The sequence below is a fragment of the Lactuca sativa genome, chromosome 8, assembly GCF_002870075.4.
Source record: "Lactuca sativa cultivar Salinas chromosome 8, Lsat_Salinas_v11, whole genome shotgun sequence".
NCBI lineage: Eukaryota > Viridiplantae > Streptophyta > Magnoliopsida > Asterales > Asteraceae > Lactuca > Lactuca sativa.
This window is the reverse complement of record NC_056630.2, coordinates 88,661,416-88,733,504: the sequence shown is the minus strand read 5'-3', so window position 1 is coordinate 88,733,504 and position 72,089 is coordinate 88,661,416. Positions and strand designations below refer to the sequence as shown.

At 36.1% G+C, this 72,089-nt stretch overlaps 2 protein-coding genes, 1 long non-coding RNA gene and 1 pseudogene across 3 annotated transcripts in view; 2 read left to right on the top strand and 2 right to left on the bottom strand.

The window, feature by feature from the left end:
• LOC111906131 (early nodulin-93) overlaps positions 1 to 233 on the bottom strand; it is a 1,105-nt gene extending 872 nt beyond the window's left edge. The window contains exon 1 of the mRNA XM_052766199.1: positions 77 to 233. Coding sequence (XP_052622159.1) covers positions 77 to 125 — 49 coding nt within the window. The 5' untranslated portion in view covers positions 126 to 233. The remainder of the gene's footprint in view (positions 1 to 76) is intronic.
• Positions 234 to 18,545: 18,312 nt separating this feature from the next.
• Positions 18,546 to 20,091, top strand: LOC111906135 (uncharacterized; annotated as a pseudogene).
• A 25,679-nt stretch (positions 20,092 to 45,770) lies between these two features.
• LOC128128109 (uncharacterized) lies at positions 45,771 to 47,836 on the bottom strand. The gene is made up of 4 exons (XR_008225744.1): positions 47,583 to 47,836; positions 47,169 to 47,496; positions 46,990 to 47,067; positions 45,771 to 46,835 (listed from the first exon to the last, which is right to left on the bottom strand). It is a non-coding gene; the product is annotated as an uncharacterized LOC128128109 (long non-coding RNA).
• Positions 47,837 to 59,548: 11,712 nt separating this feature from the next.
• On the top strand, positions 59,549 to 61,457 carry LOC111906129 (uncharacterized). Its single transcript, XM_023901862.3, has 3 exons — positions 59,549 to 59,706; positions 60,094 to 61,167; positions 61,264 to 61,457. Exon 2 carries the CDS (start codon positions 60,132 to 60,134, stop codon positions 61,146 to 61,148), a length of 1,017 nt encoding a protein of 338 aa, XP_023757630.1. The 5' UTR covers positions 59,549 to 59,706; positions 60,094 to 60,131; the 3' UTR covers positions 61,149 to 61,167; positions 61,264 to 61,457.
• Positions 61,458 to 72,089: the final 10,632 nt, after the last annotated feature.

Sequence of the window (72,089 nt, the reverse complement as noted above, 5' to 3'; positions counted from 1 at the left end):
ATATATATATATATATATATATATATATATATAGAGAGAGAGAGAGAGAGAGAGAGAGAGAGAGAGAGAGGATTACCATGAGAGCAGTTCTTGGCCATGGCTAGCTTTTGGTCAACTGAAGGCATTATGCGAGAAATATTGCACAATTGTTAGAAGAAGATGAGATGATGATGATGATACTTTGTTTGTTGTTGCAGAATATGAAGTGGGATTGAAGATTTGGATAATGAGAGTAGAGTATTTATAGGGGTTTAATTAAAAGTGGTGTGTGAGACAAACTCAGGTGGTGTTGGGTTCATGTTTCAAGGTTCAAGATTAGGCTTTGATGGTTTTGCTTCATGTCACCAGTTTGGAGTCGATTGTTTTACTTTTATGTATATTCGTACAAATGGTAATTTATATACCCATGTGCCTTTGTGTGTGTGCGTGAGAAAAGTTTTACTAAAGGTGTTTATGTAATATATATTTATATATATAAAGTAAATTGATAATCTTTAAAATGAAAAATAATAAAGAAATCGTGATCCTGAAAAACAAAACAGTAAATTTCTCTTTTTTTAACTGTTTACGTTTCAAATATTTTTAATTTTGTACAATTTATCTTTACAACTTTTTACTTACCCAATTCAAGTTTTCTTTTTTTTTTTTTTTTTACTTTTTCTGCTTTTTTAATTTTCTTATAATTTTTCACTTACTTGTTTTAAGCTTTTTCTGAATTTTTTATAATGTTTTAATCTTTTTACTTATATTTTTGTGTTTAACATATTCTTAGAACTTAATTTTTAAAAAATAATATTCTTAAGTTGTAAAAAAAAGACACGGATTTGGATGATCGGATGTTTTAAAACCGGTTTCGGATTAACCTATTTAAAATTTGATATGTATATACATCCAAAATTAAGGTATTAAATTAAATATGTTTGGATATTTGGAAAGTTTTTTTTAATCTTAAATTATAAATTTAAATAATATAAAAAGAACAATATTGTTAAAAATGTATAAAATCATATGTTTAAAAAATAACCATATAGGCTTTTAAAACCGAATAAACAGACGAGCACGAACATATGAGCGAATATGGTTATTCGATCAAAACATCAAAAAAAAATGGTAGATAATATACACATATAAATGTTAAAAATAAATAAAAACCAACATTAAATAGTATATTCGATCAAAGCGTCAAAAAGTTAAAAGATTTTTAAAAGGGAAAACAAAAATTAAATAAAATAATTTTATAAATTTATATAACTGATTTAAAAAATATAAATATTCTATATTAGTTCTATTGAAAAAAAAGTTAATTATTAACGATTTTTTGTAACGTTTTAAAAACACTAAGTAAAATTTCTTGATTTTAAACCACCAAAACCATATAACCATTTGTTTAAAACCAACCAATATATATAAAATTCTCAAAACATCATAGTGTATGAAATAGATAGTGTGGAATAAATCTATAAGGGATGTAGTGTGATCATGTTAGACCATTTTCTTTCAAACCAAAAGTATCTAAAAGATTTTAAAACATAAAACTGTAAGCACAAAGTTTAGTAAGTTTCCCAAAAATATCACATGTCATACAAAATATCAGGCCCTACTCATACCACTAATGGGCTCTGTACTTATAACGGGTACCACCAACACACATGCAAGAGTCACGAAAACAATCTAGCATCTTACATAGTATAGTGAGCAAACTCACCTCATACTTGAATCAGATCAACCATAGCTCAAACTAACAAGAAACTAGTGCTACAACCCACCTATCGAAATAATCAAGGTTAACTCTTAATCTATACTCTAACCTAACCATTTGACAAAAAGTCAATCAGGTCAAAAAGTCAACAATCAAAGTCACCCCAGTCAACCTCCACGTCGTGGCCACTCATTGGCTACGCGTGGTAGCTTCACTACAAAACAGCCACGACCAGACTAGCCACCACATCGTGGCAACAGAAGAGAAACTACTTAATGGATTAAGCTCTTAACACCTTATCCTAAAGGCTCCAAAGCTCCGATCTGAATCTCCACAAGGTCTTGATGGGTAAAGTTTCCTACTTTATCCATTAAGACACCCCAATAAGTCAAGATATCTAAGCCTAAGTTCTTAATGGTTGTACCAAATGCATGGACACCAAAATGATTCATGCAATATTGTAACGTCGACAGATTCAGGTTAGATAGTTAATATATAATAAGCGATAAAACAACATTTTTATAAAAGATTGTTTAGGATAAATAATTTTAACCAAAGTTATATTATATGTGAAAAGGATTCTGTAAAAATAAAGAGCTCTAAAATCCGACTTCATATGAAGAACTAATGCTTCTTCGAAGTTTCGCAATTAAACCGACGCAACTATACATTTCGTAAAAAGTGAATTTTAGACAGATTGCTTATTAGCCTGAGTAATCTAAACGAAAGTCGTACTTATCATAAAACCGAGAGTGTGCATATAGAGAATGTCTAAATCTAACTTAAATATGAGGAATGTTTGATTTTTCGATGTTTAAGCGCAACACTACGAACACAGAAATCGAAATTCAAATCGGTTGATTGTGTAACACTCATAAAAATTCGTGAAAAATTTTAAACTTTTAAAACATTCCAAAATCATTATCGTTTACAAACTTTTTTCGAAATAAGATTCATATCAGAGAAATCCCAAAATCGTGAAATAAAACATGAGGAGGTGCACGATCACGCCTTCGCCTTCCTGCGATCCTCAGAGGTACCAAAAACATAATCCAACAACTGTAAGCCTACAACTTTTTGAGTTTCCCCAAAATACCATTATACATACAACAAACGCAACATGCATAAATGAGCCTTCAGCCTGACTGGTCCGCCTCACAGGGCCTACAGCCTATCTGAACCGCTCCCGAGCCTTCGGCACGACTGGACCGCCTCATAGGGCCTACAACCTATCCGGATAGCTTGTCAGGCCTTCGACCTAATTGGATTGCCTCAAAGGGCCCTTAGTTTATTCGGACTGCCCTCAGTTTGTTGGCCTTCAGCACAAAGCAGGACCACCTCAACCCACATGTCGACATATAGATAACTTATAGATAACTTATAAACACATAATCAATTAACAGGTAGCGCAGATCATGCAGATCAATAAGCATAACATCATCCTATCTACCAGGATATCGATCTAACAGATTTCTATCGCAACAAGCATACAAGAAACAAGGATAACAATCTAACAGGGTTGGCATTGTTGCCTTCGACCCATAAGTACATTGAGGAGGACTCGCCTCTCAATTAGTGTTGAACTGGTAATATCTAACTCCAAGACTCAGCTTCGGACTCAACAACCTACAACCACTATATAACCATTCTATCAAATAGGGATGAGCATACGACCGGTGGGACCGAACCGGACCGGAAAAAAACCGGGACCGGACCCGGACCGAACCGGATTATCATATTAATGGGCCGGTTTTCGGGTTTGGTTTTTATCAATAATCGGGTTTTGGGTTTGGACCGGACCGTACCCGAATTAAAGGATTGAACCCAAACCGGACCGGAAAACCAAAAATTATTTTCTTTTTTTTATCGACAAACAGTAAGCAAGAATTACCAAAATAAAAAAATGTTGTCCGATTGAATTGATTCCACCTCTCCTGTGGATCACATTATAGTGTCAATTTTTTTTTTGTTTCGACCTCTTCTCTTGATCGTATTATGATATCGATTTTTTTTTTCTCGAAAAACCAAAAGTTACTTTCTACTACATTTTTTTTTTAATAAAAATAGTGCAGTTTTTTTTTTAAATAATACAATATTTTTTTAATAAAAATAATGTTGTTAAGTGCAGTTTTTATATAAAAATAGTGATGTTAAGTGCAAATTTTTTATATATAAATAGTGTATGTTTTTTTTTTAATAAAATAGTGTAACTTTTTGCTAACGTTTTTATTTGTTTGCATACACATCATTTACATGTATTCTAATTAGAGTCTCGCATCGTACCATTGTATTCATCATCTTTTATGTATTTTTTTAGTTGAATTGTGCAAACAACAAAGATACGAATGATGGATGTTACATAATAAGATTATAATTTGAAATACTATGCTAGAGAGTGACATAACAAACAAAACCTGAAACCGTAAACAACAAACATACGAAACCTAGTTTGGTACAGGATTGGACCGAAACCGTAAACAATACTACTAAAGTCTAATTCGGTCCAAAACCCGAAACCCGGTTTAGTACCCGGAACTGGACCGGACCAAACCCGGACCCGCTACACCCGAAACGGTCCGGTTTTCGGGTAAGATAATTCACGATTTTCGGTCTTTGGGTTTTCGGTCTTCGGGCCGGTCCGGTCCGGGTTCGGCCCGTTGCTCATCCCTACTATCAAAACCTCAAAATACCCAAAATGTCCTCAAAGTCAAACTTGGTCAACCATGACCAAAGTTAAGTCAATAATCAAGGTCAACAGTCCATGTTGACCCAACTCATCGAGTGCACATGCCAACTCGTCGAGTTTCCTCAATACTCAGAGAAACGGGAAAAGTCCAAGCCAACTCGTCGAGTCCTCCGGACGACTCGTCGAGTTCCTATAGTTTTCCAGAAAGCGGGAAAACCCCGATCGAACTCGTTGAGTTGTTAGAACAACTCGTCGAGTTTTACCAGCTTAACTCATTCAACCCTTTTTCATCCTTTCTAACGCCCAAGAATGTAGATTTAGTACCCAATAGTTGGAAAACCACGTAAAGCTACTAACTTTACATCCATGCATGACACTAAGAGGCTAAACTACTAAAAAATGACTGGACAAAGGACTTAGAACATGAAGGAAGCCTAGATCTATATAAATCTTGAAACTTTAAGCCCAAAGAGGCCATAAAATGCCCAGATCTGAAGTGGCAACTTCCAGAAATGATCAAACCCAAGAATGACTCTAAACTGGACCCAAAATGACAATAAACTTCCAAGGAGGAGATCTAAGCAATAGATTGTCAAGTTTTCGACTTTATACCTCAAAATGGTTGCAACATAAGAGAAGATCCCAGATCTACATCCTTCCTCTTAATCAAGCTTCTTCAAAATTCAAACTCCTTCCAAAAGAACACCAAGAAACACTCCTTAAGCTCACACACACATAAAAATGAGAGAAAATGCACGAAATAGGGTTTCCTGGATAGAGGGGCGGATAAGGAGGCCATGCAAAGGCCATAAGGCCTTTAAATAGGATGCAACACCCTAAAAATTAGGGTTTCGTCATCATCCACCAACTCGTCGAGTTTTTCTCAACAACACGTAGAGTTGAGGCCTTCAACACGACGAGATCAAAAAGGAAAATTACCTTTTAAATCCAAATCTCATACCTGGGAATCGGGATGTTACAACTCCCCCTACTTGAACTAGGCTTCGTCCTCGAAGCCTTCTATGGTGAACAAATCTGGATAAGGCTCCCGCATCTCAGCCTCCGGCTCCCAGATCCTTTCTGATGCTGCCACTATACCTTTACCAAAGGTATCTCCTTGATTCGCAGATTCTTTACCTGCCTTTCCAGAATCCTCACTCGCATCTCAACATAATTCAGGTGCTCATCAACCTGAATATCATCCAATAAAACCACTGCATCCTCGTCCAGCATGCACTTCCATAACTACAAAACATGGAAAGTGCTATGAATCTGACTGAGGTCCTCCGGTAGATCCAATCTATACGCAACCTTGCCAACCCTGGAAATAATCTGGAATGATCCAATATATCAAGAACCCAGCTTTCCCCTCTTCTTACTGAAACAGATCACACCTTTCCAAGGTGAGACCTTCAGTGACACCATATCGTCGACCTGAAACTCCAAAATCGTATCGGCGCCGGTTAGCATAACTCTTCTGTTGACTCTGAGCGGTCTACAATCGCTGTCGGATTTGTTGAATCATCTCTATAGTCTGTAGAACTACTTCGGTCCGACCCATGACTTTGTGACCAACCTCGCCCTAACAAACTGAGGTACGGCATTTCTGCCCATACAACAGCTCAAAAGGTGGAGCGCCAACACTGGAGTGAAAATTATTGTTGTAGGAGAACTCAACAAGAGGTAGGTAGGAGTCCCAACTCCCACCAAAATTGATAATGCCAACTCGCAACATATCCTCGAGAGTCTGGATATTCTGCTTGCTCTGGTCGTCGCTCTGCGGATGCTAAGTTGTGCTGAAATGCAGCCTCGCTCCTATTTCCTCATGGAACTTCTGCCAGAAACGGGAGGTGAACCGAACATAACAGTCTGAAATAATTGATACCAAAACTCCATGTCGAGCATGTAGTAGCAGGGGAAAGCAGCCACGTCACCAGGCATGACGTGTCCCCTGAAATTTAATGGTTTTTGAGCACTCTAACAACCTTATGGTGCACATGCAACCCTAAATACTTTGGATCTATGTTTTCTATAATTATACATGCAATTTGATTTTCCAAAGCATTCATCCTAACTAGCATACATTTGAACAACATAACTAGTTAGATAACTTACCTCTTAATAAGACTTATAGCTCTTGGCCTTCAAAATCTTTAGCACCTCAAATGTGATGCCTCTAATAATGATAGGTGTAACCAATTTTAGGGGTGTCTATTTATAGTGTGGCTAGTGCTAGGGTTACATCCATGTAAACCCTAATGCACCATGACTCTTCTAATGGGTTTTAGACAAAAGAACATCCTATGTGCTCATGCAAACCCTAAAGCTTGGATCTAGGTTTTTCTATTGTACATGCAATTCATCCAAGACTCAAGAACCCTAATCTAGCATATGTATTTCGAAATAGACATAAGAATACAGATCTAGATGATTACCTCTTCTTCAATTGCTTGAATCTTCTTGTATTTGGAACTTAGAGTCACAAGTGTCACTCCTCTAATGGCTTACAAACACCACAAGCAAGAGGATGACTAAAGAAAAGGAGGAGAAGCACCAAAACCGTCCTAAGGTTCTTCCAAAAGAGTTCCACACATTTTTTAGGCTATAAGGGTCTTTATATAGTGACGCAATTAGGGTTATCAGCTAGGAAACCATAATTTGACTGGTTAGGCCCTAAGCAGCCCATGAACTCCCTTTAGAACATCCCTTGGACGAATTCCATATGGGCTTCCCATAGAATTCGTCCAACGTATGTTCCAAGGTGATCCATAGCCCAATTGAAACTATCTTATAATTACAATTCCAATCCCCTAAGTTTAATTAATGTCTTTTAGTCACAAAACTAATTATCAATTAATTCTTGACTAATATTAATTAAACATTATTATTTCTTCTTTAATATATTATTCATATAATATATTAATAAATCATAATTAATCCTCTTACTCCATAAATCATCCTATCAAGTTGCTTTGGTGAAGGCAACCCAAAAGGACCATGCACAACCGGGTCAAGTACATACCAAATATACTTACGGGCTTAGACACTAATCCAACAGTCTCCCACTTGGATAAGTCTAATAACTATAATGTAAGTACAATTCGATTATCAATAGCTCTCAAAGACGTTGTCGAACTCTGATCTTATCAACAACCTGTCCTTTAGATAAGGGATCATATATTCCTTCATTCTTGATATCTTATAGAAGTGAGACATGGATTGAAATCATTCTCTTAGTCTATGTGTTGTTTCCCGATTTCTAATTTATGACGACTGACAACATACTACAATTGAAAAAATCAACTTAGTCCCGGCTTGGCCAAGTGCTTAGGGTGTCATCACTAAGTCATCGAGGGGCCCACAAATATCGTTTTTATCTCACTTTGGGTAAAAGGAATGGATAAAATTCGACTCAATGCTCGCTTGTACTCACTCACCGAATCACACACAACAATACATTTTATAACACCAAATTACTGGTGCGTTTACATATTATCAATGTGTAACCAACTCGCAAGATACAACTCACACATCTTGGTTTCAAAGAATATAAGATATTATCGTCTCACCAATCACTCGTGATAAAATCCATGAAGCGATCCAAGTGAGCGTGGGTTTAATCCAATACTCTAATCTTATAGCAGCACTCACGAACCCTGCAACAAACTTTTTCTATGTCTAAAACACTTTAGACAATCTACAGTCAGATTCATGATTATCTTCTTTCATTCCTACTTCCAAACAATGAGCGACTGTGGAGAGTTTAAATAATCTTATTATTCGGGAAGTCAAAACATGCAAAGTGAAACACAAGAATAATACTAATCCTATATGGTCCCAAACCTTTAAGTATAAATAAAACATTTTATTTAATCACCATATTGATTACTCATTATTTGTTGTTTTGGGTAATCAACTTGTTACTTGAATTATAACAACAATTGTCCCATGCTCTTAGCATGCACACTATGTTTTCCTATGGTCCTTACTTTGTGAAATAGTATAATTGAATAACATTTTCAATCACATTCATTTCACAATTCCCAATTCTTACCACAAGTGTAAGAATACTAAATTCTTGCCACTTATAGAATATGTTAGATTCAAACATCTTATGCAACGGTCCTTTCGTAATATCACAGCGCTAAAGTCACCAAGATGTTGCTAATGAAATTACAAAGTGCTCTATAGGATATTGTTACAAGACAATTCCATAGTCATGAAGTCTCACATTCAAAGTACATTCCTTTGAACATCCTTCTTGCATAAAAGTTTCTAATCTAGACATAGATTCTTAACGTCCAACTCCCAATAAGGAAACATTTCCATATTTGTCATGTGACAACTCATTCTAAATAGAATCCTATTTATTCATAATAATGTCAATATGGTCCATCCATGACTATACTTTCAACTATCCACAAACGACCAATCCTTGGCGAACCTTAGATTGTTCTTGACAATTGTTTAATTATTTTAGTCAAATCCGGTTTTATTCCCTTTTTCCCTCTAAATGCCCTAGGCATTTGGAAAATTTTTAGAACGGTCGAATATTACAGCATATGCAATCGATCCTATACCCGAAGCATATGGGATACGATTCATAATTAAAAAACGTGATATTTTACCAATTTCTTGCTACAATATTGTCATAATATTTCTAGTTGTCGTGTTCTCAAAATTCGAACTATGAAGAGGGATGTCGTAATCACAATCGAACTTTGAGAATGCAATTAATAAATATATCCTCGACTAAATTCAATTAAAATTTATCGATCTAAACTTTTAGATTGAAAGCGAAGTATAACATTCTCTCCCTTAATTATATCAAAAACAACTTTTCAACCCCTAAAACTTTGCAAAGTAAAACTTTTGTTTTTCTATAATTAATATTGCCAACTTGCAATACTTAAAATAATAATCATGCCCCCACTAACATGATGATTATATTCATTCCAGCATAACATTTATGCTCCCACTAGCTTTGACATGTATTCAGAAAACAGTTGGACTTCTAGAAGACAATACTTATTGACTTCCAAAGTTCATATTTCCAATACGATGTGCTTCGATAAGCCTTTATATAAGCTTCTCAAACTCATACACCTTTCCTCAGACAGCTCAGATGTGTGTTTAAACTAATTCAGAACTTATATTACTAAGTCCCAAATGTTCAGACCAATTGTCAAATCTCACAATTCGAACTATGAAGACGGATGTCATAATCATAATCGAATTTGAGAATGCAATTTACATAATCGCTATCTTCTTAAAATCTCTCTTAGTGAAAGCGTTTCCTCACAATCATTTTCATGAAGGAGAGAAACCTTATGACACTTAAATTTTTATAGTGTATGTGTTCCTATCCATCTGAATTGTCATAACCATAATCATAAGATAATGTTTGTGACAAATTAAAATTCTTATGGACAGAACTTGTTCATTCTTAATTTCTTGCCATCAAGGTCCCACCATTGCTTCCAAGTTATTTAGCAGCTCACCTATTCCAATCAATGTATTTTTATTGAACAAGGTGTTTGCCCTTATCCATCCTATTGAGAACTCGTAGAACTCATATGCATAATGAACTTAACTGGATTGGCACAGAAACAAGAATACGTCAACACGATAGGCTACGATCCTCAAGTCGTGTGCTAGTGTTTAATAATAGGTTTACTCTTGATTAGTTCTTGAAACTTTTCAAAATTATTTAGACTCCCACTGACTTCTTGACATATTAGATTCTCTTATCAAGAAACATTTCTTGATAAAAAAAATATTCAAGAGTTAGTGCGGACTCTAATCAAGACAAACCACTTCACACAATTGGTCTTTGTCTTATCCAAGACATCACAATTTACCAATCTCAAACGTGCAAGAGTAGGAAAAACAATTTTCTACTTCACATTTGATGAGGGAGTTAGAACTTCTTAAGATGTGTCACTTAATTCACAATCTTGGAGTATGACTCTAAGACTTGATTTTTGGAACGAAGCATGACTCATCCTTTTGATTTAACCATTTCAACAATTTCCGATTCCTCTTCTTAGCCATACTAGTGCACTAAGATGTCCTTAGAGGATCAATTGTGATATGGCTCTTAATCATTAAGACGATCATAAAAATAGGTACAAAAGTACTTTCCCTTCTTCTTAGATTGGAGAAACTTTTATCTTTCTGCCTAAATGATTCTTCCTATTCGTTCTGCCATTCATTGAAACTTTTCAATGATTCAAAATTACACTTAATCTTGTAAGTATAACCATATTTACTAGAATTTTAGTAAATTATGACAAACAGTCTTATTGTTATTTGTGGTGGACTTGACTAGTGCACAACATTGTGTTCTAGTCCTTTAGTCATTCACTTGACTCACATACTTGTGTGATCAAGGAATTAGTCTTAATTTCCTAAGTACCAAGATTTCCATTCATCACATAATACAAGTTGTACGATTCTAAGTTTCTGTCCAATTGAAACTTGGGTGATGGGAATCTTTCCTTACTTAGAAAATTTTGACACTACCATAAATAACATAACTAAGAATCACATCCATTTATAGAAATACACAAACATCAATTTTCACAACGATTTCATTGCAAGGATATATATAAATAAGACAAATCAAAATATTATTTTATTCATAAAAGCAGCGGAAAACATGTCCTTACAATGCAAAATCAACTAAAAAACTATGTAATCAAATATTCCTAACAAATCTATCATAACTTTCTAAGCTCAAAATCTGATCTTCGAATCCATGCGATCGTGATCCATTTCTTCGTGATCAGACACATCTTGCTCTTCCATCAAGATTCCTCTCTTTTCTCTGATCCTGCAAAATATTCAAATGTAATCGTATCACATTATGTATTAAGAATCAATGAATATGAACTTAATGGAGTTAGATAGTGGATTTTACCTGAAATAGAGCCAAACGTATTGACTCTCCCATCTCTTAGATCTCTCAGGTAGACTGGGCAGCTTCGTCTCCAATGCCCCTTCTCTTGGAAATAAAAGCAAATTGACTCTTTTGGAACAGCACACGGAACTACTTCAGACTTTACCTTTCTCTTATGATCAAACTTTTCGACCATGGCATGCCTTTCGTTGCCATTGCCTATATCTATATAGGTCTGGAAGGCAGATCCACCAATCAACTTTGCTCTTCTAGTGCACCAAATCATCATTGATTCAACAGCAATATGCAAATAGGTGAGATCGATGAGGGTCACGTCGTAGTCTATCATATAGTACTCTCTTACGAACTCACTATATGAGTCAGGAAGTGACTGAAGAACCCAGTCAACAGCCAGCTCCTCACGGACAACGACTCCCAACATTCTTAACCTATCAATGTGTAACTTCATCTATAAGACGTGTGCACACACTAACTTTCCATGTTCATGTTTCATCGCCAACAGGGCTTGAGTGAGCTTGAACTTTTCAAGCCTTTGAACTTGTGGGCCAGGGAGAATAATAGGAGGAGGTAGAGGAAGTGAAGCATGATCTCTTTTTCCTCGATCGAATCGTGGAATATCATCTTCATATGGAAGGCTTGTTCCATGGGATTTAGGAAGACCATAGTTGTCATACTTTGACATTTACAAAACGGGAGAAAATTCAAGTTAGTTGATTGATTGATTCCTTAATAAAACACCCAAATGAGATATTAAGGCTAAGACCTAACACAATATTCTACAATTTGGAAGAGGGATGTCATAATCCAGATTGCAGAACATTTGAAGGAAGTGAATGACGATTCACTAATTTTCCACCATGAAAAATGAAAAAAAAAAGATTAAGTTTTAAATTTATTGAAAACTCCTAGATCCTTTGAGATTCATTGAACTTTTCAATGGCATGTTTAAATCTTGATATGCCCCTCGATTTGTGATTGGGACGCTGAGGATCACAAAACATGGTATGAATAACCATGCAAATATGCATGGTGCCCCCAATGTTACAGTCACCTATTTGATGTGCCGGTTAACCACACACGCTCCACCGAACTATGAAAAACATCGAGTCACCCTTTGCTACCTTTGCTTAGAACCCAGTTTACGTCTTAACAAGGGTACAAAGTGTAATTTCATGGAATTGCATCAAATTCACTTTTGCCTAAAGTATCTAAGATTAGGAACTTTGTAAGAAACATTTAGTTACTTTATAATTCATTATACTTTTAATGGAAAGGGTTTTCGCTATCCTACCCGTTCGGATAACGACCCTCCACCAATCAAGGAAACGATGGGTGAGAGTGGACACCCATTAAATGACCATTTTATAGGTGATAACCTTATACCCCCTTATAGATCGATTTCGTGAATGAGGCCTACTAACGGTAAGACTAGCAGTTTAAGTTATACATATATAATATTAGACTTTTAATGTTATATATAGTATAAGGGTGTATTTTACACATTTAAAATACTAGGTGGTCTAATTTAATAAATTGAACTTTTAATTTAATTAAATATAAACCATATCACTATGGATTTATTAACTCTCTATTAATTATACACTTCATTAATTTAATAAAACCATAAGGGTGCAATTTGAACTTTTTCAAAAATTAGGGTTTTAGAATTTAACGTTTTAAAATTAAACTTTTAAATAAAATTTATATTTCAAAACTTGAGGGCAAGTTTTGAAACATTTCAAATCATTAGGGTTTAGAATTTAAATATTTCAAAATTAAACTTTTTAATCAAAATTTAAATTCCAAAACTTAAGGGCAAGTTTTGAAACTTTTCAAAACTATCAAGATCAAAAATACAAATAAGGCAATTAAACAATTAGTTGGTGATTATCTAGTTTTTGACCTAGTCCAATTTCATGCAAGATAATTGACCAAATAATTCAAATAATTTAACATTTATCAAATAAGGTAACAATTATCTAATTAGATGACCAAAATCTTTTATTTTGACAAAGATAATCATAAGGAGTCAATAAAATTCGTATTTTATTAATTTGAAGCAATTATGGCAATTATCTTAAGTCAAAATAGGCAAAAAAAATCTGAAAATTTGTCTGTCTGACAGCCAGACTCGTTGAGTCACTCCCTGGACTCGCCGAGTTGGGCTGACTCGCCGAGTCGGGTCGGACAGAGCCTAGAAACTTGATTTTCAGCAGATAAACAAGCATTGCATCACATACAACAGACACTGATCATGGGTCTGATACCACTAATGGGTTTTAGACAAAAGAACATCTTATGTGCTCATGCAAACCCTAAAGCTTGGATCTAGGTTTCTCTATTGTACATGCAATTCATCCAAGACTCAAGTACCCTAATCTAGCATATGTATTTCGAAATAGACATAAGAATACAGATCTAGATGATGACCTCTTCTTCAATGGCTTGAATCTTCTTATCTTTGGAGCTTAGAGTCACAAGTGTCACTCCTCTAATGGCTTACAAACACCACAAGAAAGAGGATAACTAAAGAGAAGGATGAGAAGCACCTAAACCGTCCTAGGGTTCTTCCAAAAGAGTTCCACACGTTTTTGGGACTATAGGGGTCTTTATATAGTGAGGCAATTAGGGGTATCAGCTACGAAACCCTAATTTGACTGGTTAGGCCCTAAGCAGCCCATGGACTCCCTTTAGAACAACCCTAGGACGAATTCCTTATGGGCTTCCCATAATTCGTCCAACCTATGTTCCAAGGTGATCCATAGCCCAATTGTAACTATCTTATAATTACAATTCCAGTCCCCTAAGTTTAATTAATTTCTTTTAGTCACAAACCTAATTATTAATTAATTCTTGACTAATATTAATTAAAAAAATATGATTTCTCCTTTAATATATTATTCATATAATATATTAATAAATCATAATTAATCCTCTTTCTCCATAAATCATCCTATTAAGTTACTTTGGTGAAGGCAACCCAAAAGGACCATGCACAACCGGGTCAAGTACATACCAAATATAGTTACGGACTTAGACATTAATCCAACATCTTCATCTTACTTAGGCTCCATGGGTTAACCTCCATGGAGTATCTATGCTGGCTTAGCCCACCCAAATAATCATGGATCATTGGCCTACACTATAAGAATCATTGGTATTTAATTAGTTTCTTTTGATCACTAAATTAATTCCAATTTAATTTTTGATCAATACTAATTAAATAATATGATTTCATATTAATATATTATACTTTTAATATATTAATAAATCACAATTAACCTTATTCTCAAAAGTCCATCCTATCAATTTGCATTGATGAAGGCAACCCAAAGTGATCATGCTACTCCCGGGTCAAGTACACACCAATTATAGTTATGGGCTTACACACTAAATCCAACAAAATTCTGATAAATAGTTCAATTTTTTCATGAGTCTTTCCACAAATCAATCCAAATCTCTCTCAAACGGTTTCTTAGCCAAAAATCCAACTTTTTCGGATTTCTTAGTATATTAGCTAGACCATGATGTAGTTAGGTACCCAGAAATTAGAAACTATCAGGTTGGAGTTTTGTCAATGTAATTTTTGGTTTTCGCTAAATTCCTATAAGTTAAGCTACAGTTATTTTATTTCAAGTGTAACTTATATTTATGTTCATAGTCGTTATTATGAACCTATAAATAAGACTTATCAGTGATTCCAAGTCATTATATTGATTGATCTAATTACATGAATGATGTCTTGGTTGAATTTAATGAGGTGTTTAAAGTTGGATTTCCAAACAGTATACTTTGTATACCAAATGGGCCCTACCTTTGATATGATCCAACCTGGTTGTTCCTTACTTGATAGATCTTGATGTAAACATTAGGATTAGTGAGGAATCTAGACTATCATTAGTCGCCAAGAATATATGACTAAGACTCAGTGACATTTGTACCAAGGTCACATCAAAGGAAAAGCCAAGGTGTTAGGTGAAGTGTTGCCAAATTCACCAGTCATCCACTTTTAACAAGTGAGTGCATAATTACTTCCAAATTACACATAGATACAATTATTCTAATTTATTAGATGTTATGTGTGTTGTTTAGTTGTGCTTAATATACCTATGTAACATGATATGACTATTACTTGATTAAGTTGTATATTAAGCATACTTAATATATGATTGGGTAATGAAGGGTTGTGTGAAATATTAGATGAGAGAATATTTTATAGGTTAGTGAAGGGTTGTGTGAAATAATAAATGGGAGGTTGTGATAGGTTAGTAAGGGTTATGCAAACTAATAAAGTTGTGACCTGTTGTGCTTCTCAAAGTACTATCATACTGTTGTGCTCACCCAACGTACTATTGTACTGTTGTTCCTAGTCAACTAGGAAAATATTAGTTAGTAAAAGGTTGTGCAAAATAATAAGTTGTGACATGTTGTGTTATGAATAAAGTATTATTGTACTGGTGTGTTTATCCAAAGTATACTGTGTTGCCTAGTCAACTAGGAAAATATTAGTTAGTAAAATGTTGTGCGAAATAATAAGATGTGAAATGTTATGTTGTGACCAAAGTACTATCGTACTGTTGTGTTTACCCAAAGTATTATCGTACTGATGTCTTTACCCAAAGTACTAGTGTACGGTTGTGTTGTGCCCAAAGTACTACCATACTGATGTGCCTAGATGTTTAAGGAAGAATAGATGGAAACCGCTGCTGATAAAGATCCTTTAGGAGAGATCTCTCGAGATCATTATTTAAGGATTAGGAAGTGAGGATAAAGGGAATGAGTAACTGGGATATTTGATTGTTGAAATATACATAATTAAAGATTATAATATTATGGGTTGAAAACCCTATGTACTCACCAGGTTTACCAACCTGACATACTCGATTTCTTTGTATCATAGTTATACGTAAGTGGTACGAAGGTATATGATGTTTGGATATGATGATAGATCCAAGGAAATACAGGTCACTGGATGTTGTAAGGTCAATAGTGACTATGTTTATGTTTATGTTTCTTATATCAATTATGATATCCCATGTTTTTAATATATCAATGAAAAACATTTCTTTGGAAATACTTTTATGTGACAAATTTCGTAGTTATAAATAAACTCTGTTTTAAAATAAGCATAAATAAAAAGGTCTTTTCTGGCCAAGAAAATAGGAATGTAACAAATCTCACTTTCCAACCAACCCCATGGTCTAGAAGAAAAAATATGTACCTAAAGGCTCTGGAGTACACAAACTCTAAGGATAAGAAGATTGGGACCAAAAGCTCACAAAAGACCTAGAACTAGATCTAGAGAAACAAGGTGTAAGGTTGAGACTTTATACCTCTACAATGTTTGAAATGTGATGAAAATGTTAGATTTAAGCTAGAACCAAGCTACCAAACCACAAGATAGAATTCTTCTTCCTTTATGCTTCACAAAGATGGCTTCACATACACAAATAGGCTAGGTTTTGGGAGGGGATCGATTTCAGAGGATGGAAGTTGTCAAATGAGGCAGCCCTATGAGTTAGTGTCTTTAAATAGGGCATTATTCCCAGAATCTAGGGTTTTGAACCCCAACTGCCACCACGACATGGTGGTTTGCGGATGTGCGTTTTCTGAACTGGGCTGCCACGTTGTGGTCATTCCATCACCGCGTCGTGGCAAAGCCAAAATCCCAAAACTTAGATTTAATGAAATTAAATTCAAAAGAACCATACCAGGAAATAGATATTATAATTTTGATGTAATTGAAATGATGAGTGGAGGTTTATTTATGATTTGTTTAGAGATTTTTAAGATATTTTAAGGCTAAGGTGAGTGGTGTCACTTTTATCACATATATATTGGTGTCACGAGGATTTTTCATACCTCTTCAAAAGTTTATCATTATATATACTATTAATTGTTAAAAAGTTTGTGAACAGGAATCTTTGACGATTTACATTTGTGCCACAAATTTTTCTTGGTTTACAACATTTGCCACAACGTTTGCTTTTTAATTTTTGCAACCGACCATTTACCCCTTTTCACTTGCCTAGTAACACGTCTATTTTTTATTTTTATGCCACAAACCGCCTTAAGAATTTTGTTATCGTAACCTTATATTCTTCACTTGCAATCGCCGCCTTCACTACCATCCTTCTCTAAATCTCTTTCTCTTTCTTTTTTTTTTTTTACAATTTTCTTGCGATTGTCTCTTTGTTTGTTCTTACGCCTCTGTTTTTCTTCTTTAGGTATGTATAATTCTACCTATACAACTATTTGATGTCCGGAATTTTGTCTTGCAAGCGTTCCTTCTCTCGCCATTTAGCTGCGATTACGCCTCTGAATTTCATTTCACACCAAAAACTATTCTAGGAGAAGTTCGAAAACCAATGAAAAGCCAGGGTGATCGCCCTTGATCCTTGTTGGATGTGCTTGACGGTCCCGTTCTCCCTTCCAATTCTACGCTTCTCTCTCTACACCCAAAAAAATTATTTCGTCGCTCATACAGGCTACTGCCTACCGCCGCTATCCCCACCATTTTATCGACTTCTGACACCAAGAGCAAACCACTGGCCACTACCAACTGCTGCTTCATCTTTTTGGATATACCACAAACGAATGCAAAACTGAGATTCACGATTTGTCTGATGACGTCGATTATGCTGCAACGTCGAAATAGGTAAGCAACTCCATCTTACTATATCTAATATCAATCGTGAAATTATAAGTACATTGATTTGAATGGTAATGATGCGAATTGAATTTAGCTTGAGTGTTCAAGAATTCGTGTAAGTTAGGACTCCTGTGATCAGGTTTGTTAGTGATAGAAGTTGAATCGTGTTTGGTGATTGAATGTGATCTGTTATCAGTTGATCACTTTGGTAGCATGATATGTTACTGTTTGTACTTATAGTGGCCTAATTGGAAACCTATTGATGCGTACTCATATTTATGCGAAACTCTTTAGGCAGTAGTTCAATTGGATTTATTCAGAAGCTGTTGGCTTGATCTGTGTTTTAGGGCTTGGTTAAGCATAACTGTTGGTAATAGTAGTTGGATAGGTTAACAAATTACTTCATATTGATTGGAAGTGATCTTCTTAGTTGATAATTGTAAGTAGGTCAAGGGAGAAACTTCAAAAATCTTTTGTGTATATATCTATATTTGACTTGATAAAAATTGCTTTCATAGAATTCAACTATTTTATGTTAAAAGTTCACTTAATGTAAAGTTGTTGATGTGAAATTCATGATTAAGTGATGCTTGCTTGTGTTTTGGTTTTAGAGAGAATAAATCATTGCTAATCAGTTCATGTTGCTTTACATTGAATTTATTTAGAAGCCCTTGTCTTGTATCCTTAGGTTCTACCTATTTTCAATATGTTTTAGGGCTCATCAAGTGTGACCCATAGTGACAGTAGCAAGAGAAGCTCTTCTAGTGATCCAGAAGATGCAACAACAGTTTACCTCAAGGATAATGTCACAATTCATCCAACTCAATATACCACAAAGAGGATCAGTGGGCGATTGAAGTTGAACAAACAAGGTTCTTCACTATATATGGTAATGTCCTACTCCTATTCCTCTAAAGTTCTATTTTAGTCTTTTATAATTCATGTTCATTTAGATTGTCCTCGAGTGCTATAGCTGGAGTTAGACAAGCCTTAATTACTGGGATACCATCTTTATCAATCTCCCTAAACTGGTAAGTAACCAATTCTCCTTTAAGATTATTAGTTTTACACACATTTAATAGATCAAATCAAATGTTCATATGTTCCAGGAAAAAAGGTGAAAGTCAAGAAAATGAATTCAAGGGTGTTGCATCCGTTTGTTTACGTGTTATAAATGCAGCCATAAAAGATGTAGAAAATGGGACTTTCCCCAAAAGCTCTTCCTTACATATCACCGTTCCTTCTTCCCTTTTAGAAAAAAAGGTTTGTTATACATATTTTTAAGTTATATACAATTACAATTTTATCTTTGAGGCTCTAAAATCGTTACTTTTCATATTTTTAGCTTTTTAAGTTGACAAAGCATAGTTTATGGAGGTCAAAACCGGTATGGCAAGCGATTGTAGCCAATAAGAACCCTTCAACTGCAAGGTTTATGTCAAATCAACTAGGCATGACAACTTGCTCGAGATGCATCTGCAAGAGTATGTAATTTATTATTTATATAAAAGCTATTAAATTTTTATAAAAGTTTGGATCTTTTTTATAATTTGATTGGTTTGTTGTGGTTATATGTTGAAGGGTGCAACAAGAAGATTAAACTCACAAAAGAAGAGCTTGGAGGTTGTTGAATCAGTTGGTGTATCAGGGAAGGTTGACCCCAATAAAACAGTCAAATACTTCAGGCTAGAGGTAGGGTTTTTAAATATCAATTATCATATATGGAATAATGGATTTTAATCATAGTTTCTACCATTATTTATGGAAATAAAAGCATTTTATAATTAATGATGCAGTTTCAAGACACTCCCTAGGAAGAAACAAATGAAAATCTTGATTACAGAGCCCTTTTGAGTGGATTTGTAAGCCCCCTCAACTAATTTCCACACTAAAAAATCATATATATATATATATATATATATATATATATATATATATATATATATATATATATATATATATATATATATTAGATTATAAAATTTGTGGAAGTACATACCCTAAATCTGATTAATTTGTTTGAAACTTAACATGTGTCAGTTACTCCCAAATATGTATCTCATATGATTGAGGTAGATATTGAAAAGGCTGCATCTGAGTGGATTACTACTGCACTTCAAACCGATAACTAAGGTACATCATACGTAACTAAGGTACATCATACAACCTGAAAGAAGAAAAAATAAAATGACACAGTGCCAATGGCGCACATGATTCCCATCTAGTTTAAATGGGGTGTTTGCCATTTTTGTCTACAACAACTTTTTTCTTTTAAAGCTAAAATTAATTTTATATACAAATTAATCAATGTAAAAAATTTAATTCTTATAAAACTAAAATTTCATTAACGTAAAAGGAAAATTACAATAACACCTTAAAAAATAAAAACTAAAACATAAATATTAAAAGTACGAAAACATAGATATTAACGAAACACGACACATATAAAAATAAAACCTACATTTCTTTTGGCAACCTTGTCTTTCGTCTTCAACATCAATTCTTTTTCGCACCCGGTAAAATGACTAATATATTTCATTAAGATTTCCATGTCATGATTTTTTTCATTATCTTTTGCAATACTCAAATATTGCTCCAAGGTAGTTTTTAGGTTGTCCTCAATCGTCATTTTATCGATGTCACTCGATCTACTTACGACCCCTTTATCATTTCATTTTGTATGGTCTCTTCCTATGTGATGACTAGCTCTTGGAACCTCAACGGCTCATCTTCGTTGATGTCAATCCCGACATGTGTATCCAACGATTGCCTATTAGTGGATTTGAATATTTTGGTTCTTTTAGAACCATCTGTGAATGATTCTGAAGATTAGATATCTTGCAACTTTTTTCGACTCTTTTATAATATTCCATAAATCAAGAAATCTAAAAGATGTCTCCTTATCAATCCAGTAAAGTGTCAGAGCTTTTTACAAATGGGTTGAAGTCATTTTTTCAGTTGGGATTGTACTTGAGACCGGAATATGAGTTGGGGTTGAGAATGAGATTGGAATTGGAATTGAGGTTGGGTATGAAAAGGGAATGGAGTGTAGTAAGTATCGGGTTAATAGAAACTATGAGGTAAATAAATAGGACGATCAATTTGATTTTGGAAGAAGGTAGATAATGAAGGGTTTGAAGTGGTTGTGATTTGGTTTTTTTTTTTACTTCTTGGAGTTTTCAAGTTGGATAGGGAATTGAAAGAAACTATTTTTCACTAAATAAGGAGAGTATTTGAGTGAAAAAATGAAGGTTGTTGTGTGTTATAAAATTAGATAGTTGTTATTTATAATGGGTAAAAGTGGGATAAAATTTTGAAGTTATTATGAAAAAAAAAGATGTATTTTTCAAAAAAGAAACGGATATAATTTTTGAAATTTGATTTTGGCTCTTTCTCTTTCATATCTCGTTGCCGAGTCAAGCTTCCAAACTCAACATAACTAGTTGGTGGTAAAGTGCATGCGGAGTACAAATTATTTTTTTCGAACTCATTTTGATCCTAATTAGGGGTGAAAAAACCAGTAACCATTTTCGGAACCATAACCGTCTTGGAACTGCCGGTTTTGAAACCAGAACCGTCTTAAGTGGTTCCGGTTCCAGTTCTCAATTTTTCGGAACCGGTACCCGCTGGATACCCGCCTGTATATATATATATATATATATATATATATATATATATATATATATATATATATATATATATATATATATATATATATATATATATATATATATATATATATATATATATATATAAACATGTTAAATAGTCTAACATAAATTTATATGTGTTATACTTTGTTTCTAGCTAAACTTTTGGACACCGAAGAGTTGAGACATTTTAATTCACAGAAACTCCACCATGATCATTAATTTAAATAAATGGTCTGTTAATAAAATGGTAATTATTATGTCTTAATAATGATTTGTGTTAGTAAACTAAGACTTAGAGGAATAAATGGTGATAATATGTAAATAGTTAATAATAATTTTCATTTGGTTTTAAACATTGCAACGGATTTTGGTTTTGAACATATGCTAATTTATAATGTTTATTAATAAACACTTGCTAATAACGTTTAGTTAATAATATATTGTTAGTTTATGGTTTCTAATTATTAAATTATAAAAAGAAAATTACGAACCGGGTACCCGGTACCGGAACCGATTTCGACGGTTCCGGTTCCCGTTCCAAGATTTCAAGAACCGCCGGTTCCGATTCCGGTTCCAAAGAATTAGGGCGGATACCCGCCTTTACTCACCTCTAATTCTAATGTAGCATAAAGAAAGCTTTTAAAAATTACAATCTCTTTTTTTCACACAAAATAATCTTTTCGCAATTGGATCATTACAAAGTTACTTTTTGTAAAACTACTCTTAGATGGCCTTAACATAAAAAAAAATCACAAAAAATCAATGGATTGATAAAAATTTAAAAATAAAGTCTCTTTTTCTAAAGCAATAAAAAGAAATTTGTAGTAAAAAGTAATTTTACAATTGTCTCGTTGCCAAATAAATTGTCATTTTCTATAAAATAAAATGAAAAACATGGTTATTTTTGCTTTAAAAAAAATCCCTATTGTTTCTTATTTTCTTCTTTTTCTATTTTTTTCTATTTTTTTTAAGAAATATATTTTTCTTGAATTATATGTGAGACGTGAAATTAACAACTCCTTTTGACATGTTTAATTTCTAAATAGTACTCACTAAACCATATTTGAATCACAAATTCAAGGGTAAATTACATGAATGATCTCTGTGATTGGAAGAATCTGTGTGTTTAGTCTCTAACTTTTTTTATAATTCGGTTCATCTATAAAATTTGTTTTTGTTTCGGTTTTGGTCCCTTACTAACTTGAAATGACCATATTATCCTTATTGATGTCTTTAAATATTTCTAATTAATTTTTACTATTAAATTAAATTAGAAAAACAATAATAAAAGGAGAATATAGTCCCACATCCCAATAGGCCCCTCATGACCTTTCACGTCTACCTGAGAGGTTGAGACCCCAAAATCCTTTTCTCTCGTTCCTCTTTTTTTATTTCAACGGTGGTGGAGATTTGTCGTCTTCACCACTTGGAAACCACAAGCAAATGCCAGAATCCACAGAAAAACTCTCGATATCGGAATCCACGACAAAACCTTCTACTCTTCTGATTGTATTTCAATATCGATTCAGATGGCATTTTTTTCATCGTATCTGGTTTCTTGATGTAGCAGTTCACATATATGGTTATTCCTGGTAAGGGAGCTTTGCATGGACTCGCTCTCTGTTCAGTTGCGAGGGCCAAGAATTATCTCTGGCAGGGTTGTTCTGGGTTTCTGACTTATATGGCGGATACTCGGGTTGAGGGCACGATGACATTGAGTGAGGTGACCATTGTTCAGGACTTCCCCAATGTGTTTCCTGAGGATTTTCGAGGAGTGCCTCTTGAGAGGCAGGTCGAGTTCCGGATTGATCTGGTTCCTGGTGCGGCCCCAATAGCCAAAGCATCGTATCGCTTGGCACTGTCGGAGATGCAGGAGTTGCCTACGCAGCTTCAGGAGTTTCTAGACAATGGATTTATTCGATCGAGTAGTTTACCTTGGGGAGCATCGATCCTATTCATGAAAAATAAGGACAGTTTACACAGGATGTGCATTGACTACCATGAGTTGAATAAGCTAACGGTGAAGAACCGTTACCCACTCCCGAGGATCGACGACTTATTCGACCAGGTTCAGGGTGCATCTTGGTTTTCCAAGGTTGATTTCCGATTAGATTACCATCATATGAAGGTCAGGGACGATGATATACAGAAGACGACCTTCAGGACTTGTTATGGTCATTACGAGTTTGTGATAATGTCATTCGGGCTCACCAATGCACCAACAACATTCCATGGATTTCATAAATCGGGTTTGCAGGTCGATGCTAGATTGGCCGGTGATAGTGTTTATAGATGATATCATGGTCTACTCCAAGACCAACGAGCAGCACGAGGTAGACTTGCGAGAGGTATTTGAGACCCTGAGTAGAGAAAGGTTGTATGCCAAATTCTCCAAATGTGAGTTTTGGTTGCGCGAGGTGCAGTTCTTAGGCCACATCATCAACTAGAAGGGTATATTTGTCGATTCGGCCAAGATCGAGGCCCTGATGCGATGGGAGGTTCCAAGGACCGCATCTGAGATTCAGAGCTTCCTAGGTCTCGCAAGGTATTATCGGAGATTTATCCAGTATTCTTCAAGATTGCAGTGTCATTGACTCGCTTGACGAAGAAGAATGTTACTTTTCAGTGAGGACCCAATCAGCAGTTGGCTTTTGAGACGCGGAGACATAGATTTTGAAAGGCCCTAATTCTCGCACTTCCCTAGGGCATGGATGATTTTGTGGTTTATTATGATGCGTGCGTCTATCTTGGGTTTGGTAGTTGTCCTTATGCAGAGAGGACATGTGGTTGCTTACGCATCGATCTAGTTGAAGCCTCATGAGGCAAATTACCATACACATGATTTAGAGTTGGGGGATGTGGTTTTTTCCCTCAAGATATGGAGGAATTATGATGTGAATATTTAATGCGCTATTTTTTTATTTATAATTCTTTGTTTATCGCATCTAAACCACACCTTACAGGCAGTGAACCCGATTGAGTATAGTATAGCTTTGATAAGCAAGGGTGTCGAACACAAGAGAAACGGTGGTGAATTAGTTTAAAATGTTTGATTATAGGTTACATAAAACACATAAACAATAAGAAGAGTCTTGTTAAATACTTTAAATACCACTTAACATCAAACATCGATAAATTAATTGTAAGGCAAATCTCTTTAGGTACATTGATTTAGACAAATTACATTTTAAAATCATAGATAATTGCACACATAGGTTTACTTATTCATGTTCAACAATTTCTAAAATGATTAGTTTCATGTTCACTATTACTAATCCTTTAGCAAACAAGTCAATTCAAGCAGTGATTAGTTGATTAAACTAACAGGTTTCCTAGTGTTCAATTTGAATCAAGAAAGACTCGTAATAATAGTTAATCAAATTGGTGGGTTCAATTAACTCATATGTGGTTGGTCATCACACATGCTCACACATTAATATACTTATTTTATAGTTAACCTTAGTTTATGTTCACAACACTAGGCTTACAATCTTGTTTTCACAAAACCATAAGATTCAAGTAATCAAGCAGATGTTCATACAACTCAATATACTTAGTCATCAACATAAAATAATTGTCATTAACACATAATGATCTTTTAACGAGATTAATTAAAAACGAACAAAACAATCCAAATAACAATTAATCCACAAAATCAAGGGTTCATCTAATCATAAACACCAAGCAAAGGGTTTTAACGCCCAAATCAGAAAGTAAATGTATAAAAAATCACATGGTAGCGCTAATCATGGTCATAACAATGAAAAAAAGATTTCTAGCATGAATCCTCTCTCCAATGCTTCAGATCTTCGCTCCTGTCAGCTTAATGGCCTTCCGACCGCCTTCTAGACCCTCAAAACGGCTTCTTGGGGGTTTATAATTGTAGGAATCAATCTAGGGTGTAATATCTCTCTTTAGGGCTAATTTTTGGCTCTATTTATAGTTTTCAGCGTCAACTCAACAAGTTTGGACACCAACTCGGCGAGTTCTTCATTAAAATCTCGTATTCCCCAAGTTAAAGTCAAGAATCACGAAACTTCTACTCAACACAGCGAGTTTGTGTTAAACTCGGAGAGTTCGTTGGGAGTCACCATTTTCTCAAAACATGAAATTCGCCCAAAATTGTGTCTAGTTTTCAGAACATTTTGAATCTCATCAATCAGAGTTATGAGTCGTGAGATATAGCAAAAATAATGGTGAGGGGTCAAGCTGTCCAACAACACCCTTTTTGCATCTTTTTAGCTCCTTTCTCCTCCTTTTGCATTCCAACTCCCATTTTAACTGTAATTTAACATTTCAAAGTGTATTAAGTATCTTTTAATTCTAAGTAACATAAAAACATAGTATAAAATAATAAGAAATGTCATAAATATATGCATAAAATAGACGTTATCACATTATCTGTATGGGGTTAGGTGTATTATATATACTGACCACAAGAGCTTGAGGTATCTAATGGATCAGCCAAACTTGAATATGAGGCAGTAAAGATGGTTGGGTGTGGTAAAGGATTATGATTGTGAGATCTTATACTATCCTGGAAAGGCCAATGTTGTGGTCAGTGCCTTGATCTGTAAGGGAGTGAGTGCTCCTATTAGGGATATTTGTCTGAGGATGGTTATTATTTCGCCTTTGTTGGATATGATCAAGAAGGCTCAGGTGGAAGGATTTAAAAAGGAGAATTAGAAAGCAGATCATATCAGGAAGCATATTCCTTTATTTATCAGAGACAATCAGGGATTTTTGAATCAACGTGGTAGAGTTTGGGTTCCAACTACTGATGGAGTGAGGCAGACATTTCTAGAAGAGGCTCATAAGTCAAAGTTTTCGAACCATCTGGGGACCATGAAGATGTATAGGGATCTGAAGTTGAGTTATTGGTGGCCCTATATGAAAAGGGAAATAAGATGGTTTGTAGAGTGGTACCTAACTTGTAGGAAAGTTAATACCGAACATCAGAGACCCCACAACAAGATGCAGTCATTACCCATTCCCATGTGGAAGTGGGAAGAGATTACCATGGATTTTTTTTTTGATGAATTTGCCAAGGATGGCACATTGATTTGTTTTCATTTGGGTCATTGTTGATAGATTGAACAAGAGCGTACACTTCATACTTATTGTCGAGAGTATATCTGATGAGAATTTGGCCAACATTTACATTTTGCAGGTGGTGGTTCGGCACGGGGTGCCAGTTTCAGTGGTTTCAGACCGAGATATTTGTTTCACCTCCAGGTTTTGGTGAAAGTTTCATGAGCATTTGGGTACTCAGCTACACTTTAGTACAACGTACCACCCGTAGACTGATGGAAAGAGTGATCGGAAGATTCAGACGCTTGAAGATATGCTATGGGCGTGTGTGTTGGATTTTGGTGGGAGTTGGGATACTTATCTTCCACTGGTCGAGTTCTCTTACAACAATAGTTACCATGCCAGTATTTACTGACCACCTTTTGAGATATTATATGGGATGAGGTGCATGACCCCGATTTTTTGGGCCGAGGTCGGGCATCAGATCATGGGGAGTGTTGAAGTGGTACTCAAGACCATTGAGTTGATTCAACAGGTGCACGACAGGTTGCGAGTCACACAAAGTCGGCAGAAGACTCATGTAGATTGACGTCATTCAAACCTCGAGTTTCAAGTGGGGGACTTTGTGCTTCTGAAGGTGTCACCTTGGAAAGGTGTCATCCGATTTCGAAAGCGGGCCAAGCTTGACCCTCGATTTATTGGTCCCTTCAGTACTACCACTCAGGTGGCCAAGGTTGCATACCTGTTGGATTTTCCTGATGAGCTTAGTCAAATCCACAACACCTTCCATGTCTCTCAGCTGTGGAAGTGTGTAGCCGATGATTCAACAGTGACTCCTTAGGATAATATTCATGTCGATGAGCGCATGAACTTATTAGATAAGGTGTCTAAGTCCATAAATATTTCTGGTATGTACTTGACCCGACCCGACATGGTCCATTTGGGTTGCATGGCACCATGCAATTGGATAAACTAAATGAGAGAAATAACACTTGTGGTTTATTAATATATTATAAGTTCTAATATATTAATAGTATTATTTAATTAGTATTGATCAAGAATTAATTTGGAATTAATTAAGTGATCAAAAGATAACTAATTAAATATATGGTTTGATTATGTAAATCATCCATAACTTGTATAGTGGGCTAAGAGGCTCCATGGATTATCAAGTTGGGTTAAACCCATAGGATGCTCCATGGGAGTTACAAACCCATGGGTCATGGAAATGAAGAGTCATGACACATTAGGGTTTACATGGTGTAACCCTAGATGTGTCAAGACTATATAAGGAACCCATTCTCCACCAAAATCGGCTACACATGAACAAGTGAGGGCTAGGCCGATTTTTGCAAGTGTAATATCCTCTATAAGTTTACTTCTTTGCATTTGGTGTTGTGTGAAGCATTTGAGGCATCACACTTGGGATGCTAGGCTCACAAGGTTTCAAGGATCATAAGCAACAATAAGGTAAGTTATTCTATCTTTCATTCAAGTTAAAAATTGTTCCCCATGTATGCTAAATAGGAATATAACCTTGGAATTCAACTTTGCATGATAATTAGACAAACATAGATCCAAGGTTATTAGGGTTGCATGTACACTTAGGAAGGTTTAGAATGCTCAAAACCCATTAGTGGTATCAGAGCCTAGGCTTGTTTGTTGATTTTTTGTGCAAACTGTTGAAAAAAAATCGTTTTTCTGTTTTCTGCTCGTATGAACTCGCCGAATCCATGGGGGGATTCGACGTGTCCATAAACAAATGCAAGCTACTCGTCGAGTTTGTTCTTGCACTTGACGAGTAGAGGCTGCAGTTTTCAAAAATTCGACTTTTGTTGCTGGAAATGGACTAGAAACATTACCCTAAACTGTTTTGGTACTTGAAAACTTGTTTTAGATGGTGTAATGTTTATGCTAATCCTTTTACATTGGCAATTATCAAAATTACAAAGTTTTTAAGTGTAATTTTTTATTCTTGAAATGTTCATATTTATGTTCTTGAACTTATGAAGATTAAATGATCATAGGAATTGCTTATAACCTTCATGGTAATTTAATTCATGATCATAAAGCGTTTTAATGGAGTCCATAACTTGTCCTCAAGTTATCGAAAACCAAAAGTCACACTTTTATAAAAGCCATTAAAAGAACACTAGAGTTGTAAAAATGAAGAGTCTTCATTTTTATTACTCAATTAAATTCATAAGTTATAAGAAATGAAAAGTTTTGAAAGTTTACAAAACTTGTCCTCAAGTTTTGGAACAAGTAAAGTCTTGATTAAAACTTTAGTTCCAACCCTTAGAATTTTAAAAGTTAAAATTCAACCCTTATACTTTATAATATTATAAGTTAATAATATATATATATATATATATATATATATATATATATATATATATATATATGTATAAGATCGATTTGTCTTACCACTAGTACGCCTCATTCACGAAGCCGGTCTATAAGGGGGGTATAAGGTTGTTGCCTATAAAATGGCAAATTAATGGGTGTCCACTCTCACCCACCACTTCCTTGATCGGTGGAGGGTTGTTAGCCGAACGGGTAAGACAATGACTTATAAATTCTCATTAAAAGTATGATGAATATTATAAAGTAACTAAATGCTTTTATTAAATTCCCAATCTTAGTTACTTTAGGAAAAATGTGAATAAGGTGCTAATCCATGAAATTACACTTTACACTTTTTTTAAGTCGTTGGTGGAGCATGTGTGGTTAACCGACACACTAACTTGGACTTAACAAGGTAGGTAAAGGGTAACTTAAGGTTTATCATAGTATCGGTGGAGCGTGTGTGGTTTACAGGCACATCGACTGAGTGATAAACTTCAAGGGTACCAAGTGATTTGCATGGTTACTTCACACCTCGTTTTGTGATCCTCGGTATCCCAGTCACAAAACTTGGAGGGCACACTCGAGATTGAAACATGCCTTTGAAAAGTTCATTGAATCTCAAAAGAAACTAGGAATTTCTAAGAACCAATCAAAAACCTAATATTTAATATTTCGTTTTTCATGGTGGAAATTGGTGAATCGTCATTCACCTACCTTTCAAATATGTTATAGCTTGGATTACGACATACCTCTTATAAGTTATAATATATTGTGATTGGATCCTAGCCTTAATATTACATTTGGGTGTTTTATTAAGGACTCTCTTAATATCTAAACTAATCTTGTCCTCTTCTTTCAGATGTCTTCAAACAACGCTGCTTCTGGCTCTAATCCTAATGGCTCCTTTACCCTTATGAACTTATGTGGGAAAGTCACTTTTGATGGATCCAACTTCAATGAATAGATCAGAAACATCAGGTTGATTACCCGCTACGAGGACAAAGAATATGTCCTTGATAAGGAGCTTAAGGAGATTGATGAGACCACTGCAACTCCCCAGGAGATCGCTGACTTCTAGGCACATGAAAGGGATGCTACCAAAGTGGCATGCATCATGTTGGCCACCATGACAGCGGAACTCCAAAAGTCCTATGAGGACTTCTACCCTTTTGAAATGCACCAATATCTGATGGAAAGATACCATCAAAGTGCAAGACAAGAGAGGTATGAAATCATCTGCTCCATCATAACAACCATGATAAAGGACGGGGAATCTGTCACGAGCCACATGCAGAAAATCCAAAGTTATGTGGATCGATTGCTGAAGCTTAATGTGAACTTACCTGAGGAGCTTGCAATAGATATCATTTTGCACTCCTTACTATCGTGCTATGATCAATTCCGCATGACATATCACATGAATAAGGAAGAGGTCACACTTAGCAAACTTCAGGGACTCCTCAAGACCGTGGAAACAAGTCTTAAGGGTAAGTCGGTTGTTAACACTCCTACTCCATACTCCGCCCCGGTTTTGGCAATCGGGAAAGGTCGAGGGAAGAAGAGTAAGAGCTCTTCGAAGGGTACCAAGGCTAGCACCCTTGATGGCTCTTCTTCAAGTGGAACCAAGAAAGGTTTCATCACTCCTTCTTCTGACCCAAAAGAAGCGGAATGCTTCTATTGCCATGAAAAATCACATTGGAAGCGGAACTGCCCAAAATACTAGCAAGATGTGAAGGATGGGAAAGTTAAACCCAACCATGCAGGTATTTACACTATCGTATCTAATAACTCGCCCCATTCTAACTCCTGGGTCCTTGATATCGGTTGTGGTATTCATATATGTTCTGATTTGTAGGGACTAAGAAGAAGTGAGAATGTGGAGCATGGAAGAATAAACTTAATCATGGGGAATAGGAAAGCTTTACCTGTCACCAAGATTGGAGTTTATACTTTATCGCTAAGTAGTGGGTTTAGTTTAGATTTGAATAAGTGTTGTTATTTCGCTAGAAATGGCAAGAAACATTATTTCCTTTCATGCATTGTATAAACAAGGTTTCACCTTTTCATTTGATAATGAAGTTGGTTCGATTAATGCTTTCTTTAATAATGTTATTTATTTTAAAGCATTACCTTGTGATGGCGTGTATGAAATTGTATTTGTGGTGGATAACTTAGGAAATAATGTATTGATTCTGTTAATGATAATAAATTGGATAAAGCATCATTATGGCATTGTCGTCTTGGACATATAAGCAAGAAACGCATAGGCCAACTCCAGAAGGATGGAGTCTTGGCGTCATTTGACCTAAAGTCAGATGATAGTTGCGAGTTATGCTTACTTGGAAAAATAACAAAGTCACCCTTCACAGGTTCGTGTGAGAGGGGTGAAGGTTTGTTGGATCTTGTACACACAGATGTGTGTGGACCCTTCAAACATGCCACAAGGGATGCTAATCGTTATTATTTGAATTTTACTGATGATTACAGTAGATATGGATATGTCTACTTAATCAAGCATAAGTCAGAAACTTTCGAAAGGTTTAAAGAATTTAAACAGGAAGTCGAGAATCAATTGGGCAGGAACATTAAGATGCTTCGATCCGATCGAGGTGGTGGGTATCTTAGTTCAGAGTTCCTCGACTATCTTAGGGAATGTGGGATTGTCTCACAATTGACACCTCCCAGGACACCCCAGTTGAATGGTTTGGCTGAGAGGGGTAATCGAACCTTGTTGGATATGATTCATTCCATGATGAGTCGAGCTTCGCTACCAATCTCATTTTGGGGGTATGCCTTAGAGACTGCCGCCCATATCCTTAATCTAGTCCCTACAAAGAAAGTTGCCAAAACTCCTCATGAGATATGGATTGGTAAAGTACCCAAACTAGAACACATCCAGATTTGGGGTTGCGAGGATTTAGAGAGACGCGAGACTCATGATAAGCTCGAACCTCAAAGCAAGAGGTGTATTTTCATCGGCTACCCACATCAATCCTTTGCCTACCTCTTCTACAGACCTAGTGAAAATGTGGTCTTTGTAGCTAGGACGGCTGTCTTTCGAGAGAGAGAGTTCATAAACCAAGGAAACAGTGGGAGGCAAGTTGACCTTGAAGAAATTCAAGAGTCAAGTGGTGAAGGAACTTAAAACCCTAGCACTCAACTTGAGGAGGAAACTCCTGTTGAGCCGATTGACAAGTCTATACCTCTGAGGCGTTCCACAAGGGTTAGGAATGCACCTGAGCATTACTATGGATTCCATATTACTGCGGAAGGTGATACACTTATCAGTGATGAGACACTAATAGGTCTGGATGAACCTAACAGTTACGTGGAAGCCATGGCAGGCCCTAAGTCAGCCAAGTGGAAAGAGGCAATGGACAGCGAGATACAGTCCATGTATGACAATCAAGTTTGGAACTTGGTTGAAAATGTACCAGGTCGTAAGACTGTAGGGTGCAAATGGATCTTCAAGAAGAAGACCGACATGGATGGTAATGTACACACTTATAAGGCACGACTAGTTGCAAAGGGTTTCTCACAAACTCCGGGAGTTGATTATGATGAGACCTTTTCTCCAGTGGCCAAGATTAAGTCTATTAGGGTTCTGTTAGCCGTAGCCGCATTTCATGACTATGAAATATGGCAAATGGATGTCAAAACCGCTTTCCTTAATGGGAAGTTGGCTGAGGATGTTTACATGAGTCAGCCAGAGGGTTTTGTCAATACAGAGTACCCTAATAAAGTGTGTAAGCTTGAGAAATCCATTTATGGGTTAAAGCAAGCACCTCGCAGATGGAATCTTTGTTTTTATGAGAAAGTTAAAGAATTTGGCTTTTCTAGGAGTGAAGATGACTCTTGTGTATATGTCAAGGATAGTGGGAGTATAGTTAGCTTTTTGGTATTGTATGTGGATGACATACTAATCATAGGAAATGACATCCCAACTCTGTAGGAAGTTAAGTCCTGGCTTGGGAAGTGTTTCTCTATGAAGGACCTAGGAGAAGCTGCCTATATTCTAGGGATAAGGATCTTGAGAGACCAGAGTAAAAGACTAATTGGACTTAGTCAGTACCTACTTGGATAAGGTGCTGAAGAGATTCAACATGCAGGACTCCAAGAAAGGAGAGTTACCCATTCAGAGTAACGCCATATTGAGTAAGACACAAATCCCTAGTACCGAGGCTGAAATAGCATAATGAGTCAAATACCTTATGCTTCGGCTCTAGGATCGATCATGTATGCTATGACGTATACTCGACCTGATGTAGCCTTTGCCTTGAGCATGGTTAGCAGGTATCAGGGGAACCCTAGCAAGGCACACTGGACTGCGGTAAAGAATATCCTCAAGTACCTACGGAGGACTAAGGATTGGGTCCTTACCCTTGGTGGGAGTGAAGACTTGAGAGTTGTAGGGTATAGTGATGCTAGCTTTCAGACTGATAGGGATAATTTCTGCTCTTAGTCAGGCTGGGTCTTTACCTTAAACGGAGGAGCAATTTCTTGGAAGTGTTCCAAGCAAGAGACAGTGGCTGATTCAAATTGCGAATCAGAGTATATAGCAGCTAGCGAGGCAGCAAAGGAGGCGATATGGATGAAGAGCTTCATTGGAGACCTTGGAGTTGTACCAGCTATTAAAGAGCCAATGGAAATTTTCTGTAATAGTGAAAGTGTTGTTGCCTTAGCCAAGGAACCAAGGGATCACGGGAGATCCAGACACATCGACAGAAAATACCATTTCATCAGACATCGAATAGAAGAAGGACTCCTCGTGGCGAAGAGGGTATCATCGGATGAAAATCCAGCATATCCCCTCACGAAAGGACTGACTCGGGTTAAGCATCTCCAGCATGCTAGGAGCATAAGGCTGAAGGATGATATTAGATTTAGTAGTTGGATAAGGTGTCTAAGTCCATAACTATTTCTGGTATGTACTTGACCCGACCCGACAAGGTCCATTTGGGTTGCATGGCACCATGCAATTGGATAGACTAAATGAGAGAAATAACACTTGTGGTTTATTAATATATTATAAGTTCTAATATATTAATCGTATTATTTAAGTTGTATTGATCAAGAATTAATTTGGAATTAATTAAGTGATCAAAAGATAACTAATTAAATATATGGGTTGATTATGTAAATCATCCATAACTTGTATAGTGGGCTAAGAGGCTCCATGGATTATCAAGTTCGGTTAAACTCATAGGATGCTCCATGGGAGTTACAAACCCATGGGTCATGGAAATGAAGAGTCATGACACATTAGGGTTTACATAGTGTAACCCTAGATGTGTCAACACTATATAAGGAACCCATTCTCCACCAAAATCGGCTACACATGAACAAGTGAGGGATAGGCCGATTTTTGCAAGTGTAATATCCTCTCAAAGTTTACTTCTTTGCATTTGGTGTTGTGTGAAGCATTTAAGGCATCACACTTGGGTTGCTAGGCTTACAAGGTTTCAAGGATCATAAGCAACAACAAGGTAAGTTATTCTATCTTTCATTCAAGTTAAAAATTGTTCCCCATGTATGCTAGATAGGAATATAACCTTGGAATTCAACTTTGCATGATAATTAGACAAACATAGATCCAAGGTTATTAGGGTTGCATGTACACTTAGGAAGTGTTATAATGCTCAAAACCCATCAGAACTATGTGGAGAGACCGATTATGATTCTTGACAGGAAGACCAAGGCTATGCGCAACAAACTGGTGAACCTATTGAAGGTGCAATGGTAGCACCAGAAAGGCTCGGAATGGATGTGGGAGCCTGAGGATAAGATGACGGAGCACTACCCAGACTTGTTTGTAGCAGGGGACTTCGAGGAAAATGTTTGATTCAAGTGGAGGAGATTTGTAACACTAATGTTCTAGGTATTTTCATTTGTGGCTAACTTCCTTAAAAATTTGCAATTCTGGTCCCTACGTTTGGCGTACGAGATAGGTACGTCGGGCGTAGGTGTTTAAATGATGATCGCAGATCCCTTGCGTACGTTGGGCGTACTCCTTCAGAGGGCAAACCCTAATTTTTAGGGTTTGGACCCTATTTAAAGAACATTATGGCCTCAAACCTTTCTTTGATGGGTTATGAGCATAACAACATCCTATGTGACCATACAACCCTAATTGCTTTGGATCTAAGTTTTTCACAAGTTGAACATTGTAACATCCGTAAATTAAAAAAAAATTCAAACTTTTCAAACACACCAAAAACCATTCATTGTTTACAAATTGTTTAGCATCAGAGAAATCCCAAAAATCATAACATAAAATGTGAGGAGGTGCACGATCATCCGAAGTACCTGAAAAAAAATCCAAAACTTTAAGCCTAAAGCTTAGTGAGTTTCCCTAAAATAGCAACGCCACATAAAAGAACAATATCATAAACAAACAGTATGCATATAGAGTCTTCAGTATGACTGGACTGCCTCACCAGACATTCAATCTATCTGGCCCACTCTCAAAACCTTCAGCATATCTAGACCGCCTCATCGGGCCTTCAGCTGTCTGGACCGTTCTCAGGGCCTTTGACCAAACTGGTACGCCCCGATGGGCCTTCAGTCTATCCAATCCGCCTTGGGTCTGTTGGCCTAGAGCACAAAGCAAGACCGCCTCAACCCACCTGCAAACACACAATTAACATATAGATATCAAACGCTAGCTAGCACGTACAAACAATCATATAGATCTGACAAATTACTAATCATAACATCATCCTATATACCAGGATACAGATCTAACAGATCAATAAGTATAGCACCATCCTATATACCAAGATACAGATCTAACAGATCGCTAATCATATCATCATGCGATAACCAGGATAACAATCCAAAATGGTCGGCATTGGTGCCTTCTGTTGGATAAGGTGTCTAAGTCCATAACTTATTTGGTATATACTTGACCCGACCCGACATGGTCCATTTGGGTTGCATTTCACCCGAACAATTTATGGATAATTTATGAGAGTTATACACATATGTTTATTAATATATTATAGGTTATAATATATTAATATGAGGTTATGTTATTTAATTAGTCTTAGTCTTAAATTAATTATGAATTAATTTAGAGATTAAAAGGAAGACTAATTAGATTATGGGCTATTGGTTTTATATGGTGTGGGCTAACACTCATTTGTTAATGGGCTAGGCTTGGATGGAAGTCCATGGATGATCCATGGAGCTTTTAACCCATGGGTCCTTGGAAAAGGAAAGGTCATGGGTTATTAGGGTTTCACCCTAACCATGTACACTATATAAGCATGCTTATGGTGCATGAAATGGCAACTAGTGAACTAGTGTGTGTGTGTGTGTGCTTGTGTGTGGCCAAAATTAGTGTGTGTATACACTCTCTCAAAGTTTTCCAAGAGTTTGTGGTGATTTGTGATTCCATTTGAGGCATTCACACTATTGGTGCTTGGCCCTCAAACTCCTTAAGAATCAAACTCATCAAAAAGGTATGTAACCTCTTCTAACTCTTTTATGTTTAAAAGTACCCCATGCCATGTTAGATAGTTTATGAACCTTGGAAAATTATTATTTTGCATGTATTTAGACAAACATAGATCCAAGGTTTATTAGGGTTGCATGCACACTTAGGAAGTGTTAGATTGCTCAAAACCCAACAGTGGTATCAGAGCCTAGGCTTGCTTGTTTGATACTTGATGCAAAATAGTTGAAAAGGTCGAAAAACTTGTTGTCTGCCTGATGAACTCGCCGAGTCCATGGGGGGACTCGCCGAGTTCATGTGTATCTTCAACCTACTCACCGAGTAGGTTCATGCACTCGACGAGTAGGAGCCACAGAATGCAGATTTTCGACTTTAGCTGTTGGAAATGGACTAGAAACATTACCCTAAACTGTTTTGGTGTTTTAAAACTTGTTTTAGTTGGTGTAATGGTTGTTCTAATCCATTTACAATAGCATATATCAAAATTCCATGATTTCTATGTGTTCATATAATTCTTGAAATTTTTATGATCATGTTCATGTTCTTATGAATTTAGAAGATGATAGGAATTATTTGCTGAATTGTTTAGAATTAATTCTTGATCATTTATGTGTTTTAATGGAGTCCATAATTTGTCCTCAAGTTATGGATATCCAAAGGTCACTTTCTTTAACACACACATTTAAACACATAAGTTACATGAAAATGAAGAGTCTTCATTTTTATGAACCTTTAATTCATAAGTTATGAAATGAAAAGTTTTGGAGAGTTACAAAACTTGCCCTCAAGTTTTGGAATTTGTAAAGTTTCACACACTTTAATAAACTTTAATTCCAACCCTTAGAGTTTTAATAGTTAAAATTCAACCCTTATACTATTTATAACATTAATGGTTAATTATTATATATATGTATAAGAATAAGTCGTTCTACCGTTAGTAGGCCTCATTCACGAAGCCGGTCTAAAAGGTGGGTATAAGGTTGTTGCCTATAAAATGGCGACTTAACGGGTGTCCACTCTCACCCACCGCTTGCTTGACTGGTGGAGGGTCGTTAGTCGAACGGGTAGGACAATGACTTTAAATCCTCATTAAAAGTATAACGATTATTATAAAGTAACTAAACCTTTTTAATTCCCAATCTTAGTTATTTTAGGAAAAATGTGAACATGGTGCTAGTCCATGGAATTCACACTTTGTACCTTACCAAGTCGTTGGTGGAGCGTGTGTGGTTAACCGGCACACTAACTTGGACTAGTAAGGATCACAAAGGGTGACTTAATGTTTGTCATAGATCAATGGAGCGTGTGTGGTTAACCAGCACATTGATTAGGTGATAATATTAAGGGTACCAAGTGAATTAGCATGGTTATTCACACCTTGTTTTGTGATCCTCGGCATCCCAGTCACAAAACTTGAAGGGCACAATCGAGATTGAAACATGCCATTGAAAAGTTCAATGAATCTCAAAAGAATCTAGGAATTTCAAATCCAATTAAAACCTAATAATTCATTTTGTTTTTCATGGTGGAAATTGGTGAATTGTCATTCACCTACCTTTCAAATATATTATTACTTAGATTACGGCATCCCTCTTCTAAGTATAATATATTGTGATTGGGTCCTAGCCTTAATATTACATTTGGGTGTCTTATTAAGGATTCTATATATCTAATCTAAACTTGATTTCTTCTTTCAGATGTCTTCCAACACTAATGCTTCAGGCTCTAACCCAACTGGTTCTTTCTCTCTCATGAATCTTTGTGGGAGGGTCATCTTTGATGGTTCCAACTTCATGGATTGGATTAGGAACATCAGGATGGTTACTCGTTATGAGGACAAGGAATATGTCCTCGATAAGGAGTCAAAAGAACTTGATGAGTCTACTGCTACTCCTGAGGAGATCGCTGAATTCAGGACACATGAGAGAGATGCTACTAAGGTGGCATGTATCATGATGGCCACGATGACAGTCGAGCTCCAAAAGTCATATGAAGATTTCTACCCTTTTGAGATGCACCAAGACCTGATGGAAAGGTACCATCAGAGTGCTCGTCAGGAGCGGTATGAAATAATCTCCTCCATAATAACTACCCGCATGAAGGATGGTGATTCCGTCACGGCTCACATGCAAAAGATGCAAAGGTATGTGGACCGTTTGCTGAAGCTGAATGTGAACATCCCTGAGGAGTTGGAAATTGACATCATTTTGCACTCCTTACCTTCTTGTTATGACCATTTTCGTATGACATATCATATGAACAAGGAGGAAGTTACCCTCAGCAAGCTTCAAGGACTCTTGAAGACCGCGGAAACCGGTCTTAAGGGCAAGGCGGTTGTTACCTCTACTACTCCTACTCCAACATCTACCCCTGTTTTGGCTATCGGGCAAGGCAAAGGGAAAAAAAGGAAGCACCCTTCGAAGGGTACCAAGGGAAAGTCTCTTGAAGGCTCCTCATCGAAGACCAAGAGCGATTCTGTCACTCCTTCAGCCATTCCCAAGGATGTTGAATGCTTTTATTGCCATGAAAAGGCACACTGGAAGCGAAACTGCCCTAAGTACTTGCAGGATCTAAAGGATGGGAAAGTGAAACCCACCCATGCAGGTATTTACACTATATTGTCTAATTACTCAACATATTCTAACTCTTGGGTGCTTGATACAGGATGTGGTATTCACATATGTTCTGATTTGCAGGGCCTAAGAAGAAGTGAGGATGTGGAGCACGGGAAGATAAACTTGATCATGGGGAATAGGAAGGCTTCACCTGTTTCCAAGATTGGAGTTTATACTTTGTTGCTTAATAATGGGTTAAAATTAGATTTGAATAAATGTGTGTACTCGTCTGAAATGGCGAGGAATATTATTTCTTTTCATGCTTTGTACAAACAAGGTTTTACCTTTTCGTTTGATAATGAATGTGGTGGTATTAATGCTTTCTTTAAAAATGTGTTTTATTTTAAAGCGTTACCTTGTGATGGTGTGTATGAAACTATGTCGATTGTAGACAACTTAGGAAATAATGTGTTGTATATTGATTCTTCTACTAGCCTAGATAAAGCATCATTGTGGCATTGTCGTCTTGGACATGTAAACAAGAAACGCATAGGCCAACTCCAAAAGAGTGGAGTCTTGGAGTCATTCGACCTTAAATCGAATGATAGTTGTGAATCTTGTCTACTTGGAAAGATGACAAAATCACCCTTCACTGGAACTTGTGAAAGGGGTGAGGGTTTGTTGGACCTAATACATACTGATGTATGTGGGCCATTCAAAACCACCACAAGGGAGGCTAATCGGTATTATGTGACTTTTATTGATGAATTTATTAGATATGGGTATGTCTACTTAATCAAACATAAGTCAGAAACCTTTGAAAGGTTTAAGGAATTCAAACAGGAAGTAGAAAATCAATTGGGCAGGAACATTAAGATGCTTCGATCCGATCGAGGTGGTGAGTATCTTAGTACCGAGTTCCTTGACTATCTTAAGGAGTGTGGGATTGTCTCACAATTGACTCCTCCCAGGACACCACAACTGAATGGTGTAGCTGAGAGGCGTAATCGAACCTTGTTGGACATGGTTCGCTCTATGATGAGTCGAGTTTCGCTACCAATCTCTTTTTGGGCGTATGCCTTAGAGACTGCCGCCCATATCCTTAATCTAGTCCCTACAAAAAAGGTTACCAAGACACCTCATGAGATGTGGACTGGGAAGGTTCCCAATTTGAACCACATCAAGATTTGGGGTTGCGAGGCTTTCGTGAGGCGTGAGACTCATGATAAGCTCGAACCCCGAAGTGAAAGGTGTATTTTCATCGGCTACCCACAGAAATCCTTCGGTTACCTCTTCTACAGACCCAGTGAGAATGTGGTCTTTGTAGCAAGAAGAGGGGTCTTTCGTGAGAGAGAGTTTATAAACCAAGGAGACAGTGGGAGGCAAATTGATCTTGAAGAAATTCAAGAAGCAATTGGTGAAGGAACCTCAGACACTAGCAATCAACCTGAGGAGGAACTCCTGTTGAACAAGTTGACATGTCTGTACCTCCGAGGCGTTCCACACGGGTTAGGAACACACCTTCATTTTATTATGGCTTTCATATTACTACGGAAGGTGATACGTTTATCAGCGATAGTACACTGGTAAATTTGGATGAACCTAGCAGTGTTAAGGAAGCCATGGCAGGCCCGGAGTCTGCTAAATGGAAGGAGGCTATGGACAGCGAGATACAGTCCATGTATGACAATCAAGTTTGGAACTTGGTTGACCATGTACCAGGCCGAAAAACAGTCGGGTGCAAATGGATCTTCAAGCAGAAGACCGACATGGAAGGAAAAGTGCATACTTATAAGGCTTGACTGGTTGTGAAGGGTTTTACTCAGACTCAGGGTATTGATTATGATGAAACCTTCTCGTCGGTAGCAAAGATTAAGTCTATTAGGGTTATGCTAGCCATTGCAGCATTTCATGATTATGAAATATGGCAAATGGATGTCAAAACCGCTTTCCTTAATGGAAAGTTGGCTGAGGATGTGTACATGAATAAGCCAGAGGGTTTTGTCAGTGCAGAGTACCCTAATAGAGTATGCAAGCTTGAGAAATCCATTTATGGATTAAAACAAGCATCTCGTAGCTGGAATCTTTGTTTTGATGAGAAGGTCAAAGAGTTTGGCTTCTCGAGAAGTGAAGATGAGTCTTGCGTGTATGTCAGAGCTAGTGGGAGTATAGTTAGCTTCTTGGTACTGTATGTGGATGACATACTACTTATAGGAAATGACATCCCATCCTTGCAGGAGGTTAAGTCCTGGCTTGGGAAGTGCTTTGCTATGAAGGACCTAGGGGAGGCTGCCTATATCCTAGGGATAAGGATATTAAGAGAAATGAGTAAGAGACTAATTGGACTTAGTCAGAGTACCTACTTGGATAAGGTGTTGAAAAGGTTCAACATGCAGAATTCCAAGAAAGGAGATTTACCGATCCAAAGCAATGCCAAACTGAGTAAGACTCAGAGTCCGAGTACAGAGGCAGAGATAGCTGAGATGAGCCAATTACCGTATGCTTCCGCTGTTGGCTCGATCATGTATGCTATGACTTGTACCCACCCTGATGTGGCATTTGCTTTGAGCATGGTCAGCAGGTATCAGGGGAACCCTGGCAAGGCTCATTGGACCGCGGTAAAGAACATTCTCAAGTATCTGCGGAGGACTAAGGATTGGATCCTTACCCTTGGTGGGAGTGATAACTTGAGAGTATTAGGGTATAGTGATGCTGGTTTTCAGACTGATAGGGATAACTTCCGCTCTCAGTCGGGTTGGGTCTTTACCTTAAATGGAGGGGCAATTTCTTGGAAGAGTTTCAAGCAGGAGACGGTGGCTGATTCGACTTGTGAATCAGAGTATATAGCAGCGAGTGAAGCAGCGAAGGAGGCAATATGGCTAAAGAACTTCATCGGAGACCTTGGAGTTGTACCAGCTATTAAGGAGCCTATGGAGATTTTCTGTGACAACAATAGTGCGGTTGCCTTAGCCAAGGAACCAAGAGATCATGGCAGATCCCGACACATTGACAGAAAATATCACTTCATAAGACACAAGATTGAAGAAGGACTCCTCGTGACAAGGAGGATATCGTCGGATGAGAATCCTGCATATCCCCTTACGAAGGGACTGACGAGGGTTAAGCATTTTCAGCATGCGAGGCGCATCGGGCTGAGGGACGATATTAGTTTTACAGATTAGATAGTTTTCCTGAAACTTGTAAAATATAATCGACGTTTGATGATGAATAAAATTTGTGATTTATTTATGAGTAAAGTGTTATTATCATTGTCAATTATTTACTATTGTTTCAGTTTTGCATGTTTTGACTTCCAGAATAATTAATTTATTCAAACCTCCACAATCGGTCATACGTCGGAAGTAGGTATGAATCAAGATTGTCATGAATTGGGTTTGTAGATGGCTAAAAGTGTTTAGACATGGCAATGGTTGCTGCAACGTTCATGAGTACTTATAAAATGTAATTGACGTTTGATGATGAATAAAATTTGTGATTTATTTATGAGTAAAGTGTTACTATCATTGTCAATTATTTACTATTGTTTCAGTTTTGCATGTTTTGACTTCCAGAATAATTAATTTATTCAAACCTCCACAATCGGTCATACGTCGGAAGTAGGTATGAATCAAGATTGTCATGAATTGGGTTTGTAGATGGCTAAAAGTGTTTAGACATGGCAATGGTTACTGCAACGTTCATGAGTACTTATAAGTTATGAGTATTGGTATAAACCCACGCTCACTTGTATCACTTCATGGAATTTATCTCGAGTGATCATGAGACGATAATATCATATAAGTCTTCAAACCTAGAGATATGAGTTGTTACCTATGAGTTGGTTGTGCATTGATTGCACGTAAATGCATCAGTAACTTGATGTTATAAAACGTGCCTTTGTGTACAATTTAACAAGTAGTAGAACAAGCATATGAGTCGAAGTTTATTTGTTCCTTCTAGAAATAGAGCGATATCTGGGCCCCTCGATGATTTTGTGTTGACCCATGTACCGGGCCCGGTCAGAACTAAACTGATGTGTTCAGTAAAGTTCTTTGTTAAACAAATCGGAAATCGAGAAACAACTGCCAGACAATAAGCAAGACATAGTTCCATGTGTTTGTCCGGCTGATATCATGAGAACAGAGGATTAAATGATCACTTGTCTTAAAATGGCGCTTCATAGTTCAACAGAGTTTTCGAGAGCTACGATTGCTGGTTGGTTCCTGAAGTTATATGGGCAAATAGAGTTATTAGAATTATCCAAGTGGGAGTCTGTTGGATAAGGTGTCTAAGTCCATAACTTATTTGGTATATACTTGACCCGACCCGGCATGGTCCATTTGGGTTGCATTTCACCCGAACAATTTATGGATAATTTATGAGAGTTATACACATATGTTTATTAATATATTATAAGTTATAATATATTAATATGAGGTTATGTTATTTAATTAGTCTTAGTCTTAAATTAATTATGAATTAATTTAGAGATTAAAAGGAAGACTAATTAGATTATGGGCTATTGGTTTTATATGGTGTGGGCTAACACTCATTTGTTAATGGGCTAGGCTTGGATGGAAGTCCATGGATGATCCATGGAGCTTTTAACCCATGGGTCCTTGGAAAAGGAAAGGTCATGGGTTATTAGGGTTTCACCCTAACCATGTACACTATATAAGCATGCTTATGGTGCATGAAATGGCAACTAGTGAACTAGTGTGTGTGTGTGTGTGCTTGTGTGTGGCCGAAATTAGTGTGTGTATACACTCTCTCAAAGTTTTCCAAGAGTTTGTGGTGATTTGTGATTCCATTTGAGGCATTCACACTATTGGTGCTTGGCTCTCAAACTCCTTAAGAATCAAACTCATCAAAAAGGTATGTAATCTCTTCTAACTCTTTTATGTTTAAAAGTACCCCATGCCATGTTAGATAGGTTATGAACCTTGGAAAATTATTATTTTGCATGTATTTAGACAAACATAGATCCAAGGTTTATTAGGGTTGCATGCACACTTAGGAAGTGTTAGATTGCTCAAAACCCAACACCTTCGACCTTGTTAGTAAAGTAAGGAAAACTCACCTCATAAGTAGTGCTGAATCAAGAAGGCCAAACCCCAACTCTCAGCTCCGATGTCGACCACCTACAACCACCATGTGACTCACTTCATTAAAATCCCGAATTACCAAAATACCCTTAAAGTCAAACTTAGTCAACCATGGTCAAAGTCAACAGTCAAGTTCAACAGTCCATGTTGACCCAACTCGTCGAGTGCATCTAGAAAATCGTTGAGTTCCTTCAGTGTTCAGAGAATCATGAAAATATAGAGGCAAATCGCTGAGTTATCAAAGCAAATCGTCGAGTTCTTCAACATCCAGAAAGTAGGAAAACCTTCACCAACTTGTCAAGTTGGCAGACCAACTCGTCGAGTTTTCCCAACCTTAATGCATTCAGAAACGTCCAAGCGATTTTAATGCTCAAAACTATAGATCTGGTCCCCTAAGACTGAGATACCACGTAAAGTTGCTAACTTTACGTCCATGCATGGCATCAAAGGGGCTAAAACACTCAAATAAGGCTTATCAAGGGATTTAGGGCATTAAGGAGGGCCAATACTTAATAAAGATGACAAATTTATGTCAGAAGGGGCCATGAAATGTCCAGATCTGAAACCATGGATTCATAACATGCTCAACTCCAAGAATGTTCCCAAAATAAGCTAATAATGGCTATAACTTCTAAAAGAAGAGATTTAGAAGAAGGGATGATCAAGATAATGACTTTATACCTCCAAGTGGCTGTAACAACACTGCAAATCTTGGATCTAAAGCTTCTCCCTTCAACATTGCACCACCAACTTCAAGCTCCTTCAAGAAAAGCACCAAAGAACATTCTTTAAGTTTACAAACACTCAAATGAGGGAGGCCACAAATGAGTCATAAGTTCTTTAAATAGGGTGCAAAACCCTAAAAATTAGGGTTTCATAAACAGTCGTCAACTGGACGAGTAGGGGCTTTCCAAGTCGTCGAGTAGACCTTGAAGGATATGCGACTTAATATACTTCTACACGATGAGTTGGAGCCTTCCAACTCGTCGAGCTTCCATGAAAATATAAATAATAAGCTTTTAAATTCATACCGGAAGATTGGGATGTTAAAACTTTCCCCCACTTGGTCTTTACGTGACCAATCTGATCGCAGTGTAGCAAATCCTCAGATCCTGAACCGGGGCTAACTGGAGGCAATCCCTCGCAAAGTGTCCCTCATTGCCACACTTGCGGAACACACCACCCGATCGAAAAGCTTCGGCATTAACCTTCCCACACTTCCCACAAGTGCAGCCACGCTAACCTCCATACCTAGAATCAGCGGCTTTGAACCACTTTGGCGTCGGTTGCGCCTGTATAAGGGCCTGCCGCTGCTCTCTCAACTGAAGCTCTATCTCAAGCTCATGTCGCCTGTCAGCCTCCTGTAACTCCAACAAAGTATCACATCTCTGAGTGGACATGAACTGTCTGATATCAGTCTTGAGCATGCTCCGATAACGAGTCATCTGAGCATGCTCAAAAGCAAACTCCGGGCAAAACATCGCCCTCTCGGTAAACATCTGGGTGATCTCCGTCACCGACTCCGTAACATGTCTCAAATCCAAAAACTCCTGAGCCAACATCTCGCGCTCAACTAGAGGAATATTACGAGTGCGGAACATCTCCCTAAACTGATCAAATGATACCGTAACTCTCTGCTCATCATAATACAATCCCATAACAAGTCTCCACCAATCCTTCGCTTCGGACCTCAATAGGTTCAGAGCGCACCTAACCCTCTGGTCAGCAGGGCATGAACACGTGAAAAAACATCCCTCCACGTCATATAACCACCTAATGGCTATGATCAGGTCATGTACTCCATTGAAAGTCAGGGGCTTTGTGTTATCGAAGTCCTAATACTGAAAAGCCCAACCAGCCTCACTACCTGCAGTTGCTACGGCTGCGAAGGCTACAGTGGCATCCGTCTCAGCAATGGCTACATAGCGCTCATCAAAGTACTCAACCATAGTGGTCTTAATAGACCCAAAAATCTCCGACAACTCAACCAGGAATAGTGCAGCAACCTCATTGTGCAGGATCTCCTAAATCCTGGCATCCAACTCATCTAACCAATGGTCCCCGACAATGTTAGCCCAAATCCTGATCCCGACCCGGATTCGGCCTCAAATCGCCTCGTAACCACCATACTAAAAATATACCAGGAAGATATCAGACATTCCATATAATAACGGGGAACCAACTCCTAACAAATAGGGGTTGTGACTTCCTTGCTACGTGTATGGGTCCTGTGCTTTCAGTAGTACATGCCCATACTACCTTCCACACCTACCCATATTTGTCTCAAGGATCATTACAACGCCCTAACAATATGCATAAGCATAAGCAAATGCTCAATCCTTCTTCTTCTTCTTCTCCTTCTTCTTCCATACTTTCGGCAAATTGTTGAGAGGTGCTTGCTTGTGTGTTATATTTGAATAGAAAGTTAGGAAATGGTGGTGGTTGGAAGTTCGAAATACATGCCGCCAACGATGCATTATATTGTTGCAAATATTATTGCATTTGTTGTGCATCAAATTGGGATTAAGATTGGGGTTGAGATTAGGATTTGGAAGTGGAAGGCCGTTTATTTGGAATTAAACTGAAGTTGACGGTTGGTCTCCTACCCACCCCGCGAGCATGCCCGCGTCTCGTCCCAAGGGCACGTTCTAAACATTCTTCCTTGTTTACTTCTCCGCCTTCTCCAACCTCGTTTTGCATTTTCTCGTATTCCTCTTGAATTTTCTCCTAAAATAAAGAAAACAATAAACATACGTTAATTAAAACAAACAACTAAACTTAAACATTAAAATAATAATAATAATTCTTAAACAAAAAACTATAATTAATAATAATAATAATAATAAATTTAAACAACACATTCATTTCGTTTATCACTTACTCAATCTTCTTGTGCTCGAATTGTACACCAACCCGAACCTTCTTTGTAGCGCATTTGTCTTAAACTCTCAATATGCTGCTGCTTAATTCCCATTTTATCATATAATAAGTGAAAAAACAATAAATATATTTATACAAATGTTAATAACAATTTTAAATAATACTAATGTATTTTATTACCTCTAAATAACGTCGTTGAGCATAACATCTACATCCGTGAGCACTTATGTGCGGAAGTTTCGACCTAGTAACTTTATTTTCGACCGACGTGCATTTCTATTCATCAGTCAAAAACAACAAATCAATCATATTGTTCCAAGCTTGGCGGTCCGATCAGTCGGTGGACATTTTCTTCACATTTCCACATTATGATATGCACCAACTCTATCAAAATGTTTTTTACTTGATACTTGCGCTCTCGATAAGCTCTTTGAATATCTGCTTGGATACCCGCTCGAAGGGGTTCCCACAAGTCTGTGCCCCGATACCTATTAAGATCAAAATAAGTCTGCAAAAGGATAAACATATTTGATTAGTAAAAAAATATTTAATAAGTGTAAAATCCAATACATATAAAATATATTGTATACTTACTTCTAGCTCTAGATATAAATCATCTTTGTACTTGGTAGGAACACGATGCCAAGTATGATAATGCAACGGTGCCTGTGATCCCACCAGATTTGAGATCAGTCTGACAAACATTTGCCCGTTGTCTCCCACAAATCGATACATCCGCCTGGAGATATCAATTCTCAAATGCAAAGGCCTACGATTATTATTTTCATACTCATCGTATAAATTTAAGTTTCTCCCTTTGCCACACACATTCACATTCACATTCTTCGCTTGTGCTAGATTTACATATAGAATTGCAAATTTAGAAAATTAAAACTTTAATATATCTAATACTTCAAAACTTCATGTAACTTACAAGATTGGCAACTCGATGGTACACCGCGTGTGACCCCGTATGGAGGACTTTCCCTACCGTCTCCTCTGTGTCCCCTCGCGACTTCTTCCATCTGTTTAACAAATTTACAAACATTAAAAATATATAATAAAACTACAAATAAGCAACATTTCAAAATTTAGCAAATATTATAAGCAATCAGTATATATAATAACTATTACATACCATCAATCAGATTCATCACTAGAATAATATATATGTACAACATCATCATCACTGTCATAGTTTTCATTATTTATTTCTTCATCTGAAGAGTACGTATCACCATCATCATTGTCATCGTTAATGAAATCGTCATCGTTTATAGTAGGAGCAACATTCCTCCTAGCAACTACACTTGATTCACTAACTTCACCTAAAGTCGTCTGCATAGGCAAGGTGCCTAAGTCGACAACCAAAGTAAAATCAGTTGATTCAGTGTTTTTCACGACATCTATCTCATTCACAACACCGATACTTGGATGATTCCAAAGTTTTCGATGATGAACCTCTCATTAGTTGTTGGAATGTTTATTGGAGTCGAATTGTAGCCCAAATCCGAAACAAAACGCTTCTCACTGTGATGAATCCATATAGTATACGATTTTAGAAACCCACGGTCCTGTATGTGGGCATAAACTGTACTCAACAACTGTCGATACATATTCACACACTTAACGCAAGGACAACGCACTTTGTCTTCAGAGTAAACATGTTTCCTAGCAATCTCCATAAAGTTTTTAAGACCTTCCAAGAATTTTGGGGATGTTCGGTTTTCACGAATCCAACTCTTATCGATCGTCATTACTGTTTCATTATTAAAAATTACATTGTATACATAGTTAAATTGTATTTTGGTTATATGTGAATGTGTATTACATGACTTTTTGTTTGAGAAAAAAACGGACGGAATGGATAAGTATTCACAAGTATATAAATAAATATATACCCTGGAAGTAGAAATCGGACGGAATTGATAGAGTATTCACAAGAGTAGGCTTCTAAACCCACTTTTTGAATACTTTATCTCATATGTCAATGTGTATTGCATGATTGTTTGTTTGAAAAAAAATCGGCAGCATTTCCCCTTGGCTCCCAAGTATATAAAGAAATATATACCCGAGGAGCAAGGAGAAAACGACAACCAAATTTTTCTTAAACAAACAATAATGCAAACATATTCACATCCTAAATGAGATAAAGTATACAAAAAGCAGTCCCAAAACGGGGACAACCCGAAATTAATTTCTAAATCAATTCCGGGTGGGTATTTCTAGGCTCTTGATGATTACAAAGAAGAGACGTAAACTAAAAATCAATGAGTCATTGTACTTTTATAGCAATGTACTTTTATTAGTTTGTTTAAAACATTCTATTTTTCACTTCTCTTTCATATTTATAGTATATATATACATCTTTTTTTTAAATTACAAGATTATACTTTTAATATTATTTGTTTTTTTTTTGTTTTATTATAGCACCGTACTTTTAATAGCAACGTAGTTTTATTATTTTGTTTTGTGTTATAACTATCAAATAGAAATGAAAATAAAATATTTTAATAAACAAGCTAAAAAAAGCATGTTGCTATTAGTAACCTTTGTAATTTAAATATTTTTTACTTAATAAACTTTATTCTCAATAAACGTACTTTTAATAGTTTAAATATTTTTATATTTTGTTTTATGTTGCTATTAGTAACGTTTGTTCTTAATGACGAACATTTTAACTTAAAAATAAAACACTTTATCATTTCATTCCCTCAAGCTAATAAACTAAACAAATAACACAACCATACATATTTTACATTTTATACATAAAATTTCATATCAACCTAAACAAATATCACAATCATACAAAATTTTGATTTCATATAAACCTAAACAAGTAAATTAACATTGCATACATACAATTTAAATTTCATATGTACCTAAACAAATTTGAATTACATATAATATTTTAACCACAATTTCAATTTCATATAACATTAACCAAGTAAATTAACATTTCATGTAGACATTTTCAATTTCATATAAACCTAAACAAACAAACAATATACATATACCAAACAAACAACACAATCACACATATACCAAACAAACAACACAATTCTATAATCAAAGGAGGATCAATTTCGATTTCAATTTCATATAAACTTATACATATATACAATTTCAAATTCAATAAAAATTAGAAAAAAAAAAAAAAAGCTAACCTGTGTTTCGTTTTTCTTGCTATGATGGACGGACTCTGCTTGTCAAAGTTGATGGTGATCCTCCCGTAGTGGCCGGTGGTCACCGGAAATAAATAAAATCAGAAAAAAAAAATAAACATGAAAAACCTACCAGTTTCTTACCTGCAATAAAAAACGAACGGTGGTCAAGTATAGAAGCTGGAACTAGGGTCGCCGGTGAACGACTCGTTGGTGGGGAAGGTTGAGGCGGTGGAAGACGGACGGTGGTGCTTCACCACCGGAGAACAACTCTAAACACCAACCCCCCCCCCCCCAAATCCGGGGTAAAAATCATTACCACACAGCAATAAACAACGAAACAGGAGTAGAAAATATGTTACGTGGGGCTAATCGCTGGTTATGGAAGTTAGAAGCAGATTTTCGTCGGAGAGGGTGAACCTGCGTCGCTGTGTGCAAATGAACGAAGACTGCTTTTTTTTAGGGTAAACCCCTATGTCGACGACATGTCGTCGGTATAGGGTCTATATAAACGATGACGTTTCGTTTTTTGCTGAAACAAAAAAAAATTAAAAACCAGTGCCGACAACTTGTCGTCAGGATAGCCGTATCATGCGGATCGTCACGTGTCATGTCGACGACTCGCCGTCGGTATAGAATACACAAAACTACGTCGTACTGTATTTCCAGCACATGGAATCAAAATAAATGGAAAATAGATTTTTTGATACCTATCCTGACGACATGTCGTCGATATAGACTTTCAGAATACCACGAACAATTTTGTTGCTCCTACCAGACTTGTAGCGACGACTTGTCATCGACACAGATATCATGGTCAAAGGAAATCGGTCAAAGTTTGCAAAATGTATGACGACAACATGTCCTCGGGATAGGGGGACTTGTAACGACCACATGTGTCGTCGGGATAGGTGTCGTCGGCATAGCTCGGTATCCCTTGTAGTGTCATCACATGTGAATCTTACATCACCATCTGTCCATCTACAAACCTTAGCTGTTTCAGATTTTCAATTAGATAGATCAATGTTTGAATCTTCCAACACCCCATTGTTGGTGCATGTTTTTGATGGGTTCTCATGGTTGCACGGGATGTGATGTATAGTGATGCACCTTGGCTGGACAATAATACCCCTCTGGGAAAATATATCATACACTCGAGTATCAGTCATGATCTGACGAACAGGCTAGGGATTCAATCCCTTCGTTCCATCTCTTTAGTCAGTGAGGAAATGACATAAAAAGATTTACCCTGTATGGACTATACAAAAATCCATGATTTCCTTGAATAATATGCATGGAGGGAAATATTTCTTGTTAGATGATCTTCTTGGACTGGCAGACTGCTGTAAAGCCAAAATCTTCATATAATTTTTGCAAACTCCAACATCCATCATCAACAATTCTTTTGTGTTGGGTCATCCCGTATCAATCCCCCTTGGCGCAATCAACACCACATCCACTACCTGCGATCGTAGGTATCTCAGTTACGCAACATTCCCTTTCTGTTAGTTGTCGATATTATTTTTTTTAACATCTGATCAATGTATATGATCAGACTTTCTTTTATTTGGTTCATTATTTGTGAACTTGGTGTGTCATCTCCAAATTCCTCAAGTGATATCACTTGGAGCCTTCACAATACATATACAAATCCTAGGCGAGATTTACATTTTTTTTGTTGTGTGCTTCTCAATCCAGCTTTCTTCTCTTCTCGTGATTTCAACATCACCATTTGTGCTGTTGTGCATCCTCACATTGACGTGAGTTTTCTACTCCATTGGCGCATCATCACACCATCATGAGCATTCACTTCTCATCACCATCTATCTATCTTGTAAGCACCTTTGTGAACCAACTTAAAGTGTCTTGTAAAGCCAATGTGAAATGCACATAAACCTCAAGAAAACCCACCATGTAGCTGTGAAGAAACAAAGTTTCACAAACATTTTGTGACATTTTTTGTGACACTTGAACATTTGAGCATGTTACTCATTTGTGACAGTCATGTGTCGCAAGAGCTAGAGTAAGAAAAAGGGAAACACACAACATCTGTGTATGTCATGCAAACCATCTTTTTAACACACATGCACACATTTTTTTTCTTGTTTTTTTAGGATACCAGCTTTTAAAGCTGTCAATTATATATATATATATATATATATATATATATATATATATATATATATATATATATATATATATATATATATATATATATATATATATATATATATAACAAACCTTATTCCTATTTAAATTTCAAAGGTTTATTCTTTTTTTTTTGGGTTGTTAGTGATTATATGGTATTCAAGAGATATTTTTTTTTAAATATAAAAGAACAAAGTTTTTTTTATTCTATATATATATATATATATATATATATATATATATATATATATATATATATATATATATATATTAGGACTTAGCAATTTTGTTCTACCAATAATAGTTTTTGATATGATCTACCAAAATATCAAAGTTTTATTTATTTATTTTTTCAGTTTGTAGAAAAAGATCAAGTCATTCATTCTTATTCAACATTTAATTTTTCTTCAAACTTCAAGCCTAAATAAAACACAAAACGAATTTGCAAATTTTTCCTTTTGTTAATTTATTTTCCTATCTTGACAAAACAAAATTAATTTTTGTGTAGATTGTGCAAATTTAAACTTATTTTTTTAAATCAATTCCAGATTTTTGAATTTTTTTACCAATTGTCATATTTAACAGTTACATTTTCTCTAAGAAAATCTTTCAAGTTCAAGGAACACATTCTCTCGAATCATTTTTAAAGTTTTTTTGTAAGTGTATCTACTTCAACAAAAAATTTCATTGAAGTAGAGGGGGTAAATGTTAAATCAATATTTTTCCTTTTACACACTTTTAAGACTCCTTATTTTAGTAACCATCACATAGAGGGAAACTATTGGAAATAGTTTTATATGATTGTCACTTGAAATAAGTTGAGTATTGATTTGCATTTTCTAATAAACATTATCATAATGTTTCAGGTTGGAAAGATCCTAAAGATTCAACAAGTGTTTGAAGAATCAGATGTTGGAGCACTTGAAGTTGACATGGATCACTTGATGAACATGGAGAACTTGAAGTTGACATGGAGCATTTGCAATTGACATGGAGCACTTGCTGAAAGCAAGTTGGACCATCATGATCTCAGGTGGCACGTCTAGATCATATGTGGAGCATCAAGATATTGATGGATCATCTGGAATATTGATGGCTCATCAGAAACATTGTTGGCTCATCCACAACTCTATGGCTCAACAAGACATTGATGGATCAACATGAATACTTGGTAGCTCATCTCAAGTCAATAGATTAACATGATCACATTGATGGCTCAACAAGATTGCACATGCCACATCATGTACAATGATAGCACGTCCAACTTCTCAATGGACCATCATGAACACATGTTTGTACATTTTCAAGTTCAAGGCGCATTCCAACATTCAAGAAACAACTCAACTTGATCAATGGCACTTCTGGAAGTTAAATACATCTTAGAAGACAATGGAGCAACATGATGCTCATGATATTCTCAATATTGATCAAGAAGGCTCAAGAAATATGAAGACTCAAAACTTGGATGGATCCCTAACAGAATACTAATGGGATTGGAATATTACATCCATTCTTCGTTAAGTAGTGCAAATGTGTCAATTGATGACTAATTCATGATGACGTGTCAACACCTGATTGGTCAAGCCATGTCATGGGCTTTTTTAAAACCTATAAATAGGCCCCTTTGGATCTATTATAAAGTTGCTCATTCCCTGATCAATTCATGCTTCTTCCTAATCCTTCTGCATATTTATTGTTTAGACTAGTATTCAGAGAGCCATTTGAGTGTTTTAGTGTGTTTACAATTCAAACACTTGTAACTGGATCTTTATGAATATGAGACACTTTTGAATCATTGATCTTGAACATACAAAAACGTTTTTTCATTAACTTGGTTGATTCACAAATATTTACTTTCCGCATTACTTGCCACTTGATGATTTTGAAACTTTGTTTCAATATTTTCAACACTTGGACTATTCTAGTCTAGGTTCACTCAATTCTTTAGTTTATATCAGAGCAACTGAATTTCTCACTTTTTCAGTTAACTTTTAGTCAAATTGCTAGTTTTAGAAGGTCAACTAAGGGTTTACCTTGTGATTCGGTAGGTGGTGCGTAGTATCCATTTCTTGGTTGTGTGAGATGATTAGTTGTTTGACTATGTTGCGAGGTAGGTTATCACACTATACTATGTAGGATGTTAGTTGTATTTTTGATACTTGCATGGGCAACTAGGGTTTGGCCTCTAGAATTTATATGAAAGACCAGGGTTTGGCCTCGAGCATTTACATGTAAGACTAGGGTTTGGCTCCTGGCAATTGTATGGAAGGCCAAGATATGACCCCTGACACATGTACAAGTAAAGAATGTGATTTGGCCCATGGCAGAGAATAAGACTATGATTTGGCCCATATCATCTTCTTGGGGTTAAAATATACCCAATATGTTATGTATGGTATGTGGTATTTTGGGGAACTCACTAAGCTTTGTGCTTATGGTTTTGTGGTTTAAATATTTCAGGCACTTCTGGTTCCAGGGTGAAGAGTCTGGCATGATTGCACCGCATCCACAGGAGATTTCATACTTATGATTATGTTACCACTCTAATGTTATTTGAATTAATTTTTATGTTATCACTATCTCTGAAAGTAATGAATGAATGTTTTAGTTGATTTAAAAAATATATCTAGTATTTTTGGGACGTTACACGTTGTGCGTCACATATTCTTGCCATGCCATATCAGGATTACCACCCCTAAGAAAATGTAGCCAATTATGAACCGTTGAATTATGTTGGCAATGATAAGAAGTGGGTGAACTTGGTAAGGTATTTAACGATAACCCTTATGGTGGTCTTCCAGTTGGATGACAGGAGGCGTGTAACGAAATGCATGGAGTTGTCTTCCCATGGATTTGATGGTGTTGGAAATGGTTGTAAAAGTCCATATAGTTTGTGGTTTGTGGTTTGTGGCTTTGGTGGTTTAAAAAACTTGACAATTCTTGATGTATTTTTTTATGTTAGTTTGCATGTTCGACAAAAAAATGAGAGGAAAACCTTTAGTATGTGACTATGATTCCCGAATGGCCACCAAGTGTGGAGAAGTGAAACTCTTAAAAAAGTGTTAGTATAATATTGGTAACATCATGAATAAATAAGTGTCCATTTGTTTAGACGAAGTAGTCACGAAAAGTAAAACTTGATGGCTGGTCCTTGATTATGAAGAGGAATTTGTGACCTTATGGGTTGTCTCCCAAGAGCTTGAAAAATTCATTCAACCAAGTGGTAGTGGGGGCTAAAATTATGAACATAAATTAGGCGAATGCCCGCGCGTTGCACAGTGGGATAATTATATAGTTTAGTATGGTTATATATGGTTTAATGTATTGTGAATTAAGCCATACATAAAACTTGTATGCAATTAAATAGCATGTATATTTTTTGATTTACAGATTTTTTTATCATAATCAATAATGATTTTTTTTACTATTAGTTTAAAATTTAAAATGTAATTTTTATGTACACATTAGTATCTAATGTAATTAGTTGATGATTGATTAGATATGGATTCTCATTTGTGGTCGTCTATTTATGTTGAACCTCATACAAATACATATTTAACGACTTTTGTTAGTTTTACTATTGAATAGAAAATGGTGTCGTATTTTAAGTAAATATAAAAAAATCTCATTCTCAATCTATTTTAAGATAGTGACATATTTTAAGTTAATATAAAAAATCATATTCTAGAACTAATGAAAAGAAAAAACGGAGCCAAAATTTTTAACTATAATAAAGTTGATTCCAATTAAAAAGTGCTCAATCGAAGATAATATCATTCAATAAACATCATAAGATATTACGTTATATTCAAATTACAGACATCATTTTTGTAAGAGTCATTCAAAATATATGAGACTATAGTGCCTAATACAACAATGTAATAACCAAATGACCCTAACATACTTTAAATGAAATATAATTATAATATATTATCTATGCAACTAAATTTCTTCACAACATGTGGGATTCGTCTACTATATGGTATTCTTCTAATATATTATATTATAGTATAAACATTATATTTGGAAAACCACTTTGAGTCATATTGTAGTTTATAACATTAAATTTGTGATCGGGTGTATTTGACACACATTTGTGTATTTATATCTATATTATATATTTAAAACCAATATTATATAAACATTCAACCTAAATATTCATCTTCAAGTTTTCTTTCTTCACCACGTAAACAAACTTTTGTTATAAAGCCAAAAATGGAATAAAAGACACTTAATTGTATGATCATGATATATTGTATTTTGATTGGGGCTTGTACAAAACATGCATGAGCATATATTATTAATTTATCTCTTGTTTTGGGTAATTGGAATAAGATAGCTTCAAATCCAACGTATCAAACGGATTACCCATTACTAAAGTCTAAAACCCAAAAACTCAAACATAATCTAATACCATACAAATGCATGAGGTTTTAGCAAATTATTATCTGATATGAATTACCATTGATTATGTGTGATTAATTATTAAGAAGGTGAAAAGGTTTGGGAGTTTCAAATGCATGAGGTTTTAGCAAATTATTGTGGGGGGGGGGGGGGGGGGGTTTCAAATGCATGACAATCAAGGGAAAATGCAAGCTTTATAAGTATGTAAGATCCGTAGTCTACCAACTTAGATCACTAATAACTTTGTTTTCTTTACCTGGTTTGTAATATTGTTCAAAATCATACCATAGTAGTTATGCGATTCATTTGATTTGTTCGGGTATTTAAATGACTTGTGTTAGTATATGATTGCATGTTTGACTTTATGTTGGTCGGTAAATAGATAATTTTTTATCCAATAACTATTTCTAAACATTTCTTTACCTCTTCATTAGTCACATATAGTTCTCAAACATTGTTGGAGTTGGCTTGCATTTGAGGGTACATTTTTGTTGAAAAATGTCATGGATGTGTATCTTTGAGATAGTACTTCTTTAATGGATTACCCCTATGCATCTATAATCATGGGGAATGGGATTAAAAAGCCAAATAGTGCCAAGGTGAGGAGTGATGCCATGGTTGTTTTAAGAGTTAGAATGATTTGACGGCTTTAGGTGACCACATAAAGGTTGGGGGTTTTAGTGGAGTTCCAATGGTTGTGTATCCTCGCACTTATAATTGCTCAAACCTTGTCAAATCTTGAAATACATGTAAAGTTGTTAAAGAGGTAGGTGTCATCTATGCTTGTATGGTTATGATCTTTTTTCTCTAAGGATGATATTATATGAGAAGAGATATTATAGGCGATAAAACTAATTCCGTTGACTCCAAAAGTGCACTTGGAGAGTTTGTCATAGTAGTGGTTAATTTTGAGGATGTCGAGGACGAAGTGGAGTTAGCCGTAGTGTAGATCAAGCGGGGAAGAATCTGCCCGAATCAAATGTTTTGAGGAACGTATCGAGAGAGAATTTGATTTGGTTAGACAATGTGTGGTTGGTAAACAAGGATCGGTTTTTTCGCAAGGTACGGAATGTATCGTCAAATATTCAATATGATTCCACAAGATCTAGTTTCGTTCAAGTAAGGGATTCTAGCCAATTGAAAGGATCTTCTGATCAATCTAGAGATCATTTTGATTCCATTAGTAATGAGGATTCGGAATATCACACATTGATCAATCAAAGAGAACGGGGTTGGGCTATGTTATAAGGTCGAACGGAGTCATCAGTGGGTGGGTTATAGATTGGCTTTGGGCGGTACCGGCGGTACCACCAGTTTGTGGTTCCTTCTTCGACGGTCTAGGGAGGGTTGGAGTGTTATTGCGCGACAATTAGTTTGAGAAATCGCTTCCTCCTCTCTCTTACTACTCTCTCTCTCTCATCCTTGTGCATTAAGCAATTTTTCTTCTTGCTTTAAGAGTTAGACTTGTACCAAACTAACTTAGTATCTTCTTAATTAATTTGTGAATTAATTTTGTATGTTTTTGTTAATTAATTTTGAAAGATTTTAATTACTGTGTATTTATTTTAAAATTAAAAATGAGTGGGTTGTGAAAAATAGGGTTTTCAAGTGTTGCGGTTTGGGTGGGTTGGAAAAGATAGGAGAAGAAAAGTTGATGTGGTGCTAATGTGGTAGTAGATTAAGTGGGTTGGGAGGAAAGGACTCCCTCGTCCATAAGTGCTACCGAAATCAATTAAGGTAGTAATAGTGTGGTCATTAATGGTGTCACTAAGTTGAATGGCATGTGGCAATGGTAAACCTAGAAAAGCGGCTATGGAAAGTGAAGGGAAGTGTGGGTTTGGTTCGATATCATGAATGTGAGAGTTATTGGTGGTGGTTACGGGTGGGTGTTCATGTTTCAGAAAGGGTTGGGTAGTATCGAAAGCATCATCATCGTCGGTGATTAAAAAAAATTAGGGTGTATTACAAATTTTGTTGGGTGAGAATTTTTATGGATACCAGAAAGCGGAAGCAAAGTTATTCGACACAAAGTTTTTAGAGGGCACCGACTCAAAATATTATGAAGAGTAAAATATGGTTTAGTTCAGGCGGTCCTATTAGGAGAGGTGTGGTGGTGGACAACGTGTTGTTGAAGTTGGAGTAACTAATGTCTATTGTATTCGTGGCTACTTAATATTCAATAAATTTTGCTGATAGGAAGGTTCGGTGTAAAGATTGTGGGTAGTAGATGGAGGTTTCAGATTTGATATCGTGGCTTAAACCGAAAATAAAACAATTAATTAAGGCTTATGAATAAAGGTCATTAACACAATTACTGACTTGGCTTAGTAGGCTGCTATTGTGGTGGTTTGGTGTAGCTTGAACAATATAACTTGATGGTTCTCCGAAGGATAAAGACCCGAATCGTGATTCTAAGGCACATGAAAACTCGGTCCAACTCAAAGCTTCACAGGTAAAGTAGAAGCGTGTGAGTGAAATGTGTTGCAATGGTGGAATGGAATAGTAGGTGAAGTAATCAACCGATTGTTTGAAAGAGCCAATCCAAAGGGTTAGACTCATCGAAAATGAGCCGAGGGATCTTCCATGGTCGTGATGTGTTTAAGGGTGGAATATCATGACTCCTATCATTCGAAGATAACGAAACGATGGTAGGTGAAGTATCATTTGCACTACATGTTTGTTACTATGTTAGGGACGAGTTTTATAAAAAGACAAAAGCTTAGGGTCTAAGTAAAAAGTTTCATTTCATTGGCGACAAACAAACCGGCGCCGACTCATGAAAATTAAATCGGTTTAAATTTTGAAAAACCGGACACTTCATTTGTATATATAAAAGCATACCTTTTGCCCTACGAAGCTCCTCTTTTTTCTCTCTCTAGAAGCTCTTTCACATTATCAGCTCCAAACAGTTGTCTGCTATCTCGTTTCGATTTTGATCGACTCATCGAAGATCAATCGTGAACTCTTGGTTCACGAATCAAGCAATCGAGATAGTTTATCCGGTAAGTTTTTCCTCAAATCCTTATTTGAGGTTTAATTTCTATCCGAGTCCCTCAGTTCTCTATGCGATTAAGTTTATGGCTTCTGATTGCTTACTTTCCTGGATCTCCTAGGGCTTTTTACCCGCTTAATCTGATTTTCGGTAGTTTGACTTCATCTCTTTTGTTCTTCACGCTGCCAATTTTCAGCTGTTGAGCTTGTAACTTTTAGGGCTTCCGATTTCGTGATATATTATCTGTTTTTTTGCTAATTAGGGCTTTGATATGATGCTTTACCACCTTAATTTTCTCATTTCTGATATGATTTTTGTTGTGCCCTCTTTTTGGATGCTATTGCTTGAAAAAATGAAATCAAATTCGAACTTGCAATTGATTGTTTGATGTTACCAGGATTTCTGTTTGAAGTTTGAACATCGACGAACATAAAGATGCCTAAAGAAAGAAGAGACCGATCCGTCTCCATCGACAGGTCTTGGACATCTCCATACGTCTGCAACACCAGTCACTCAAAACGATCACTTTCCAAAAACCCATTAGAATCCGAAAACATAAAAGAATGGGAAGAAGCTCGATGCCCAGTATGTATGGAACACCCACACAACGCCATCCTTCTCCTCTGTTCTTCCCATGAAAAAGGTTGTCGCCCATTCATGTGTGACACAAGCTATCGCCATTCCAATTGCTTTGATCAATTCCAGAAAGCATCTTCTGAATCATTAGAAACACCACCAACACCAACACCAACATCAACACCAACACCAACACCAACACCAACACCTGTCACAACACTAACCTGCCCGCTATGTCGCGGGCAGGTGACCGGATGGATAGTGGTGGAAGCTGCCCGAGGATTCATGAATGGAAAAACTAGAAGCTGTGCTAGTGAAACATGTGAGTTTTCAGGGACATATGCTGACCTGAGAAAGCACGCGAGGCTGGATCACCCGTTAGTGAGACCATCAGAAGCTGATCCAGACAGGCAAAGGGATTGGAGGAGGTTAGAAAGACAAAGAGACATGGGAGATTTGTTGAGCACTCTTCAATCTTCAATAGCTGATGAAAATGGTGAAAATCTTGAAAATGGTGTAACAGGAAATGGTGGTGCTACTACTGCTTTATCTTTTGATGAAGGTGGTTGGTTAACCGTGTTTTTCTTGATTAGGGTTTTTAGACCGCGAAGCGGCTCAAGGAGTAGTAGTAGTTGGTCCGGGACCTCGCGGGCCCGGGCCCATGTCACCATTAGGAGGAGACCGAGTACACGTTTATGGGGGGAGAGTCATAATGAAGGAGTTGTAGATGATGGTGGTAATGATAATGATAATGATAATGATAATGATGATGATGGTGATGATGATGATGATGATGATAATGAGTCATCGGATGGGGGGTCGGGCCCACAGATTCATAATAATAATATCAATAATAATAATGATGATGAGTCTTGATTTTCAGACAAGTGTCATTGTAAGGAATAATTTTGAAAGAATGAAAGTATGTTGCTATTTTGTTGTGTTAATGTGTTTAGTGATGTATGATTTTGTTTTGTGATGTGTGTTTCAGGTGAAGAGAGAGAAGAATCTTTGGCTTGTTCTTCTTTTATATGGACATGGAGTTTGGAGATATGTAAGAGAAAAGAGAGAGAGAGAAGGGAGGAAGAAATTTGAAACTGTAATTTTAACTTGAAACTTATATGATTTGTTTATACATCTTCAATCATTGAGATTTATCGAGTACTTCTATTCGTCGTTTGTTTATCTTGTTGCAATTGAGTCAACTCGTTAGGGGTATTTTTGTCATTTTGTTGGGTTTGGGGGTTAAAATGGAGTAGTGTCATTGTCATAGTTGTTTCTCATTTTATTCGGTTTGGGGTCATTATGGAGTAGAATCATGATCATTTTTGATGTTGCCCTTCAATTGGGTCAACTTGTTAGGGGTATTATGGTCATTTTTGTTTGCATTAGGGGGATTGTATTGTATTTCGAGGTCCCTTAAAGATGCTCTTTTAACTTTAGTTAGGCACATTTTGTTGGCATTATGGTCATTGTAGTATAGTCCAAACTTTATTTAGGCAAACCTAATAAGGGGCATTGTAGTAATTTTTTGTTGGCATAATGGGATTATGGTATATCTCATTTTCTCTTTTCATTTGGACCACATCTGTAAACAAATCAACATGGTTTACAATATAAAGACGACAAATTTTAGAAAATCCTTTAACTTTTTAAGCCTTTTACATAAAAAGTTATTAATATAATTTTTTTTGTAGAAAAACCCCCGATTATTTGATTTTTTTTTCATTTAAATCATTATTTATCTACTAAAATCGGCTTAACAAGGTTACCAACAGTGATATAAAACTCGCTGAGTTGGCTGATTACTCAGCCGAATGCTTCTTACTCGGCCCCTTACCAACAGTGATATAACACACGTAACTTATGACTTTAAAATACAAAATTTCTCTAAAAATATTTCTATATGAATTACCGAATCCGAGTACTCCAGAGTACTAACTACTCGACAGTCAGCCGAACAGGTACCAAGTAACGAGTTCTACAACCTTTGTTAACGATAATATCCAATTGGGATGCTTTAGATTTGATTAGAATGATCTATTGTTAACATAACATATGTTAATTTATTTTAGTAGGTAAATAATTGTGCAAATAAAAATTAAATATAAAAATCATTGGTCTTGTGCAATAACAATGAGGAACATTTATGTCTTTGTGCAAAAATAAGATATCAAAATCAATTTGCTATACATGTCAAATGCAAAATGCAGTATAACCAGATATAATGACGATATGATACACGTCTCCTACACGAATTTTTTGTCTAGATACATTTTTGTCCGCATACAAACCTCCCACTTGGCCTATTGTGGGAGGCATATGGCTATGGGTATAATGGTCATCAGTGAATGTGGGGACATCAAGTGGAATTATAATTGGTTGCATGGGTAGGGGGTACTTGGTATGTGTTTTTAACTTATTACAAAAGTGGTCCAATGGTTATTTGCTTGAAAATAAGGTAGGAAAGTGTTATTAATTGAATGATGAGGGGTCCAAGTGAAAACTTATCAAGAGTAATCACTAATAACAATGTGCAATAATGAGAAGCCAGAAGGATTCTCCATCATGGTTTTTCTATGAATTATGGACGTTAGCTGGAGTTATTATTATTTATTTTGGTCAAATAAATGATAACGAGGTGGATATGAAATGTAGATACTTCTTTCTCATATTTTTTTTTTGATTTTTTTAATAATTATATATCTCGTTTCATTGTCTTATAATATGCTCTACTTCATGAAATTTCACTGTTTATTTTTCCGGAAATGACGGATTGTAATTATATAAAAGAAAACACATTTGTGAGACATTGACCTATACGTACCTAAGAATCTTTCATGAAATTTCACTGTTTATTTACTTTAACTTTTTGGCTGCGGTATTTCTTAGGCTTGAGGGAGTGGACTCGTCACCCCTCTCGCCAAACAAGGTGCTAACATATCAAACACCATCCTTTTGGATTTGCCAAGGGGAAGAATTGAAAGGCAAGCAAATAGCAAGAGGAAAGAAGAAAGAGAAAAAGTATTGGTTTATTACGATTGGTTGATAGCTATTGTTTCTTTTTTCTCTTTTTTTTTCTTTCAAAATAAACTCTATTAATTTAACTCACCATCACTCCCTACCAGATATTAAGAGTTAGTTGTTAAGAAGGAAAAATGATGTGGCACTAAAAAAAATGATGTGACAAGGTGCTAAGAATGTTACCACTAGTTCTACATTTGGTTGAATGTATGTTGGTCATATTCCATTGCGATTATTTTGGTTGTTCTTTTGTGAATTTTAAGGTGTTGCAATCTTTAGTAGTATTATCACAATTTGTATATATTGTTTTGAGTTATTCATTATAATCTAAACTCACGATGATAGTCTATCACCATAAAATCATATTGTTCTGATTTTTTTTTATATAATGATCACCAAATTCCACTCATCTATTCATGGATTTGCCTTTATTTGAAGAAAAAAATGCAAATCAACAATTTTAGCTCAACATATATATTATTTTCGAAATAAATGTATCATGGTTCAATCTATTAACAACAACCATAACCCTAAAATGAGGTTTAAGAAGTACATTTCAACCGTTGTCAAGAAGATTTATGATCCAAACCAGAATCCTTCTGCCAGCATTACGTCATTGACCATCAAGAAAGCAAGAACCCTATCTCTAGAGGCTTGGGAATTTCGATCAACAAGAAAAATGTTGGTTTCCTCTTGTCGTTGCACAGGTAGGAGGAGATGAAACACGGAGGGCTGAAATGAGGGTTTCAGAATTTGAGCTTGAAATCCCTTGAATCTCTTCCTTTTATATACCTGTGGGAAAATCTTATCATTTCCATATTTGAATTTGAGGATAATATTATTTTATCTTCTAGAATTATTAAGTGTTTCAAATACTAATATAATTCTTTTAGGATGATTATGTAATTCACACCAATTAATTTTTAATTATTTATTAACACTCAAATAATAATAAATTAATTTCACTTTATTAATCTGTTCTTGCTTTTATTTTGGGTCAAATGCATAACCCATACAATCCCATGTAACTAATTGTATTATCTAACATGTTGTATTATTACCAACATGTTGTGTAGTGAGCATCTCTTCAAAGACTTCCATTTTGAACCCCTAGGTTCGGTAATGCCCTAGATAAGTAAGCATATATCCTTTGACTATCAACCTCATCTGAATGTAGCTATATATTTACTATCAACACGCAATCAATGAGGTACCAAACTTATCTCTTTTACAAATGGTCAGAAGGAACAAATCATCATTGACTATGTAGACACTTACCCCTTAAATCATACCATACATGAGTGTACCCAACATGGTTGGCAATTATAGAAAACGTTGGAGGATGTCAAGGCATAATAGACTAAGGTCAATGTAACACCCGACTTCTAATACAAAATACACCCAAAAAATATGTTTTCAAATCATAAACTATAACTAAGTTACCAAAAGGATCATGAATATTACAGATACGATGATCTAAGCCAAGCATTACCAACCTCTCATCATTCTATCCAGTCTACATGAAACTAAAATTCACATAAAAATAAAATGTAAGCTACAATGAGTTTGGTGAGAAACCGTGCTAACAAAACACAAATTACTTACACAACTAGTTATATCAATAATAAATCAATGCAATTCTCACAATTCCTTTCAAACAATTGAATATACACTCATTTTATTGCTATTATGCAATTTTCCTTAATACTCATGGTTAAAGATAATTAAGTTGTTATTTCAACCGTTAACTATCCATAGTAGACTTACAATGTCGCCAACTACTATCAAATCCAATAACCTTTCCTTATTAGTATCATAACTGCACAAACTACCACCTTATCTAACTAATGTTTCCCTTAGCATCATTACCTCCACACAAGCTTCCACTATTTTCCAATAACGGTCTACAAATATAGTGTTACACACACCAAGTCCGCCATTGATTTGTATTTCTCGAAAATGGTATAAAATCACCAAGACTACTACCATTCATCAATAACGACATACAAGTATAGCTTTACAGACACCGAGTGTGTCATTGACTTGTATTTTCCAAAATATGGTATTACAGTAAGCAAGACTACCACCATTCTTCAATAACGACATACAAGTATAACATTATAGACACCAAGTCTACATTTGACTTGTATTTTCCAAGACATGGCATTACAGAGACAAAGATTACCAACTCTTTCTGATATCAACTTATGAGTGTAGCATTACGAATACCAAGTCTACCATTTACTCGTATTCATCTAGTGTTATGGCCGATAAGGCTACCATATACATCGGTCAATGGTATTATAGTCACCATGTCACAACTAGCATTTTTAGCTAGGAAATTATGTCTTCGTGTAAAAATCAACTATTGTATAACGTGTAATCTAAGTTGATATCATGTACTATGCTCCTTCAAAATCAACCATGTGAACCAAAATTCCTAAGTGATGTTCAAAACCTAATTCAATGCATCCCATATACTTAACTATGGGTTTGAAACCTTAATATTCCGGTTCAAACTCAGAATGGACCAGGATCCTCTTGTTGGGCCTAATGGGCCATTGAACTCTCAATTTGGTTATTTCGGGTGAAGGAACCCTATTTGGGCCTTAAATAGACCCATATTCATTAAATAATAACATTTTGAGCCATAAGACTTCTCATGGGCCTTATTAGGCCTAAAATGTCTCTCTTTGTCACTGTAGGCCTTAATGGGCCGTAAATGGTTTCTTGAACCCTAGTGGGCTGTAAACTCCTTCTTCCCCATCACTATTGGGTCGTAAACCCTGATAATGGCCCAATGGGCCGAAAATCTTTAACTTGGGCCTCATAATTTCGAATATAAGCAAGTATGGCCCAAACCCTTCCCTTCTCTTTTCCTTCCCCCTCATTCTCGGCTATACTATAAAAAAAAGAGAAAAACAATGGGATAATTAGGGAGTGCCACCTCAACATTAAAAGGTGGATTTCCAAGGAATTATACCTCAAATATCTAGGCTAATCTCATTTATCCATGCATGTCACATCTCATCTTCTCTCTTCTTTTCTTCTTCCTTCTTATTCTCGGCCACTCTCTCCCTCTCCACCCTCATTCACCACTTCAATTCCAACTCACTTCCTCTCAACATTCAACATTCTCCCACCCTCTATCTCTCTAAAATTTCATGTGAGTGTGTGTGTTCTTCAAAAAGTCATCATCAAAGATCATCATTTTCGGTAAGTTATTCTCTCATCAAAGCGTTTAGCTTAATTTTATGATAATCTTCACTCCTTAACATATCATTTCGTGATCCATGCCCTTAGATCCATCTTAAGTTTGAAAAACTCCACTCAAGGAGCTTCTAGGGCCGAGATCCTTCTCAATCTTCATCAAAAACCGAAATATTCAAACCAATGTGAGTTCATACCCCCTATTTTCGGTTTTTACTATGTTTTGGGGGAGAATACAAGTTGTTTTGTGTAGATATATGTGTATATGCATGATTTTATGTGTTGTTCATGATATCAGTGTGATATTGTGTTATAAACTTCATGAACTTGAAAATATGCTAAAATATGAGGATAATTGTTGAACACAACACTTATTTCAACTTTTTATGCAAAGAAAATGTATTAAACATTTCAAAGTTGTTTAAAACTAAGAAAGATTGCATAAGAGGGCCAAAAATGACAAAATAAACAAAAATGAGGTGATTATATGTGACTCGCAGTTTTTAAGGGGCCAAAAAGGAACTATTTTTGACAAATATGAATCTTTATGGTATTCATGCTTTTGTAAGGGCTAAAAGTGCAAACCTTCACAAATGGGCCTCATATGGGCTTTCACGATTTTTGGGCCAAAAATGTAAAATTTTGGACTTTTGTGGCTTAAGTGTCATTTTAAACAAAAATGTAAATTTTTCAATAAGAAGAACTGAAAATGTAAAATTTTCAATAATAAGAACTGAAAATGTTTCACAAATGGGCCTCATATGGGCTTTCACGATTTTTGGGCCAAAAATGTAAAATTTTGGACTTTTGTGGCTTAAGTATCATTTTAAACAAAAATGTAAATTTTTCAATAAGAAGAACTGAAAATGTAAAATTTTCAATAATAAGAACTGAAAATGTAAATTTATTAAATCTTAGACCAAAAAGATAAATTTATTTATAAATGGGCCGAGACTGCACATTTTCGTAAAATTAAGCCAAAAATGATATTTTTGACAAAAATGAGTTAAAAATGTTATTTTTACTTAAAACTAGCCTTAAATGCAAACTTTGGCCTTAAAGGACCTAAAATGTCATTTTTACCAAAAATATGTCATAATTATAAATTTTCGGTTTTTAGGACAAAAAATGACCTTTTACAAAAAGGTGGGCTTTTATGTCATTTTGGTAAACAACGAAGCTTAAACAACCAACGTAACAAACCACGGATCAATTACATCATTTATACTTTTATTGAGTCTGGAATATAATTTACATGTTTAGTGGGTCTTAGTTGTCCATTTACATGTTTATTGGGCCTGAAATGTACCTGAATGCTCATTGGGCCTGAAATATAATTTACATGCTTAGTGGCCCTTAGTTGTCCACATACATGTTTATTGGGCCTGGAATATACCTTTCATGTTTATTCACATAAATTCGATTAAAGATCTAGTGAGACGTTTCGTTTGGCATCAAATGAGTGTACAAACATAGCCTGTAGTTATAACCAGGTCTCCCGGAGAGAGAGCGAGAGTTTGTGTATAGATCTATACGGAGGTGACACCCCACACCTGAGCTGTTCGCTACAGTTAGACTAGTCCAGTCTAGGGTGACAAACCTTACCTTAAACAAGTCGGTGTCTAATAGACGTCATGACAGGCGAAATTGTCATTATCAAGTATGGTTATAACGGCTCACTTAGAGGAATTAACACCATTATAAAATTTACGGGAAACAATCTTTTGTGGAAACACGGTAACCTACACGCACTAGTACTCAACCTCGAGTGTTGAGATTCCAACATTTTCATAAACAGACAACGTCGGGTTGTCTGGGGTCATTCCCTTTATATTCTCACAAACATTAACACACATGCATTAATACAAGATCGGACACAAACATTTCAATCCGTTTTTCAGAAAATATCGGATTTTCTGGTGTTTACAAAGTAATACAAAACATTTTTCTCAAACATGCTTATGAACTCACCAACATTATATATGTTGACCTCTTTAAATTAACTTGTATTCTTAGGAAATCATTGAGCAGGTTGGTCAGCAAGAATACTTGGATATTTTGTTATGTTTTGTTTCATCAAACTTTGGATTATTTTGGCATGTAATATTGAAATACAATACTTGATATAAACAATGATAGTTGTAATATTACATGTGCGATGATGATGATGTTATGTTTCAATTATATGCACTGTGATGATACTACAAGAATGAAGTCACCTAAGCCCCCAGACGTTTCCGCCGTCTGGTTCGGGGTGTGACACACCAAGACTACCATCACCAACAACTTTCCAATACAGTGGTATTTCAGTTACCAGGACTACCCTTAAATCCCATAACTTAAATTTAGGATATTATGATCACCAAGACTACCCTGAACTATAGAGTTATTTTAAACCTCAGCATTACGGTCACCAAGACCGATAGGTTACATTCCCCAACACGATTTATAACGTGTATCTCAATACAACTAAATTCATATTTAAGAAATCATACTTTGATCATATCCTAAAGATATGAAATGTTTTGTTCATAAAAATTATGACTAAACTAGCTATTTAAATTGTATAACATAGTTTATCTACAATTCCACAAATTCAGTTCATTACCTCATATATAACAGTAACCTACTATTAAATCCAATCATACTATGCAACTCTCAACCATACATAAATCTTTAAGTTCTTAACCCATAACATATCATTTCACAATAACCATAATATTGTATTTATCACATAATATAATAATAAACACACATCTAAATAACATTTATCTAGTAGAGGAGTGTGGTTACCATCCTTATGATTGGTTGATCACTTGATGTCCTAACATCCATGATCTAGGCTTTGATCTTATCTCCCGAATCCTTTACAATATCAAACCATACTTGAGTTATTACAACTTAAAATATAACCCATTCATTCATTAAATTGACTTAATGCTTTGTCATGTCACATTACCCTATTATACCAAAATCGTCCACATTACATATACTAGTTATATATATATATATATATATATATATATATATATATATATATATATATATATATATGTTGATGTATGGTCCATCAGCATGGCCCAAACGTCAAGACATGGTGCATCAGCCTTGCCTGGTGCTCTCCTGACATTCACTTTCCATCCTTGTCTGGCACCCGTGCCTAACACTCGCGTGGCTTCTGGACACTCTCTCCCAACTTCCTGCTAGCTGAGCCTGAGTTAGCATGGCTCAAGGCCTAACCTAACTCTCCCTTGACCTACTTCTCCTATATAAATAAAATGTTTCCTCCTCCTTAAGGATGCATCTTTTAACAAGATTCTAGTCACCTTCTCTAACCTAGAGCCTTCATGGAAAGACTCTCACCTAACACACCACTATGGTTCTCTCCAGCTAGGGAGAACCATCACATCTCTACCAACCGATCTAACTTGATCATTGGAGCTTGCTCCTGGGGCATAGTCCTTGGGGCAAGTCTAACGACTTGTTGTGATGGCAACTTAGGTATCTCACCAAAAACTCGTTGACGGCACCACCTCCAGATCTCCGATCCAGATCCAACATAGAATACCCGACTTTCTGAGCACATGTCACAACATTTGGCGCCATTCGTCGGACCAAGAACATTGTTGTTTTGATCCCATCTACAGCTAGCACCCCCGGCGAGATTCTACATGATTGCTCCGATATCCTTCACAGAAGGTGAACACCGACGATGGAACAACCCATATCCAGTCCAACGTTTTCCTTATTGAAAATTGAGATGCGAGAGTGAGATGCGGCTGGATGACTTACTCATTCCTCTAAAGTCAAAGCTAATTCAAAAGAGTTGGCCCTAAGACCCTAGTGTAACACGTTTATGATGGGTTTTTGAGCACTATATCATTCCTATGGTGTACATGCAAACCCTAAAACTATGGATCTAGTTTGTCTAATGAACATGAAATAATCATCCACGGCCATAAACCCTAGATCTAGCATACAATAATCAATATTATCATAATATAGGGTTTAGATCTTACCTTTGATTGTTATGTAGTAATAACAATCTATCCCATCTTGTAATTGGCTTCTGAAAGCTTAGTGTCACAAGTGTCACACCTATAATGGCTCACAAACACCAAGAGCAAGAGGATGACTTAGGAAAGGAGAAGGAGGCACCAAAAACGTCCAAGAAACTCCAAGGAATGCTTAGCCACGTTTTTAGATTCCATAGGGGTCTTTATATAGTGAGGCTATTATGGTTTTGAACTAGGAAACCCTAATCTGACTGCTTAGGCCCTAAGCAGCCCATGGACTCCCTCCTTAGAGGCCTTGGATGAACTCTCATGGGGTTCCCCATAGATTTCTTCTACTCCAACCTCTATGGAGTCCATTAGCCCAATATCCAACTATCACACAATTGACAGTTCTAGCACCCTTTATTTAATTAATGTCTTTTAGCCACAAAATTAATTCTTATTAATTATTAACTAATAGTAATTAAACATGTGATTTCTCTTTTAATATATTATTCATATAATATATTAATAAATCATAATTAATGCCTTTGTCCATAAATCATCCTATCAAGTTGCTTTGGTGAAGGCAACCCAAAAAGACCATGCTCATAATCGGGTCAAGTACATACCAAAATAGTTATGGACTTAGACACTAATCCAACAGTCTCCCACTTGGATAAGTCTAAAAACTATTCTGCGTATGACTTCAAACCTGATCAGCAATCGTAGCTTTCAAAAGCCGCTGTCAACTCTGATCTTATCAGAAGCGTGTCCTTTAGATAAGGTATCATATATTCCTCCCTTTTAGATATCGTATGAACTGAGACATTGATTTAAATCATACTCTCTGTTCATGTGTTGTTTCTGTTGGATAAGGTGTCTAAGTCCATAACTATTTCTGGTAAGTACTTAACCCGACCCGACATGGTCCATTTGGGTTGCATGGCACCATGCAATTGGATAAACTAAATGAGAGAAATAACACATATGATTTATTAATATATTATAAGTTCTAATATATTAATAATATTGTTTAATTAGTTTTGATCAAGAATTAATTAAGTGATCAAAATATAACTAATTAAATATATGGGTAGATTCTGTAAATCTTCCATATCTTATATAATAGGCTAAGAGGCTCCATGGATTTATCAAGTTGGGTTCCACCCATAGGATGCTCCATGGAGTTAACCCATGGATCAAGAAATGAAGAGTCATGGAACATTAGGGTTTACCTAATGCAACACACTATATAAGCAATGTAACTCTCCCCAAAATCGGCTACACTAAGAAAGAAGAGGGCTTGGCCGATTTTGCATGTGTTAGAGGTGTATTTTCATTGGCTACCCACAAAGATACTTTGGTTACCTCTTCTACAAACCTAGTGATAAGGTGGTCTTTGTAGCAAGAAGAGGAGTCTTTCGAGAGAGAGAGAGAGAGTTTATAAGCCAAGGAGACAGTGGGAGGCAAATTGACCTTGAAGAACTTCAAGAGTAAAGTGGTGAAGGAACTTCAAACCCTAGCCCTCAACTTGAGGAGGAAACTCCTGTTGAGCCAATTGACGAGTCTGTACCTCTGAGGTGTT

Coding starts and splice junctions, on each gene's coding strand:
- LOC111906129 (XM_023901862.3), top strand. CDS start 60,132: ATGCCTAAAGAAAGAAGAGACCGATCCGTCTCCATCGACAGGTCTTGG.